Genomic DNA, 72,089 nt, shown 5'->3' with positions numbered 1-72,089 from the left:
GGCTTACTTTCCTGAAAATGAACCAGGCCTGGATCTCGCAGGAATTTGCCACTCCTCTGCCTGATTAATTAATTGGGTGTCATCCAGGTCTTCTGCTGTGTTCATCTTTCTACCACCTGAAATGCTATTCCTGGGCTCCAACACCGCCAGTTGCGGCTCAGAAGTGCAGGCTGCACAGTCAAAACATACGACCCAGTGTTATTGGGTTTCAGTAACGTCAGCTGATCCCCAGCTGTGTAGCCGGCAATGTGTCCTGCGACCGCTACGCTGGCACAACAACCTGAATGTAAGGGAACCTGCCCCCCCCCCCCGTCGTTTGTTACTGAAAGAGCCATCTTGTGCAGCAGTAATGCTGCACAAGGAAAAGGTAGCAATTTTTTTTGGGCTCCTTGCACACGCAGAACTTAACACTTATAAAATGTGTTCACTGATACCGTTATACCGTCCCAGAGCTGGGACTTTCCTTCGTAATGTGACGCAGCACAGCCGTCATTCCTACCCCCTTGGTGCCATGCGCTGCCTCCTCAGCGTTGTTTTAAGCTGTCACGGAGCCTGCGCTGTTCTGTTATCCCTTGGCCATGCCCTATTTGCGCTGCCTGTCTTCTGACATAATTTGGTGTCAGGCTGGCTGCGCCTGTGCGGCCGCGCTGCCATAGATCCTGCCTCGCAGTGTCTTCTGATTGAGTCACACTGCGGGCCTGGGATCCATGGGCATGCGCAGTGCATATCTTCCCCTCGGGCTCTCGCTCATTTCCCTCCGCCTTCTTTAGACTGTGCGCCGTCAGCTGATCCCTAATAGCATGCCACGGCCGTGACAACGCACAGTCTGAAGAAGAGGGAAGGAGGGGAGTGAGAGTCGAGGATATGCACTGTGCATGCCCATGGATCCAAGGCCCGCAGTGGGATTACGTTAGACGAGACTGCGAGGTGGGATCTGGAGCAGCGTGGACGCACAGGCACTGACAGCCTGACACCAAATTATGTCAGAAGACAGGCAGCGCAAATTGGGCATGGCCAAGGGATAACAGAACAGCGCAGGCTCCGTGACAGCTTAAAACAACGCTGAGGAGGCAGCACACGCCACCAAGGGGATAGGAATGACAGCTGTGCTGTGTCCCATTACGAAGGAAATTCGCACCTCCGTGACGGTTTAACGGTATAAGGGGACACATTTTTAGTGTTTACTTCTGTGTTTGCAAGGAGCATAATTAAAAGAGCAACCTTTTCCTTTTGCATCCTTAGCGCTGCACAAGATGGATCTTTCAGCTACAAACGTCTTGGGGGGGGGGGGGTTAAAGGTTCCCTTTCAACTTGCTCCAATCAGGCTTCGGCCTACACTCTGTTCCTCTGCTCCTCCTGCTGTCCCTGGGCTCTAACACCGCCAGTTGGTGCCTGGAAGTGCTGTGTGCACAGTCAACAGTCGCTCCTCTGTTATTGGGGTTCAGTAACGTCAGCTGATCCCCAGCTGTGTGTGCGGTAATACCTCCAATCTGCTCCTCCTGCTGTCCCTGGGCTCTAACACCGCCAGTTGGTGCCTGGAAGTGCTGTGTGCACAGTCAACAGTCGCTCCTCTGTTATTGGGGTTCAGTAACGTCAGCTGATCCCCAGCTGTGTATCCGGCAACGTGTCATGCGACCGCCATGCTGGCACAACTAAAATGTAAGGGGACCTGTCCCCCCCCCCCCCAGGCGTTTGTTACTGAAAGAGCCACCATGTGCAGCACTAATACTGCACAAGGGAAAGGTCGCTCTTGAAATTAGGCTCCTTGGAAACGCTGAACTACACACTCATGTAATGTGTCCCCTCACACCGTCCAACCGTCCCAGAGGTGGGACTTTCCTTTGTAATGTGACGCAGCACAGCCGTCATTGCTACCCCCTTGGCACCGTGCGCTGCCTCCTTAGCGTTGTTTGATTCCGTCATGGACCCTGCACTGTTATGTTATCCCTTGGCCATGCACAGTTTGCGCTGCCCGTCCTCTGACATCATTTGTTGTCGTCCTGGCTGCGCCTGTGCGTCCACGCTGCCCGAAATCCCACCTCGCAGTGTCGTCTAATGTGATCCCACAGTGGGCCTGGTATCCATGGCCATGCGCAGTGCATATACTAGCCTCTCATTCCCCTTCTTCATGCTTCTTCAGACTAGGCGGCGTCAGCTAATCCCTAATAGCATGCCACGGCCGTGACGCCGCACAGTCTGAAGAAGCATGAAGGAGGTGAGTGAGAGGCGATGATATGCACTGCGCATGCCCATGGATCCCTGGCCCGCAGTGGGATTACATTTGATGACACTGCAAGGTTGGATCTCGGGCAGCTTTGACGCACAGGCACTGCCAGCCTGACACCTAAATGATGTCAGAAGACGGGCACCGCTAACTGTGCATGGCCAAGGGATAACATTACAGCGCGGGCTCCGTGACAGAACCAAACAACGTTGAGGAGGTGGCGCACGGCACCAAGGGGGTTGGAATGACGGCTGTGCTGTGTCACATTACAAAGGAAAGTCCCACTTCCGGGATGGTTTGACGGTGTGAGGGGACACATTATATGAGTGTGTACTTCAGCGTTTGCAAGGAGCATTATTTTCGGAGCCACCATTTTCCATGTGCAGTATTACTGCTGTACAAGATGGCTCTTTCAGCAACAAATGCCTGGGGGGGGGGGGGGTTAAAGGTTCCCTTTACACTTGCTCCACTGCAGGCTTCGGCCTACACTCTGCTCCTCTTTGATTCCCTGGGTTTCAACACTGTCAGTTGCCACCTGGAAGTGTTGTCTACACAGAAAAAACACTAGGTGATGTGTCAGTGGGGTTCAGCACCGCCAGCTGTTCCCCTGCTGTGTAGTCGGCATCGTGTCCAGCACAAGCCACGCTGGCACAACCGACCAAAAGCTTCCACCAGTGCAGGCTTCGGCCTACACTTTGCTCCTCTCCTCCTCCTCCTGCTGACCCTGGGCTCTAACACCGCTAGTTTTTGCCCGGAACTGCTAGCTGCACAGAGAAAAACACCAGCCAATGTGTTAGTGGGGTTCAGCAACGCCAGCTGTTCCCCTGCTGTGTAGCTGGCAACGTGTCCTGCAAACGCCACGCAGGCACATGAACTGAAATTGAAGGGAGCCTGGCCCCCTCTCCCCCAGGTGTTTCTATGTATAACAGCCACCTTGTACAGCAGTACTGCTGCATTTGTACAAGGTGGCTGACTTTTTATCCTTGCCCACGTGGAACTCAACACGTACAAAATGTGTCTCTGAGACCATTCCACTGTCCCTGAGGTGTGACTTTCCTTTCTAATGATACGCAGCACCCCCCTTGGTAGCGCTTCCCGTCTTCTGACATCATCGGTTGGCTAGTTGCGCCTGTGCGTCCGCCCTGCCTGAATAAAATGCTCCTCGTTGTCTTAATTATTTTGACTGCGAGGGTGTGATTGATGGGCACGAGCAGTGCATATCTTCGCCTGTCTTAACTCATCTCCTTCCGCCTTCTTCAGACTGTGCAGCCTCATGGCCGCGGCATGCGAGAAGGGATCAGATGAGGCCGCCCAGTCTGAAGCAGGTGTAAGGACATGTGTGAGCGGCAAACATATTTAGTGCACCAGGGCACGAATCCCAGCACCGCAGTGTGATTTTTTAAAAACACACTGTGGGTCTGGGATTCATGTCCACCGCTAACCGCAACGGCCAACATGAAATGAGGTCATAAGACAGGAAGCGCTCACAGCGCATGGCCAAGGGATCACACAATAGCGCAGACTCCTGTACAGCAAATAACAACGCTCAGGAATCTGCGCACAGCAGCTATGTGTTAATTTTGACACCTGTGCTGCATCTCCGTAAAAAGGAAAGTCACGCCTCCACTACTGTTTGACAGTATAATGGGCTAAATAGTGTACGTGTTTTATTCATCGTGTGCAAGGAGCAAATTAAATAGAGCAACCTTTTACTTGTGCAGCATTAATGCTGCACAAGGTGTGGCTCTTGTACCTTGCAACACCTGAGGGGGGGGTTAAAGGTAACCTTTGAAATTGGTTCAACTAGGCTTCGGCCTACACTCTGCTCCTCTACTCCTCCTGCTGACCCTGGGCTCTAACAACGCTAGCTTTTGCCCGGAAATGCTAGCTGCACAGAGAAAAACACCAGCCAATGTGTTAGTGGGGTTCAGCAACGCCCGCTGTTCCCCCGCTGTGTAGCCGGCATCGTGTCCAGCAAAAGCCACGCTGGCACAACCGACCAAAAGCTGCCACCAGTGCAGGCTTCGGCCTACACTTTGCTCCTCTCCTCCTCCTCCTGCTGACCCTGGGCTCTAACACCGCTAGTTTTTGCCCGGACATGCAATCTGCACAGAGAAAAACACCAGTCAATGTGTCAGTGGGGTTCAGCAACGCCAGCTGTTCCCCTGCTGTGTAGCTTGCAATGTGACCTGCAAACGCCACGCAGGCACATGAACTGAAATTGAAGGGAGCCTGCCCCCCACCCCCAGGTGTTTCTATGTATAACAGCCACCTTGTACAGCAATACTGCTGCATTTGTACAAGGTGGCTGACTTTTTCTCCTTGCCCACGTGGAACTCAACACGTACAAAATGTGTCTCATTAGAGACCATTACAATGTCCCTGAGGTGTGACTTTCCTTTGTAATGACACGCAGCACCACCCTTGTTAGCGCTGCCCATCTTTTGACATAATTGGTTAGCTGGCTGCGCCTGTGCATCTCCCCTGCTCGAAACAACGCCCCTCGTTGTCTCATATTTTGGATGCAAGGGTGTTATTGATGGGCATGTGCAGTGCATATGTTCGCCTGTTTTAAGTCACCTCCTTCCGCCTTCTTCAGACTGGGTGTCCTCATGGCCGCGGCATGCGATAAGGGATCAGATGAGGCCGCCCAGTCTGAAGCAGGTGTAAGGACATGTGTGAGCGGCAAACATATTTAGTGCACAAGGGCAAGAATCCCAGCACCGCAGTGTGATTTTTTAAAAAAACACTGTGGGTCTGGGATTCATGTCCACCGCTAACCGCAACGGCCAACATGAAATGAGGTCATAAGACAGGAAGCGCTCACAGCGCATAGCCAAGGGATCACAAGAGCGCAGACTCCTGTACAGCAACTAACAACGCTCAGGAAGCTGCGCCCATGCAAAAAGGTGTTATTTTCGACACCTGTGCTGCTTTTCTTTAAAAAAACAAGTCACGCCTCCACTACTGTTTAACAGTATAATGGGCTAAATAGTGTACGTGTTGCATTCAGCGTGTGCAAGTAGACAAATTAATAGAGCAACCTTTTACTTGTGCAGCATTAATGCTGCAGAAGGAGTGGCTCTTGTACTTTGTAACACCTGAGGGGGGGTTAAAGGTAACCTTTGAAATTGGTTCAACTAGGCTTCGGCCTACGCTCTGCTCCTCTACTCCTCCTGCTGACCCTGGGCTCTAACACCGCTAGTTTTTGCCCGGAAATGCTAGCTGCACAGAGAAAAACACCAGCCAATGTGTTAGTGGGGTTCAGCACCGCCAGCTGTTCCCCCGCTGTGTAGCCGGCATCGTGTCCAGCAAAAGCCACGCTGGCACAACCGACCAAAAGCTGCCACCAGTGCAGGCTTCGGCCTACACTTTGCTCCTCTCCTCCTCCTCCTGCTGACCCTGGGCTCTAACACCGCTAGTTTTTGCCCGGACATGCGATCTGCACAGAGAAAAACACCAGTCAATGTGTCAGTGGGGTTCAGCAACGCCAGCTGTTCCCCTGCTGTGTAGCTTGCAACGTGACCTGCAAACGCCACGCAGGCACATGAACTGAAATTGAAGGGAGCCTGCCCCCCACCCCCAGGTGTTTCTATGTATAACAGCCACCTTGTACAGCAGTACTGCTGCATTTGTACAAGGTGGCTGATGTTTTCTCCTTGCCCACGTGGAACTCAACACGTACAAAATGTGTCTCTTTGAGACCATTCCACTGTCCCTGAGGTGTGACTTTCCTTTCTAATGATACGCAGCACCCCCCTTGGTAGCGCTTCCCGTCTTCTGACATCATTGGTTGGCTACTTGCGCCTGTTCGTCCGCCCTGCCTGAATAAAATGCTCCTCGTTGTCTTAATTATTTTGACTGCGAGGGTGTGATTGATGGGCACGAGCAGTGCATATCTTCGCCTGTCTTAACTCATCTCCTTCCGCCTTCTTCAGACTGTGCAGCCTCATGGCCGCGGCATGCGAGAAGGGATCAGCAGAGGCCGCCCAGTCTGAAGCAGGTGTAAGGACGTGTGTGAGCGGCCAAAATATTTACTGCTCAAGGCCACGAATCCCAGCACCGCAGTGTGGCTTTATGAAAAGACACTGTGGGTCTGGGATTTATGGCCTTCGTTAACCGCACCGGCCAACATGAAATGATGTCATAAGATGGGCAGCGCTAACAGGGCATTGCCAAGGGATAACACAAGAGCGCAGACTCCTGTACAGCAAATAACAACGCTCAGGAAGCTGCGCCAAGCACCAAGGCGTTATTTTGGACACCTGTGCTGCGTCTCATCAAAAAACCAAGTCACGCATCCACTACAGTTTGACTGTAGAATGGGCTAAATTGTGTACGTCTTTCATTCAGCGTGTGCAAGTAGACAAATTAATAGAGCAACCTTTCACTTGTGCAGCATTAATACTGCACAAGGTGTGTCTCTTGTACTTTGTAACACCTGAGGGGGGGGTTAAAGGTTTCCTTTGAAATTGGTTCAACTAGGCTTCGGCCTACACTCTGCTCCTCTCCTCCTCCTCCTGCTTCAACACGGGCTCTAACATCGCTAGTTTTTGCCCGCAAATGCTAGCTGCACAGAGAAAAACACACGCCATTGTGTTAGTGGGGTTCAGCAACGCCAGCTGTTCCCCCAGTGTGTAGCCGGCAAAGTGTCCTGCAAACGCAACGCAGACACAAAGCTGCCTCCAGTGCAGGCTTCGGCCTACACTCATCTCCCCCTGCTTACCCTTTGCTCCAACACCGCTAGTTGGGGCTCTAGGAAGACAATCTTTAATAGGCAACGCATCCGGGTTCCAGCACCGCCAGCTGGTTCTCGGCAGTGTTCTTGTCACAGGTACTCCCTCGTGCCAAGCCTGGTTTCAGCACCGTCAGCTGTTTCCGGGTTGTGTCAAGCTCACTGAGACGCCAATGCTTGCCCCGTCGTGGTGCGGTCGAGTTAGCCAACTCCAGGGTGCCTCCAGTTTAGGAGCTTCCTATGTGGGCTGCGTGAACTGGTAGTCAAGGCTGGTTCTGTAGTGCCAGTAGGCCCAGCTCCCCCTGTGGGACTGTTGGGGTTCGGTAACTGCGGCTGCCTCGCGGCCTAGCTGTTCTCTCCTCTCCTGTGGGCCTTCGGGTCCACCACCTGGTTCCAGCACCGTCAGCTGGTTCTAGGCAGTGTCTTTTGCTCTTGTACCTTCTGCTCCCCATCCTGGTTCCAGTAACGTCAGCTGGTTCCGGGCAGAGCCTTTGGCTTAGGTGCCTCCTTCTGGGTATCCGAGTTCCGCCAACGTCAGGCGGTCCTTGGTAGTGCTTTCAGGCACGGGTACCTCCTGCTTAGTAACCGGGTTCCAGTAACGTCAGCTGGTCCTCGGTAGTTCCATTGGCTCTTGGACCTTCGGCTACCCATCCGGGTTCCAGTACCGTCAGCTGGTTCTCGGCAGTGTCTTTTGCTCTTGTACCTTCTGCTCCCCATCCTGGTTCCAGTAACGTCAGCTGGTTCCGGGCAGAGCCTTTGGCTTAGGTGCCTCCTTCTGGGTATCCGAGTTCCGCCAACGTCAGGCGGTCCTTGGTAGTGCTTTTTAGCACGGGTACCTCCTGCTTAGTAACCGGGTTCCAGTAACGTCAGCTGGTCCTCGGTAGTTCCATAGGCTCTTGAACCTTCGGGTAGCCATCCGAGTTCCAGTTCCATCAGCTGGTTCTTGGCATTTTCTCAGCCTTCTTGTACCTTCTGCTACATTTCCAAGTTTAAGACCCTAAAGTCGACGACCCGGAAGACCACCCCGATGACGACTACGACGACGACCCGGAAGACCACCCCGACGAAGACGACGACGACGACGGCGGAGACGACGACGGCGGAGATGACGACACTGAAGACGACGACCCTGGAGACGACGACATGGAAGACCGAGAAGCAGAAGAACAAGAGGCTGCAGAACAAAGAGCAGAAGAACATTAAGCATAACACTTAATATCAGAGCAAAAGATATTATCTAAATTATATGCAGAAGAAGACTAAGCAGTGTATGGGGGTGAGTCCGTTCCTCCTCGTGGTGCCCCTGGATAAAGCCTGATGCTGCAGGCCAAACTGAACGCGGACAAATGTAACTTTTGTGACTGGCAGAACGGAAGGTGTAATCTTCCAACTTTTATAGATAACAACTACGGGAATGCCTGTCACAAATGAGAATATGATGAAGAAGTAGAATAGGAAGAATAATAACAGTGGAATAAAAAGAATATGTAGAATAGGAAGAATAATAATAGTTGAAGAAAATGAATATGAAGAATGTAATAAAAAAAAAAAATAGGTAGAAGATGAAGAAGAAGATGAATAAGGTGAAGAAGTTGATATCAAAGATGCTGATGATGATGAAGATGAAAGTGTGGGAAAAGGAAAAAAAAGAAGGGGAAGGTCGTGGAATAGTGAAACATCAATATCTGACAAAATAAAAAAAAATTTACATAGTCAATATCTTTTTCAATCCGAACGTCTTTAAAAAAAAAAAAAATCATGCTATTCTATTTGATTGGGCTAATCCTCATTGCCTTTAATGTCTCCGCCACCTCCCCCAATACATCCTACATTATTCTTAGTTGTTTTCCTTCATGTAGAATGAACCTACAAGGAAAGAAAGGGTTTATTTTAATTCCGATATTTTGGTCCCATTGACTTGCATTGGGATCGGGTATCGGTATCGGCGATATCCGATATTTTTTGAATATCGGCCGATCCAAACCGATACCGATACTTTCCGATATCGGAAGGTATCGCTCAACACTAAGTGTCACCCAATGGCCTCAATGAAAATCTAAGTTTCGCTCCATTTTTATGATACATTTTAATATTAGTTTCGTAATTCTCCATGTATTGTATACCTTTTAATCTTTTATTAACTCCTTTTAAAATTGTATTTTTATTGGTATGGTTATTTATATAACCTATTTAAAAATATATATATTTATCCAAAACAATACTATATATATATGACCGATATTGATGCATGATGCATTTATTTGATACTAATTTTTTATGCTTATACCATCTTAGGCAATTTCTGAGTACGTACCTCTGTGGATTCTCTCACGTGTTGGGTCTTCACGTATAATCATTGACCAGGGATCAGTTACTTCCATCAGGGGATCCTTTTCCATTCTGGGTCTGAAGAGGTGGATTTTTGCCCACATTGGATCCAAACGGACTAGATATATACGATTGAAGCATATGAATATTGTTATACATATTTATGTGTCATATGTTATAATGCTTTTCTATTATTACACTATCTATATTCAGTGTCTTTGCTTTGGGAACTGAGTCTAGTCGTATAATAGTTTATATACAGAATTTCACATATGGTATTATTGTTTCATGGATTTTTTTCACTTTTGATATCAATTATTCACTTCTCAACAGTTTCCTGATTTCATTTAGTTTGGTCCATATACATATATGTATTTTTATATATATATTTTTAACTCCTCCTTTTTGGTGCACATACACATAGTGTCTCCTTGCACACACAGCCTGTATGATGATTCTATGGCTGCAGCTATTTATACTTAAAACCAGCGCTGTGGCGCTTTGATATACCATATTCACAACGCCACACGCAGCCATTCATGGCTGTGAGTACATATATTTAACATCTATAATACTAACGCTGAAGCGTCCTGTTTTATATCTTTTTTACAACATCATTTCTATTAGCTATGGGCGTTTAAATACTAGCGCTGTAGCGTTCTGTCATATTTTCACAATGCTACCTTAGTAGGTGTGCGTCACATTTTTTTCCCCCCGATACACACACACACGTATGTTCACATCATACTTACGCGTACATTATTCTGGCACTTTGGAGATCCTTTTTCTTTCAGGCGCTCATGTCGCTCCTGCTGTTGTGCGCATGCGCGTCCGGCACTCTGGCGTCTGGGCCGCGGCATCTCGGTGTCCTTGGTAATGCCATGATCACAACATGTGCGTCCGGTCACGTGACGCTGCGTCTCGGACTTCCGGTTTATTCGGGCGGCGCATGCGCCGTTCAGACGGCGGGGATGAACATTAGCGTCTTCAGATACCGATATAGTATATAAAGCCCCTCGGTCATAGAACACACACACACCCCCTGACGAAGGACTGCGTGTCTGAAACGCGCGTCGGGGTGCACATCATCTTGCTGCTGGCAGCCTGGGACCATTCCCTTCATTTATTGTAAGTAATTGACATCCCTATTGCATTTGCACATAGCACTTTTTATTGAATTGTTTGCTTCATTTACATATTGCACGAAATGCTCCCTTGGTGGCAATTAGGTTATTACACTTAGCACTTCATTCTGATATATTCTCACCATGATTTATAAATTTTTTGTGATTTTTTTCTGAGATTTTTGGAGAGTTTTTCAGTGCTACTATTGCATAGGTATATGTCATTTAGTACACACTAGTTTTTCACCCTTAGTGTGCATATGTCATAGATTGCCATTTTTCTGTGATATATTATTATGATTTGGCTTGCCTTGTCATGTGCAGCTTGAATTGTGCACATATATATATTTTTGGATTATATTTATCAATTTTTAATATTTTAATTGTTGTCACTACTGCTACCTAATAAAAATTGACTTTTATATTACAATCATTCCCTGTCACTTTCTCATTGGTTCAGCCTTTGTGTTTAGAGCTTTTCTCTCAACTGGATTAGATGCGGTGAAAATTAAGATATACAGGTGGTATAGTTTGTTTCACAGGCAGGGTCCTCTGCTGATGTGCAGACACTGCTCTTAGGCCCTAAACTATCAACTGGATTAAATGCAGTGAAAATTGAGATACACAGGCGGTATAGTTTGTTCCACAGGCAGGCTACTCTGCTGACATGCAGACACTGCTCCTAGGCCCTAAACTATCATGTGGACAGGGGTGAACCTAGCCTCTCTGCTGCCTGAGGCGAACGGAAAAATGGCGCCCCCCCACAGTCCCTGCCTCACTGCCTGTGCACACACATCCCTCCACCGGACCCGATAATCGCTGCTCGCAGTGGCATACCGGCAGAGGTGTATCTAGGGTTTCTGGCACCAGGGACAAGAATTCATTTTGGTGCCCCCCCCCCCTCCACCAAGGACATATGCATATGCACACTTAGTCATGTACCCACGAGCTCCTCTCCCTAATGCTCTCAATGTTCAGTGAAAAACTGAGAGAAGCAGAAGAGAAGCTCGTTGTTACAGGACCATAAGTATGAAAATTGCATATGAGTGAAGTGTCCATGTGACGACTACTGGAACCTGCAGAGCTGAATCCTGACATCGCAGCTTCTGAATTCTCACAACGCATGCACTGCACACTACTAGGATTCTCCCTTGCAGGTGGATGGTCATGTCAGCACAAGCATGTGATTTGTATACTTCTGACCACATTCCGCCTAGACGTGCCCGGCCTCGCTTAGTTCATTTTCAATGACGGAGGCTACACATGTCTAGTCAGCACATGACCGCGTGTATGTAAATCACCAGCACAAGAGAATCCTGGCAGCGTGCAGTTCGCACTATGAGAAGTCAGAAGTCTGCAGTAACAAAGAATGATTGCAGACTCATTACAAACCTGGACAACCCCTTTAAAGCTCCTAACATAAATAAAAACATGAGAATTAGTTAGTATCACAAATAACATTTACACCCAGGTACCTTATAGATGGCGTTGACTCTGGAGCCGTTCTTCTTTTCTTCATCTTGTCCAGACCCCATGATGAGTTTTCTCAGCCACAGCCGTCTCTGCAGACTTCCATCTTTTCCGCTCTTTTGCAGAAAATCTCCACAAGACGCCCTTAAAGATACAAGTGTCATTATAATGCTCCGGAATAAAAAATTGCCCCTCACTATATTGTCTGCACAAAATATGACCCCCACACTGTCCCTCTTATGGTACATGCTCTTCACACTGACCTCTCCTTTCTATACCGGCCCCCTCTTCACACTGTCCTCTCACACTGTGTCCCCCCTATAGGGCCTAGTATTTATACTCCTTCCTCCCACCCTGTGTGTATGGCTCCCCCATCCTTCTCCCCTGCGTGCATGGCTCCTCTATCCTCCCACCCTGCGTTCACGGCTCCCCCATCCTTCTCCCCTGCGTTTGCGGCTCCCCCATCCTTCTCCCCTGCGTTCGCGGCTCCCCCATCCTTCTCCCCTGCGTGCTTGGCTCCCCTATCCTTCTCCCCTGCGTGCATGGCTTCTCATCCTTTTTCCCTGTCATACTCACCTCTCACCGCGCGGCACAGAACAGAACAGAACATCCTGGCATCTCTTGCGCAGCGTCTTCCTTCCTGTCTTCAGCGGTCACATGATAGCGCTAATTAAGGTCATGAATATGCGCATATTCATGACCTTAAATGAGCGGTACCATGTGACCGCTGAAGACAGGACTCGCTGCCGGCGCTGAGTGTTGTGAATTCTGTGGCCAAGCTCCCTCCTGTGGTCGTGAGTGGTACTTCGGCTGGTTCTGTCTATTAGCTTCCTTTGGTGGATGAGAGTGGTACTGCGGCTTCTGAGTTTCCTTCCTCAGGTGATGAGGTTAAGTCGTTAGGTGCTGCTCTATTTAACTCCACCTAGTGCTTTGATCCTGGCCTCCAGTCAATGTTCTAGTATTGGTCTTGCTTCCTCCTGGATCCTGTGGCCTGTCTATCCTGCATAAGCTAAGTTTTGCTTGTGTTATTTTTGTTTGCTATTTTTTCTGTCCAGCTTGCTATATTGGTTTTTCTTGCTTGCTGGAAGCTCTGGGACGCAGAGGAAGCACCTCCATACCGTTAGTCGGTGCGGAGGGTCTTTTTGCCCCCTCTGCGTGGTTGTTTGTAGGGTTTTGTGTTGACCGCAAAGCAATCTTTCCTATCTTCGGTCTGTTCAGTAAGTTGGGCCTCACTTTGCTAAATCTATTTCATCTCTGCGTTTGTATTTTCATCTCAACTCCCAGTCATTATATGTGGGGGGCTGCCTTTTCCTTTGGGGTATTTCTCTGAGGCAAGGTAGGCTTATTTTTCTTTCTTAGGGCTAGCTAGTTTCTCAGGCTGTGCTCGAGGCGCATAGGACTGGTCAGGAGCGCTCCACGGCTACCTTTAGTGTGGTTGGATAGGATTAGGGATTGCGGTCAGCAGAGTTCCTACGTCTCAGAGCTCGTCCTATGTTTTTGGTAATTGTCAGGTCACTTAGTGTGCTCTGAACTTCAAGGTCCATTGTGGTTCTGAATCACCTGTTCATAACAGCTGAGACACAGTTGCAGCCACCGCTGGAGGAAGGTGAGTATTACGTCTTCAGGGAGGGGGGACGGGCAATTGTCCCCGGAGTTTTATAAAAAAAAACAAACAAAAAAAAACCTAGCAGCGCAAATCCAGTTACTACGGAATCTGCCGCCCCCTCTCTTCTGCCGCCTGAGCCAAAGGCTCAAATCGCCTAATGGAAGCAGCGTCCCTGCATGTGGATTAGATGCAGTGAAAATTGAGATACACAGGCAGTGTAGTTTGTTTCACAGACAGGCTACTCTGCTGACGTGCAGACATTGCTCCTAGGCCCTAAACTATCAACTGGATTAGATGCAATGAAAATTGAGATTCACAGGCGGTGTAGCTAGCTTCACAGGCGGGCTACTCAGATGACTATCAGACAATGCTACTAGCCCAAAAGGATTGGCTGAGCTAGATTACACCAAATGCTGTGACAAACACTTGCACAGCACTGGCACAGACCTGCCTGGCAAACAGTGCTATGAACTGCTGTAACCTACCCTGAAAAGGGCTGATATTACAACTAGTCCCGACTGCTCCCGACTCCCTAAACCTATCTCTCTGACAATTCACTCCAAAAAAAGACTATTAGTCTGTATAGCACTCACAGCAGCAGCGGTGCCCATAGCTCCCAACCGTCCCTCATTGTGCGGGACTGTCCCGGTTTTGAGCCTTTTCCCTGCTGTCCAGCACGGGATGCTCTGTGTTATGACCTGGTGGTTAGGAGCACCCGGAATGACCTGATAGTAAAACCTCATACAGGACGAGCTCTGGGATGTGGGAGCTCTGCTGACCGCAAGCCCTAATCCTATCACACACACTAGAAATAGCCGTGGAGCGCTCCTGACCAGACCTAGGCGCCTTGTCACAGCCTAAGAACTATCTAGCCCTAGAGATAGAAAATAAAGCCTACCTTGCCTCAGAGAAATTCTCCAAAGGTAAAGGAAGCCCCCCACATATATTGACTGTGAGTAAAGATGAAAGTCACAAACACAGAAATGAAACAGGTTTCAGCAAAGGGAGGCCAGACTTACTAAATAGACAGAGGATAGGAAAGGTAACTTTGCGATCAGCACAAAAACCTACAAAAGACCACGCAGAGTGTGCAAAAAAGACCTCCGCACCGACTCACGGTGCGGAGGGGCCACTCTGCATCCCAGAGCTTCCAGCTAGCAAGACAAAATCATGAAAACCAGCTGGACAAGAAAACAGTGAACAAATAATAACTATCAGGAACTTAGCTTCTGCAGGAGAAGGCAGGTCACCAGAGAGATCCAGGAGTGAACTGAACCAATGCAAAAACATTGACATCTGGCATGGAGTAACGATCTGAGAGGAGTTAAATAGAGCAGTCAACCAAAGGATAAACCACGTCACCTGTGTAAGGAACCTCAAAAGCAGCAGCTTCAATCACAGCCACCAGAGGGAGCCCATAGACAGAACTCGCCAAAGTACCATTCACGACCACAGGAGGGAGTTCGACAACAGAATTCACAACAGCTCTGCTTCCCTAAGAGAGCAGCAGAACCAGCCGACACGCCCCCTTGTGTAAAGCCATGCCCCTTACCCTTCCGTACCTATGCAGTGCGTATCAGCCGGTCATCCCTGCACCACAGAGCCTTACACCACATATTGGCTGCCTGCTTTTTGCGCACAGGGCCTGTGATGAGTTCACAGGAGGGGAGGAGCAGGGGTCACATGATCGGGACCTCTGTGGATTGCAGGACTCGGCTGTGCTGGTTGCCAACTTGCCACATGGGGCTGCTGGATGAGGCAAATAATGCTTTTTGTGGGGTCAGGAGGTGTACAGTGTGGATGTAGCAGAGCCATGTGTGTATGAGGTGTATGGAGCGGAGCCGTGTGTGCGAGGTTTATGGAGCGGAGCCGTGTGTGTACGAGGTGTATGGAGCGGAGCCGTGTGTGTACGAGGTGTATGGAACGGAGCCATGTGTGTACGAGGTGTATGGAGCAGAGCCATGTGTGTACGAGGTGTATGGAGCAGAGCCATGTGTGTATGAAGTGTATGGAGCAGAGCCGTGTGTGCGAGGTGTATGGAGCGGAGCCGTGCGTGTGCGAGGTGTATGGAGCGGAGCCGTGTGTGTATGAGGTGTATGGAGCGGAGCCGTGTGTGTATGAGGTGTATGGAGCGGAGCCGTGTGTGTATGAGGTGTATGGAGCAGAGCCGTGTGTGTATAAGGTGTATGGAGCAGAGCTAAATGTGGACGAGGTGTACGGAGCAGAGCCGTGTGTGTATGAGGTGTACGGAGCGGAGCTGAATGTGTATGAGGTGTATGGAGCAGAGCCGTGTGTGTATGAGGTGTATGGGGCGGAGCCGTGTGTGTATGAGGTGTATGGGGCGGAGCCGTGTGTGTACGAGGTGTATGGAGCGGAGCCGTGTGTGTACGAGGTGTATGGAGCGGAGCACTTGTGTACGGAACGGAGCCGTGTGTACAAAGTGTACGGAGCGCAGCCGCGTGTGTAGAAGTAGCTATGTGTGGCCATTATGCGGTACAAAGTATCATGTGCGACCAATATACAGTATGGAGCATCATGTGGGGCCATTGTACAGTATGGAGCATCATGTGCGGTCATTATACAGTATGGGGCGTCATGTGGGGTCATTATACAGTATGGAGCATTGTGGGGCCATTATACAGTATGTAGCATCATGTGTGGCCATTATACAGTACGAAGCATCATGTGATCATGTGTGGCCATTATACAGTATGGAGCATCATGTGTGGCCATTATATAGTATGTAGCATCATGTGTGGCCATTATATAGTATTGAGCATCATGTGTGGCCATTATATAGTATTGAGCATCATGTGTGGCCATTATACAGTATGGAGCATCATGTGTGGACATTCTACAGTATGGAGCATCATGTGTGGCCATTATATAGTATTGAGCATCATGTGTGGCCATTATACAGTATGGGGCACTGTGTGGCCATATTTTTTTGTTTATAATTATTGTATATGAAACAGTGTGATCAGCAGTGCTAAATGGGTGTGGTTAGGACATGGATATGGGTGTGACTAATTATGAATGGGTGTGGTCAGAGGCGTGGCCTAAAATTTGCCGCAGCGCGCCGCAAACTTTGTCCCCCTTTCCCATCTTCAAAAGCTGGGAGGTATGGCGGTGCCGTCTAACACTAAGCTGCAGCAGTGAGGAAATGGTGGCGACGGGGCAAATGGCTAGTTCTTATAGGGCAAGGACATGTGCATACACAGCCAATGACACATGCCCTTGCTTGTGTGCATCACATGCACATTGCTGTGTGTGTGCGCACTGCTGATAGGCTGAAGACTGCACCGTCCCACTGTAAATGCGGGAAAAAAAAATATGGGGATCGGCGTTATTTCAGCACAGATCTATCCCCCCACCCCTATACACTGAAACAGTCTATTAACAATTATAAACAGTTTTAATGTGCAAATCAAGCGAGGCTTTTGCTGAACGAACAGTTATCGAACAGAAACTCGAACAGCCGAATTTTAAGCAAATTGTTCGGGTTCGTCGAACGACTCGAACACCGCCCAAAACAGCTCGACTCGAACACCGCTCATCTCTACTGATATCATATAGTGATAAGCTTACATAAAAATTAAATAGTTATATTTGTTACATCTATGGATGAATGAACAAAAAAAGTCCACTGGTCCCAATGTCCTGGATACAGTTGGAAAGTCTCCAATTTGAGTCTACACCCTGCAATCCAGAGTGGTCTGCTGAATATCCCTCTCTGCTACCATAACCCCTCTGTCATCTGAATGATAATATTGCAATTTTCATATTTAGTGTAGATGTGGTGGGAAGAGGGAAAGGGTTAAGGCATCTGCAGAAGTGATCAATCATAGATGTGTGAGTGTGTGTGTGTGTGTGTGTGTGTTATTTTCTCTGGAAACAAGTACTGGCTCAAAGAAGTCATAGTGGTCTTGGCAAGGATGAAGAAAAAAATGGAAAATTAATTACTTTAGTTTGAGGTATTTACCATATCATTACATAATCTATAGAACTCCTATGAATAACTGTAATCGGCAGCAATAATGGTGCTTGCACTGTGATTTATTTATAGTGATCAGTATGCTGGTATTATTCAACTTCTATGTATTTGTAATTTATGGTCTGGTCATGGGGTGGCAGTATTTATCCCCTGTATTTCATATCTACTATATAATTGTCTAAGGGTCATGGTGGCAGTATTTATCCCCTGTATTTCATATCTACTATATAATTGTCTAAGGGTCACTTCTGTCTGTCCTTCTGTCTTTCTTTCTGTCTGTTTAGCAAAGCTAAAAGGGGATTGGGCGCACAGCCATATAATTATATAAAGACATTTATGAGGGTGCGGTAACAGTAATAAACACTATACTGAGAATCCAAAGAGAAATGCATTACTGCAACAAGTCGCACACCTGCAATTAATGAGCAACAAAATACAAGCTGATTTTATTGACAGATCAAAGAAAAAACACACCATAAACAATAAAAACATAATTAAAAACATATAAGCACCATCAAAAACACACAGGAAAAACAGACCATAATACAGTGTAATAAGGTAACCCAAACCCAAAATTAACCCAAATGGCTCATGGGGTACAGCGCAAAAGTGGAAATAGCAGGACAGTGCCAAAATAGTAAGCCAGGATGCACAGTGCCAGGCCAACAAAACAATAGTAGGCACAACAATACGTTCCAAGCAGAAGTAAAAAGAGGCGAGCCCAAACAATGGCTAATGGGAAACCTATATATGGTGAAATCACTGGGTCACAGAAGGTAAACGGGAGATAACCTCCCACAAAGATACAACCTGGTGTGGTGATGCCCCACGCGTATCGCCCGGCGGACCAGGCTTCGTCAGGGAAGATGTGTGCTTGAGCTATCACACAGCCTTAAATAGTGTGAGCCAAATAGCTAATTAGAAACCAGTGTGGGCAGTCAGCTGACAGGGAAGCGGCATTAGTAGATAATGCTGACTGCAAGCCTTAGCTATAGATGCGGACATGCACCACATTCAGGTGGACAATTACAAACCGAAAAAGGCAGGCACTCACCATATAGGAATCTGGGGAGCCGCAGCCATATAGCGCACGCAAGCGCAGTGCGCAACAACACACTGCGCAAGCGCCGATTGGGCCCAATAAAGAAATGAGCAGGGCGCCTGCGTATAAGGCAGGGAACACGGCCACAGGTCCAAGAGAGGCCTGCAGACCCGGATAAGGAGACATAAGTAGGAGGAGGGGATGCAACACGGCAGAATGGCCGTGACAAAGCTTATACAAAGCCTAATAATAATGAGTAATAAATACATAATAAACAGTCCTAAGTATATAAATATCGGCTCTCTGCAAATAATGAAATAAAAATTGCAGATATAATGGGAGCCTGTGTGAGAGAAAAAAAAAAAAAAAAGGATCATAGACATATATGAGCACTGAAGGGTGAAACCACTCTTACATGCAAATATATAGCAAAGAGTAGATATAACCGCATGGAGCCAGGGTGGCAAAAAAATGCCAAAAGACTTAGTAAGAATTTAGGCCGGGGTCACACTAGACCGTAATACGGACGAGTGCAATGAGATAAAAAATCGCATAGCACTCGTCCCAATGTTAATCTATGGGGCAGCTCCCATCATCCGATATTTTCTCGGCCGTATTCAGGATCCGAGTGAAATCGCAGCATGCTGCGATTGTCAGCGTTTCGCGGCCGAGAATCGCCAATGAAAGTCTATGGAAGCCCCAAAAATACGGATCACACACGGACCAGCAGTGTGACTTGCGAGGAATACGCAGCGCTGTTAGAGAGAAAAGCCGGCAATTCAGTGCGGTGTACAGTAGAATCACACTGACAGCTTAGAATAGAATAGGTCGAATAAATGTGTACACATAGAATAGGTATATATATATATATATATATATATATATATATGTCAGTGAGACACACATATATATATATATATATATATATATTAATATTTCATCCAGCGCGATATAGCAGAAAGCCGGTCATTTAATTGCCGGCTTCTGCTTTCTCCTTCCTAAAACCCGACATGATTTGAGACCTGGTTTACATACAGTAAACCATGTCTTCTCCCCATTTTTTTTGCATATTCCACACTACTAATGTCAGTAGTGTGTCTATGCAAAATTTGGCCGTTCTAGCTATTAAATTAAGGGGTTAAATTGCGGAAAAAATTGGCGTGGGCTCCCGCACAATTTTCTCCGCCAGAGTAGTAAAGCCAGTGACTGAGGGCAGATATTAATAGCCTGGAGAGGGTCCACGGTTATTGGCCCCCCCCTGGCTAAAAACATCTGCCCCCAGCCACCCCAGAAAAGGCACATCTGGAAGATGCGCCTATTCTGGCACTTGGCCACTCTCTTCCCATTCCCGTGTAGCGGTGGGATATGGGGTAATGAAGGGTTAATGCCACCTTGCTATTGTAAGGTGACATTAAGCCTAATTAATAATGGAGAGGCGTCAATTATGACACCTATCCATTATTAATCCAATTGAATGAAAGGGTTAAATAAAAGACAAACACAATATTTAAAATTATTTTAATGAAATAAAAACAATGGTTGTTGGAGTATTTTATTCTACGCCCAATCCAGTCACTGAAGACCCTCGTTCTGTAAGTAAAATAACATAATAAACCAACAATATACTTACCCTCCGCAGATCTGTAAAGTCCAACGATGTAAATCCTTCTGAAGGGGTTAAAACATTTTGCAGCAAGGAGTTCCGCTAATGCAGGCTGCTTCTTGCTGCAAAACCCCGGGGAATGAAGCTAAAAATAGGTCAATGATCTATATTTAGCTTCATTTGCGGTGAGGCGCCCTCTGCTGGCTGTTCATAGATCGTGGGAACTTACCTAGAAAGCTCCCAGGCTTGCTTGGAAAGCTCCCAGGCTTTCTAGGAAAGTTCCCACGATCTATGAACAGCCAGCAGAGGGCGCCTCACCGCAAATGAAGCTAAATATAGATCATTGACCTATTTTTAGCTTCATTCCCCGGGGTTTTGCAGCAAGGAGCAGCCTGCATTAGCGGAACTCCTTGCTGCAAAATGTTTTAACCCCTTCAGAAGGATTTACATCGTTGGACTTTACAGATCTGCGGAGGGTAAGTATATTGTTGGTTTATTATGTTATTTTACTTACAGAACGAGGGTCTTCAGTGACTGGATTGGGCGTAGAATAAAATACTCCAACAACCATTGTATTTATTTCATTAAAATAATTTTAAATATTGTGTTTGTCTTTTATTTAACCCTTTCATTCAATTGGATTAATAATGGATAGGTGTCATAATTGACGCCTCTCCATTATTAATTAGGCTTAATGTCACCTTACAATAGCAAGGTGGCATTAACCCTTCATTACCCCATATCCCACCGCTACACGGGAATGGGAAGAGAGTGGCCAAGTGCCAGAATAGGTGCATCTTCCAGATGTGCCTTTTCTGGGGTGGCTGGGGGCAGATGTTTTTAGCCAGGGGGGGCCAATAACCGTGGACCCTCTCCAGGCTATTAATATCTGCCCTCAGTCACTGGCTTTACTACTCTGGCGGAGAAAATTGTGCGGGAGCCCACGCCAATTTTTTCCGCAATTTAACCCCTTAATTTAATAGCTAGAACGGCCAAATTTTGCATAGACACACTACTGACATTAGTAGTGTGGAATATGCAAAAAAAATGGGGAGAAGACATGGTTTACTGTATGTAAACCAGGTCTCAAATCATGTCGGGTTTTAGGAAGGAGAAAGCAGAAGCCGGCAATTAAATTACCGGCTTTCTGCTATATCGCGCTGGATGAAATATTAATATATATACATATATGTGTCTACTGACATATATATATATATATAGACAGTATATATGTTTGTTTGTTTTTTGACACATGGATCCCTTGTATTGGCGTATGTTGGTTTTGCAAGCCTGCGATAAAAACACGCAGTACGGATGCCATACGGATGTCACACGGATCATTTGATGCGAGAAAATCGCATCCTCGCACTGCACTCGGATCACTGTTTTGTAAAAATTTTTGCGATTCTCCTCCGTCAAAAACGGACCGTTTTTTTATACGTTGTGTGTGTCCCCGGCCTAACAAGGTGACCTGAGACCTGAAAAGATATATATACAAATTTTTTAATATATAGATAGGTCATGGAGCCCATATAAACCCAGACAACCATGCAGCCAGTCACTAAACACAAAGCATAATAGATCATATGAATGTTTAAATATAATTATAAACTAATCACATATAAATATAGTTATAAACTATCTAAACCAATTTCCCATCACACCATATGATAGGAATAAAGAGGCTATGGCTAGAATCATAGAATAAAATACTATTTATTAATAAAATAAAAAATTCAACAGCAGAAAAATTCTAACGTAAAAACATACGCTCGGAACAACACACAGCTTGACCACTAAGTGTAAATAGCATAATGCGAGATAACCTAGTACAGCCATACAAGTAAGGAGTAGGAGTATGGAAAAAATTCCACAATCATATACAAATGCATTACTGACTGACAAACGGACATGCAGAGTGAATCTGGAAAAAAAATACCTAAACTCTAAATGAGGATACAGCAAAAATTGCTAAAAATTATCCCCATTGAGAATCCAAAATAATCACCGCATATGACAGTGTCCGCAGCAACTAAGCATAAAAAGTAATACAGACACAATTAAATGTCACCTAAATTTACACCATGGCGGGCTAAGAAGCCTCCTAAATTCATGGGAAACATAGTGCAACGTACTCCTGCCATATACTGCAGAGCCAAGTACTCAACCAAGATACATATAACAATCTCTATGTGGATCTCCTAGCAGGCTCGTAGTACCAGATACTAGTAATGTAAACTTACATAGGCAAGTGGACTAAACAGGTGCGTCCCACAGCGACCCTGACAGCGCCGTTTCGCCTGACCGGCTTCCTCAACAAGGGGGCGTAAGTGTCTAGCAGCTGACTCACCTAGCTATATATGGGCGTGACACAGCTGGAGAGCGGCGTCTGTGTAATGATTCAACCAGCGGCGCATGCGCTGATACACGGCCGTCATAGAAACGGCAACTTCCGGTACACCGCACCTGGAAAGGGAGCGTGTAATGCTTCACTATCCTACATGCACGGCGCCTGAAGTTGCCATGACGACGCCCGACCAGCGCATGCGCATACCATACACAGAGGCAGAAACTAACTACAAGCGCAACGCAGAAGGGTAATGCCGAGATAGGACAGAAAAAGAAAGAAAACCTTAATTACTGGTCATGAGGGGACCAAAGGGGGAGAAAAACTAAACTAATACTACTACTAAGGTGAATAAAGTGAATAATATAGATAATAAAGAAATGCTGCAATAAAAAATAAAAAATAATAAGAGGATAGTGCTAATGAAAAAAATGTAAAATAACACTCAATAGAAAAATGAATATCTATAATTAATACCTCAAAATTACAGTACCTATGGACTAAATAGTATGTACTAAGGAATACCCCTTTACTTCATATAATTATACGCACCATATCTGATAATAAATAAATAACACTTAATATAAATACATATATACAATATCTGGCCATAACCCAGTGATACAATACACCTGTATAGAAAAAGAGAAAATTAATTCCCAATATATACAAAAAAAGTGTAAAATATTAAATAATCATATTATAAAGTTATAAAATATACTAGTACGTATGCACACTAATAAAAAAAAAAAAAAATATATATATATATATATAATATTCTTGTATGAATTCTTCTCTCCTTCTTTCTTCTTTCTTTGTCCAGGAAGAAAGCGGCCTCCAACACAACGAAGAACCACCAACAGACCGGCAAAAACACCAGGTAAGTAGCTGCCAATAATAAAAAACGAATGACTCTAATAAATGAAAAAGACCAAAATTAATATCGAAAAAATACATAAAGACACATACGAACAATTAAAAACTAAGACTACAGGATATGTCCAAAAAAAAAAAAAGTTTAGGGAAAGTATGTCCATATATAAAGACAGGTGTATCGATGAAAAGTAAAAATCTCAAAAAGGCTAATAAGGAAAGAATAATATGGCAGAGGAATTCAAATCCACCCAGTAAATATATTTATAAAAAAAAAAATATTAATATTTTTATAAATATATTTACTGGGTGGATTTGAATTCCTTTTTGAGATTTTTACTTTTCATCGATACACCTGTCTTTACATATGGACATACTTTCCCTAAACTTTTTTTTTTTTTGGACATATCCTGTAGTCTTAGTTTTTAATTGTTCGTATGTGTCTTTATGTATTTTTTGGATATTAATTTTGGTCTTTTTCATTTATTAGAGTCATTCGTTTTTTATTATTGGCAGCTACTTACCTGGTGTTTTTGCCGGTCTGTTGGTGGTTCTTCGTTGTGTTGGAGGCCGCTTTCTTCCTGGACAAAGAAAGAAGAAAGAAGGAGAGAAGAATTCATACAAGAATATTATATATATACTAGATGGCAGCCCGATTCTAAAGAATCGGGAGTCTAGAATCCATATATACTTTATTTATTCAAATGTAAGAATAATACAATTAATAAATAATAGTAAGAAAGAACAAAAATAATAGGCAGTATATGGAGAAAACGCCAAACAAAAGTTCAAAATTGGTATGAAAATGTCACTGAACCACTTCACAACTAAATATATATAGTTTTGGTAAATGGTATTATCATTTTTTTGACGAAATTCGGCAGGAGCTTGAAGAGCAACATCACTGGGCCCGCCTCCACGCAGTAGAAACTTGCTGTGAGGTAAAAATTCAAAAATCACACCAAAATGGCGGGCGGAGTGTGTCACAGTACAGCACGTTTCTGATTGGTCGCTCGCAGCAGGCGGCAACCAATCAGACACTGGACACTGTTGACGTCACTTATCTCCGGACATTAGCTCCGGACATTAGCTCCGGACATTATCTCCGCACATTAGCTCCGGACATTAGCTCCGGACATTAGCTCCGGACAAAGCCACGGAAGTTGGCACAAATTGCAGGAAGTAGTATTCTAGGCAATTATATATTAGACTAGATGGCAGCCCGATTCTAAAGAATCGGGAGTCTAGAATCCATATATACTTTATTTATTCAAATGTAAGAATAATACAATTAATAAATAATAGTAAGAAAGAACAAAAATAATAGGCAGTATATGGAGAAAACACCAAACAAAAGTTCAAAATTGGTATGAAAATGTCACTGAACCACTTCACAACTAAATATATATAGTTTTGGTAAATGGTATTATCATTTTTTTGACGAAATTCGGCAGGAGCTTGAAGAGCAACGTCACTGGGCCCGCCTCCACGCAGTAGAAACTTGCTGTGAGGTAAAAATTCAAAAATCACACCAAAATGGCGGGCGGAGTGTGTCACAGTACGGCACGTTTCTGATTGGTCGCTCGCAGCAGGCGGCAACCAATCAGACACTGGACACTGTTGACGTCACTTATCTCCGGACATTAGCTCCGGACAAAGCCACGGAAGTTGGCACAAATTGCAGGAAGTAGTATTCTAGGCAATTATATATTAGATATATATATTTTTATTAGTGTGCATACGTACTAGTGTATTTTATAACTTTATAATATGATTATTTCATATTTTACACTTTTTTTTGTATTTTTTGGGAATTAATTTTCCCTTTTTCTATACAGGTTTATTGTATCACTGGGTTATGGCCAGATATTGTATATATGTATTTATATTAAGTGTTATTTATTTATTATCAGATATGGTGCGTATAATTATATGAAGTAAAGGGGTATTCCTTAGTACATACTATTTAGTCCATAGGTACTGTAATTTTGAGGTATTAATTATAGATATTCATTTTTCTATTGAGTGTTATTTTACATTTTTTTTCATTAGCACTATCCTCTTATTATTTTTTATTGCAGCATTTTTTTTATTATCTATATTATTCACTTTATTCACCTTAGTAGTAGTATTAGTTTAGTTTTTCTCCCCCTTTGGTCCCCTCATGACCAGTAATTAAGGTTTTCTTCCTTTTTCTGTCCTATCTCGGCATTACCCTTCTGCGTTGCGCTTGTAGTTAGTTTCTGCCTCTGTGTATGGTATGCGCATGCACTGGTCGGGCGTCGTCATGGCAACTTCAGGCGCCGTGCATGTAGGATAGTGAAGCGTTACACGCTCCCTTTCCAGGTGCGGCGTACCGGAAGTTGCCGTTTCTATGACGGCCGTGTATCAGCGCATGCGCCGCTGGTTGAATCATTACACAGACGCCGCTCTCCAGCTGTGTCACGCCCATATATAGCTAGGTGAGTCAGCTGCTAGACACTTACGCCCCCTTGTTGAGGAAGCCGGTCAGGCGAAACGGCGCTGTCGGGGTCGCTGTGGGACGCACCTGTTTAGACCACTTGCCTATGTAAGTTTACATTACTAGTATCTGGTACTACGAGCCTGCTAGGAGATCCACATAGAGATTGTTATATGTATCTTGGTTGAGCACTTGGCTCTGCAGTATATGGCAGGAGTACGTTGCACTATGTTTCCCATGAATTTAGGAGGCTTCTTAGCCCGCCATGGTGTAAATTTAGGTGACATTTAATTGTGTCTGTATTACTTTTTATGCTTAGTTGCTGCAGACACTGTCATATGCGGTGATTATTTTGGATTCTCAATGGGGATAATTTTTAGCAATTTTTGCTGTATCCTCATTTAGAGTTTAGGTATTTTTTTTCCAGATTCACTCTGCATGTCCGTTTGTCAGTCAGTAATGCATTTGTATATGGTTGTGGAATTTTTTCCATACTCCTGCTACTCCTTACTTGTATGGCTGTACTAGGTTATCTCGCATTATGCTATTTACACTTAGTGGTCTAGCTGTGTGTTGTTCCGAGTGTATGTTTTTACGTTAGAATTTTTCTGCTGTTGAATTTTTTATTTTATTAATAAATAGTATTTTATTCTATGATTCTAGCCATAGCCTCTTTATTCCTATCATATGGTGTGATGGGAAATTGGTTTAGATAGTTTATAACTATATTTATATGTGATTAGTTTATAATTATATTTAAACATTCATATGATCTATTATGCTTTGTGTTTAGTGACTGGCTGCATGGTTGTCTGGGTTTATATGGGCTCCATGACCTATCTATATATTAAAAATTTTTTATATATATCTTTTCAGGTCTCAGGTCACCTTGTTATTCTTACTAAGTCTTTTGGCATTTTTTTGCCACTCTGGCTCCATGCGGTTATATCTACTCTTTGCTATATATTTGCATGTAAGAGTGGTTTCACTCTTCAGTGCTCATATATGTCTATGATCCTTTTTTTTTTTTTTCTCTCACACAGGCTCCCATTATATCTACAATTTTTATTTCATTATTTGCAGATAGCCGATATTTATATACTTAGGGCTGTTTATTATGTATTTATTACTCATTATTATTAGGCTTTGTATAAGCTTTGTCACGGCCATTCTGCCGTGTTGCGTCCCCTCCTCCTACTTATGTCTCCTTATCCGGGTCTGCAGGCCTCTCTTGGACCTGTGGCCGTGTTCCCTGCCTTATACGCAGGCGCCCTGCTCATTTCTTTATTGGGCCCAATCAGCGCTTGCGCAGTGTGTTGTTGTGCACTGCGCTTGCGTGCGCTATATGGCTGCGGCTCCCCAGATTCCTATATGGTGAGTGCCTGCCTTTTTCGGTTTGCCGCTGTTTGGTGGGTCCCAGCGGTGCCGCCATACATCTTCGGCGCATGCGTGCGCATTATGGCCTCGATGGCCTTTACACATTCTCTATGGACACCTGCCTCTTCCGGTCTGTAATTGTCCACCGGAATGTGGTGCATGTCCGCATCTATAGCTAAGGCTTGCAGTCAGCATTATCTACTAATGCCGCTTCCCTGTCAGCTGACTGCCCACACCGGTTTCTAATTAGCTATTTGGCTCACACTATTTAAGGCTGTGTGATAGCTCAAGCACACATCTTCCCTGACGAAGCCTGGTCCGCCGGGCGATACACGTGGGGCATCACCACACCAGGTTGTATCTTTGTGGGAGGTTATCTCCCGTTTACCTTCTGTGACCCAGTGATTTCACCATATATAGGTTTCCCATTAGCCATTGTTTGGGCTTGCCTCTTTTTACTTCTGCTTGGGACATATTGTTGTGCCTACTATTGTTTTGTTGGCCTGGCACTGTGCATCCTGGCTTACTATTTTGGCACCGTCCTGCTATTTCCACTTTTGCGCTGTACCCCATGAGCCATTTGGGTTAATTTTGGGTTACCTTATTACACTGTATTATGGTCCGTTTTTCCTGTGTGTTTTTTCTTTGATCTGTCAATAAAATCAGCTTGTATTTTGTTGCTCATTAACTCTTTCTGTCTGTTTGGCTCGGATATTCATTGGTCTGTCATGGAAATGCAAGTCGCTGATTGGTCTTGCCAGCTGCTTGTCATGGCTGTCGCGACCAATCAGCGACGGCCACAGTCCGATTAGTCCCTCCCTACTCCCCTGCAGTCAGTGCCCGGCGCCCACTCCATACTCCCGCAGTCAGCGCCCGCTCCATACTCCCCTCCAGTCACAGCTCACACAGGGTTAATGCCATCGATAACGGACCGCGTTATGCCGCGGGTAACTCACTCCGTTACCGCCGCTATTAACCCTGTGTGACCAAGTTTTTACTATTGATGCTGCGTATGAAGCAGCATCAATAGTTAAAATATCTAATGTTACAAATAATAATAAAAAAAACGTTATTCTCCCTCTCCGACAACGTCCTCTCCTCGGCAGTGCAAGTGGCAGGCTCCGGTGCCTAGGAAGCTTTGCGAGAAGGAACTTCCATGATGTCACGGTCATGTGACCACGACGTCATCATAGGTCCTGCGTTCATACCAACCCTGGGACCGGAAGCTGCCGCGTGCACCGCACACAAGCGCCAGGGCCCCTCGAAAGGTGAGTATATGTTTATTTTTTATTTTAAGTCTTTTTTTAACCTGTTACATATGTGCTGGGCAGTATACTACGTGACTGGGCAGTATACTACATGACTGTGCTGTATACTACATGGCTCTGTGCTGTATACTACGTCGTTGTGCAATATACTACGTGGCTGGGCAATATACTACGTGGCTGGGCAATATAGTAAATCACTGGGCAATATACTACGTCGCTGGGCAATATACTATGTCGCTGGGCAATATACTATGTCGCTGGGCAATATACTATGTCGCTGGGCAATATACTATGTCGCTGGGCAATATACTATGTGGACATGCATATTCTAGAATACCCGATGCGTTAGAATCAGGCCACCATCTAGTTGCTTGTCTTGGTGTGGAGGATTTTGTTCAGTAACAGGATAGTGATTATATTCAGACTCTATGTGGTAAAATGAAAAATGTGGTCACCATGTGGCACTATTTATCCTCTTTATGTGGTGTATTATTGGTTTATTAGTTTTGGTGTATCAAACTTATTCAGTAACAATATGGTGATATTTATTATTTGGTAACTCTATGGCTACTATTTAGAAGTATTGTTAAGAAAATTACCTTATTGCTGTGTTTTGTTTAAGATTTATACATTTTATTTGTTGTCTTTTTTAATGGGAGTGGGGAGCGAATACATATGTCTTTATAGGATCTAGAGTGCGCCAGTGCACATTGAACTCTACTTTCACCTCTGAGGGTGGGTACAAGAGCCTTGAACGCTGTAACATCCTTCATGTAGCCTGTTCCTTTACATCCACTAGGTGGCACTAGAATTCCAGTCCTCTTTCTCCCTGAAGAGGTTATTTGCATGTTTTACTTTAATCGGCACACCAGAGTCTTTTCCCATCAGAACATTTCTCAGTTGTAGTCCTGACTATATTACAGTATATATCTCCTACAGCGCCACTATTCACTCCAATACAGGGGTCGGTGATGGGATCTATTCTCTTCAACATATTTATTAACGATCTGGAAGAAGGTTTTCACAGTAAAATATCGATATTTGCAGATGATACAAAACTATGTAAAGCAGTCAATACAAGAGAAGATAGTATTCTGCTACAGATGCATCTGGATAAGTTGGAAACTTGGGCAGAGAGGTGGCAGATGAGGTTTAACAATGATAAATGTCAGGTTATACACATGGGAAAAGGGAATCAATATCACCATTACACACTGAACGGGAAACTACTGGGTAAATCTGACATGGAGAAGGACTTGGGGATCCTAGTTACTGATAAACTTACCTGGAGCACCCAGTACCTGGCAGCTGCTGCCAAGGCAAACAGGATCATGGGGTGCATTAAAAGAGGTCTGGATACACATGTTGAGAACATTATACTGCCTCTGTACAAATCTCTGGTTAGACCGTACATGGAGTTCTGTGTACGGTTTTGGGCACCGATGCTCAGGAAGGATATAATGGAACTAGAGTGAGCACAAAGGAGGGAAACAATATTAATAAAAGGGATGGGGGAACTACAATACCCAGAGAGATTAGCAAAATTAGGATTATGTAGTCTAGAAAAAAGATGACTGAGAGGTGATCTAATAACCATGTATAAGTATATAAGGGGACAATACAAATATCTCTCCGGGGACCTGTTTATACCAAGGAAGGTGACGGTCATAAAGGGGCATTCTCTGCATCTGGAGGAGAGAAGGTTTTTCCACCAACATAGAAGAGGATTCTTTACTGTTAGGGCAGTGAGAATCTGGAATTCCTTGCCTGAGGAGGTGGTGATGGTGAACTCAGTCGAGGGGTTCAAGAGAGGCCTGGATGTCTTCCTGGAGCGCAACAATATTGTATCTTACAGTTATTAGTTTCTTTAGAAGGATGTAGATCTGGGGATTTATTCTTACGGAATATAAGCTGAACTGAATGGACAAATGTCTTTTTTCGGCCTTGCTAACTATATTACTATGTTACTATGACTGCACCGTCCAACAACTGTGGGAACATATATGAACATTTCTCAGTTCTAGTCCTGTCTATATTATATATCTAATACAGTGCCATTACTGAAAGGGGTTTGTTATAAATCTCCAAAAGTAATGGAAGCAATGGAGAATATCCTCGTAAAGCAAATAGATGAAGCTGCGACTCAAGGGGAAGTCATTATTATGGGGGACTTCAACTACCCTGAAATAGATTGGGGAACAGAAACCTGCAGTTCTAGCAAAGGTAATTGGTTTTTGACAACTATGAGAGACAATTACCTTTCACAACAGGTTCAGGACCCAACAAGAAGGGGGGGCACTGCTAGACCTAATATTAACCAACAGGCCAGACCGCATATCAAATATAAGGGTTGGGGGTCACTTGGGGAATAGTGATCACAAAATAATAACTTTTGATGTATCCTTTAATAAGATGTGTAGTAGAGGGGTTACAAGGACACTAAACTTCAGGAGGGCAAATTTCTAACAGATGAGAGATGATCTTGGTGCAGTTAACTGGGACGATATCCTGAGACACAAAAATACACAAAGAAAATGGGAGACGTTTATTAACATCCTGGATAGGACCTGTGCACACTATATACCGTATGGGAATAAACATACTAGAAATAGGAGGAAACCAATATGGCTAAATAGAGCTGTAAGGGGCACAATAAGTGACAAAAAGAAAGCATTTAGAGAATTAAAGGAAGTAGGTAGTGATGAGGCATTAAATAAATACAGAAAATTAAATAACTTCTGTAAAAAGCAAATCAAGGCAGCAAAGATTGAGACAGAGACTCATTGCCAGAGAGAGTAAAAATAATCCCAAAAGATTCTTTAACTACGTAAATAGTAAGAAACTCGAAAATGATGGTGTTGGCCCCCTTAAAAATAGTCTGGATGAAATGGTGGATGAGGATGAGGAAAAAGCCAATATGCTAAATGACTTTTTTTCATCAGTATTTACAAAAGAAAATCCCATGGCAGACAAAATGACTAGTGAAAAAATTTCCCAATTAAATGTCACCTGCTTAACCCAGCAGGAAGTGCGGCGGCGTCTAAAAATCACTAAAATTGACAAATCTCCGGGCCCGGATGGGATACACCCCCGAGTACTGCAGGAACTAAGTACAGTGACTGATAGACCATTATGTTTAATCTTTAAAGACTCCATAATAACAGGGTCTGTACCACAGGACTGGCGTATAGCAAATGTGGTGCCAATATTCAAAAAGGGGACAAAAACTGAACTCGGAAATTATAGGCCAGTAAGCTTAACCTCTACTGTGGGTAAAATCCTGGAGGGCATTCTAAGGGATGCTATACTGGAGTATCTGAAGAGGAATAACCTCATGACCCAGTATCAGCACAGGTTTACTAGGGACTGTTCATGTCAGACTAATCTGATCAATTTCTATGAAGAGGTAAGTTCCGGACTGGACCAAGGGAACCCAGTGGACGTAGAGTATATGGACTTTTCAAAAGCTTTTGATACGGTGCCACACAAAAGGTTGATACATAAAATGAGAATAATGGGGATAGGGGAAAATATGTGTAAGTGGGTTAAGAGCTGGCTCAGGGATAGGAAACAAAGGGTGGTTATTAATGGAACACACTCGGACTGGGTCGCGGTTAGCAGTGGGGTACCACAGGGGTCAGTATTGGGCCCTCTTCTTTTTAACATATTTATTAATGACCTTGTAGGGGCATTCAGAGCAGAATTTCAATATTTGCAGATGACACTAAACTCTGCAGGGTAATCAATACAGAGGAGGACAATTTTATATTACAGGATGATTTATGTAAACTAGAAGCTTGGGCTGATAAATGGCAAATGAGCTTTAATGGGGATAAATGTAAGGTCATGCACCTGGGTAGAAGTAATAAGATTTATAACTATGCACTTAATTCTAAAACTCTGGGCAAAACCGTCAATACCTGGGTGTATGGTTGGATGACAAACTCATATTCAGTGGCCAGTGTCGGGCAGCTGCTACAAAGGCAAATAAAATAATGGGATGCATTAAAAGAGGCATAGATGCACATGAGGAGAACATAATTTTACCTCTATAAGAGTCACTAGTTTGACCACACTTAGAATACTGTGCACAGTTCTGGTCTCCGGTGTATAAGAAAGACAAAGCTGAACTCGAGCGGGTGCAGAGAAGAGCGACCAAGGTTATTAGAGGATTGGGGGGTCTGCAAAACCAAGATAGGTTATTACACTTGGGGCTATTTAGTTTGGAAAAATGAAGACTAAGTGGTGATCTTATTTTAATGTATAAATATATGAAGGGACAGTACAAAGACATTTCTGATGATCTTTTTAATCATAGACCTGAGACAGGGACAAGGGGGCATCCTCTACGTCTGGAGGAAAGAAGGTTTAGGTATAATAACAGACGCGGGTTCTTTACTGTAAGAGCAGTGAGACTATGGAACTCTCTGCCATATGATGTTGTAATGAGTGATTCATTACTTAAATTTAAGAGGGGATTGGATACCTTTCTTGAAAAGTATAATGGTGTAGGGTATATACACTAGATTCCTTGATAGGGCGTTGATCCAGGGAACTAGTCTGATTGCCGTATGTGGAGTCGGGAAGGAATTTTTTCCCCAAAGTGGAACTTATTATTTGCCACATGGGTTTTTTTTGCCTTCCTCTGGATCAACATGTTAGGGCATGTTATGTTAGGCTATGGGTTGAACTAGATGGACTTAAAGTCTTCCTTCAACCTTAACCCCTTTCTGACATTAGACGTACTATCCCCTCGAGGTGGAGTGGGCCCCTATGACCACCGATGGGATAGTACGTCATATGCGATCGGCAGCGTTCACGGGGGGAGCGCGGCCGATCGCGGCCGGGTGTCAGCTGCCTATCGCAGCTGACATCCGGCACTATGTGCCAGGAGCGGTCACGGACCGCCCCTGGCACATTAACCCCCGGCACACCACGATCAAAAATGATCGCGATGTGCCGGCGGTACAGGGAAGCATCGCGCAGGGAGGGGGCTCCCTTCGGGCTTCCCTGAGCCCCCCGCAGCAACGCGATGTGATCCCTGCCTGCTCCAGCCCTGGATCCAAGATGGCCACGGATCCGGGTCCTGCAGGGAGTGAGGTGGCTTCACAGAGCCTGCTAAGAGCAGGCACTGTGAAGCCTGCAGCTGTGCATGTCAGATCGGTGATCTGACAGAGTGCTGTGCAAACTGTCAGATCATCGATCTGTGATGTCCCCCCCGGGACAAAATAAAAAAGTAAAAACATTTTCCAAATGTGTAAAAAAAAAAAATATTATTCCCATAAATACATTTCTTCATCTAAATAAAAAAAACCAAAACAATAAAAGTACACATATTTAGTATCGCCGCGTCTGTAACGACCCGACCTATAATACTGGCCCACTAGTTAACCCCTTCAGTAAACACCGTAAGAAGAAAAAAAAAAAAACGAGGCAAAAAACAACGCTTTATTATCGTACCGCCAAACAAAAAGTGGAATAACACGCGATCAAAAAGACAGATATAAATAACCATGGTACCGCTGAAAACGTTATCTTGTCCCGCAAAAAACGAGCTGCCATACAGCAACATCAGCAAAAAAATAAAGAAGTTATAGTCCTGAGAATAAAACGATGCAAAAATAATTATTTTTTCTGTAAAATAGTTTTTATCGTATAAAAGCGCCAAAACATAAAAAAATGATATAAATGAAGTGTCGCTGTAATCGTACTGACCCGAAGAATAAAACTGCTTTATCAATTTTACCAAACGCGGAACGGTATAAATGCCTCCCCCAAAAGAAATTCATGAATAGCTGATTTTTGGTAATTCTTCCTCACAAAAATCGGAATAAAAAGCGATCAAAAAATGTCACGTGCCCGAAAATGTTACCAATAAAAACGTCAACTCGTCCCACAAAAACAAGACCTCACATGACTCTGTGGACCAAAATATGGAAAAATTATAGCTCTCAAAATGTGGTAACGCAAAAAATATTTTTTGCAATAAAAAGCGTCTTTCAGTGTGTGACGGCTGCCAATCATAAAAATCCGCTAAAAAACCCGCTATAAAAGTAAACCCCCTTCATCACCCCCTTAGTTAGGGAAAAATTAAAAAAAATTTATTTATTTCCATTTTCCCGTTAGGGTTAGGGTTGGGACTACAGTTAGGGTTGGGGCTAAAGTTAGGGTTAGGGTTTAGATTACATTTACAGTTGGGAAAAGGGTTGGGATTAGGGTTAGGGGTGTGTCAGGGTTAGAGGTGTGGTTAGGGTTACCGTTGGAATTAGGTTTAGGGGAGTGTTTGGATTAGGGTTTCAGTTATAATTGGGGGGTTTACACTGTTTAGGCACATCAGGGGCTCTCCAAACACGACATGGCGTCCGATCTCAATTCCAGCCAATTCTGCATTGAAAAAGTAAAACAGTGCTCCTTCCCTTCCGAGCTCTCCCGTGTGCCCAAACAGGGGTTTACCCCAACATATGGGGTATCAGCGTACTCAGGACAAATTGGAAAACAACTTTTGGGGTCGTATTTCTCCTGTTACCCTTGGGAAAATACAATACTGGGGGCTAAAAAATAATTTTTGTGGGAAAAAACTGTGTTATAAACTGTAGTGAAACACTTGGGGGTTCAAAGTTCTCACAACACATCTAGATGAGTTCCCTGGGGGGTCTAGTTTCCAATATGGGGTCACTTGTGGGGGGTTTCTACTGTTTAGGTAAATTAGGGGCTCTGCAAACGCAATGTGACGCCTGCAGACTATTCCATCTAAGTCTGCATTCCAAATGGCACTCCTTCCCTTCCGAGCCCTCCCATGCGCCCAAACGGTGGTTCCCCCCACATATTGTGTATAATTGCACTCAGGAGAAATTGGACCCCAAAATTTGTTGGCCAATTTGTCCTGTTACCCTCGGGAAAATACAAAACTGGGGGCTAAAAAAATTTTTGTGGGAAATTTTTATTTTTATTTTTACGGCTCTGCATTATAAACTTCTGTGAAGCCCTTGGTGGGTCAAAGCGCTCAAAACACATCTAGATAAATTCCTTAGGGGGTCTACTTTCCAAAATGGTGTCACTTGTGGGGGGTTTCAATGTTTAGGCACATCAGTGGCTCTCTAAACGCAACATGGCGTCCCATCTCAATTCCTGTCAATTTTGCATTGAAAAGTCAAACGGCGTTCCTTCCCTTCCGAGCTCTCCCATGCGCCCAAACAGTGGTTTACCCCCATATATGGGGTATCAGCGTACTCAGGACAAATTGTACAACAACTTTTGGGGTCCAATTTCATCTCTTACCCTTGGGAAAATAAAACAAATTGGAGCTGAAGTAAATTTTTTGTAAAAAAGTTAACTGTTCATTTTTATTTAAACATTCCAAAAATTCCTGTGAAGCACCAGAGGGGTTAATAAACTTCTTGAATATGGTTTTGAGCACCATGAGGGGTGCAGTTTTTAGAATGGTGTCACACTTGGGTATTTTCTGTCATATAGACCCCTCAAAATGACTTCAAATGAGATGTGGTCCCTAAAAAAAAAAAAATGGTGTTGTAAAAATGAGAAATTGCTGGTCAAATTTTAACCCTAATAACTCCCTAACAAAAAAAAATTTTGGTTCCAAAATTGTGCTGATGTAAAGTAGACATGTGAGAAATGTTTATTGTTAAGTATTTTGTGTGACATATCTCTGTGATTTAATTGCATAAAAATTCAAAGTTGGAAAATTGCAAAATTTTCATAATTTTTGCCAAATTTCCATTTTTTTCACAAATAAACGCAGGTACTATCAAAGAATTTTTACCACTATCATGAAGTACAATATGTCATGAGAAAACAATGTCAGAATCACTGGGATCCGTTGAAGCGTTCCAGAGTTATAACCTCATAAAGGGACAGTGGTCAGAATTGTAAAAATTGGCCCGGTCATTAACGTGCAAACCACCCTTGGGGGTAAACGGGTTAATAACTATGTTACTATGTTACTATGTAATATGAGGTGCCCTGTGCCAGTACCGCCACCCATGAGAGAGTGTTCTCCCCCAGCTCGAACAGTGCTCTACCACTTGCAAAACTTACCTCTCCCTGCTCCACCACTGTGTAGTCTGTGCTGTTAAATCCTTCAATGGCACTGCCATTACAAATTTGTTGAAATGATAGATGATAGTAAAAATATGCAGGGGCCCTGGCCTCCATTTAAACCAGTTAATACTTTGCGCCAACTTCCACTGTCTACTGCTCAGCAGAGGAGCCCACCCCTGTACCTAGCTATGCCACCTGTTTATTTATGAACATATTTTTGGCTGACATTTAGCCCACTTTATTATTTTGGCCTTCTAACTGTGTCAGCCACTTATTACAGTTGTCCTCCACTGAACAAAGCAATGCCACCTGTGTACTCCTCTTACCTATTTTGAACTGCATTTAGCCTACTTTTTTATTTTAGGCCTACTAAGTCTGTGTGAGCCTCTCATAACAGTTGTCCTCCGCTGAAAAAAGCTATGCCGCCTGTGTACTCCTCTTACCAATTTTGAACTGCATTTAGCCTACTTACTTACTTGGGCCTAGTAACTGTGTGAGCCTCTCATTGCAGTTGTCCTCCTCCGCTGGACAAAGCTATGCCGCCTGTGTACTCCTCTTACCAATTTTGAACTGCATTTAGCCTATTTTTTTATTTTGGGCCTACTAACTGTGTCAGCGCCACTCATTACAGTTGTCCTCCACTGAACAAAGCTGTGCCGCCTATTTAGTCCTGTTACCAATTTTGAACTGCATTTAACCTACTTCATTATTTGGGCATATATCTGTGTTTCCTCCTCAGCCTGCCCATTGCCCAGCCACTGCTAGATGAGTCTGCTGGTACATTGACCCAAACCACTAGATTCCCATTGCACTCTACATAGCCAGAATCTGACCCTGCTGAAAGTCAGGTTCCCCTTCCCACATACTATACCACCTTACACGGGGACAAAGTGGAAGGTGCAGATGAAAGTGCAGGTTCCTTCATCAGGTCGGGGGGGCATACTCGTTGGCACTGGCACAGGGCCCCTCATAGTAAGCAAAAGTGTCTCTGGCAGTGGGAGGCACCGCCCGCCGTCAAACACACCACCGTACTATGAGGGGCCCTGTGCCAGTGCCAACAAGGGCCCCCCCTGCTTGCTCAGGATCACAGCACTTGCAAAGTTGAAATACTTACCTCTCCCTGGTTCACCGCTGTGACGTATTCCGCGTTTCCTGGGCCCACGAAAATCTTGAGCCAGCCCTACCCCCCCCACAACTTTAGCCAAATGACCCCCAGTTTTCAATGCCTAACTATTATTATAAAGTAAATTAAGATTGGCAAGCTTAAGTAATAAGAATTGATGTTTTTGGCATTAAAATGGGCACTGTAGGTGTTTTCCTGTCCTCCACTCACTGCCAACTTTGATTCCCCATTGACTTGCATTGGGTTTCGTGTTTCAGTCGGCTCCCGACTTTTCACAATAATTGGCCGATTTCACCTGACCTGACTTTTGAGAAAGTCGGGTTTCGCGAAACCCGACTCGATCCTAAAAAAGTAAAAGTCACTCAACTCTAATTAGAATACAGCAGTGCCTACACAGTAGTATACAGCACAGCCCATACAGCAGTATATAGCACTGCCCACACAGTAGTATACAGCACTGCCCACACAGTAGTATACAGCACTGCCCACACAGTAGTATACAGCACTGCCCACACAGTAGTATACAGCACAGCCCACACAGTAGTATAAAGCACAGCCCACACAATAGTATACAGCACAGCCCACTTGCCCCTTCCCTCCTCTCCTGAGATTGGCCCCACAGTCCAGTAAAAAAAAAACACAAGCTCCTCACCTCTCCTCTTGCCCACGCTGCTCCCTGCTCCTGTGTCGGCGGGTGCAGCCGCACTGCCTGGCACACAGTGAGTGCACAATGACGCGCACCCGCAGTGTCAGAGGCCCAGCGGGGAATGGTGGGAGAGGGAGCATCAGGTGAAGCTCTCTCCTCCATCATTGCTTTGAACTGTAAAGGCAGACGGCGGTATAGTTCAATGCGGAGGGGGAGTCGGTGCTGGCGGCAAGCGGGCCCCCCTGCCTCACAGGGGTCCCCAGCTAGCGGCAAGTCACGCAGCTATGCACCCCCTGGAGGAGCAGGGGCCCCAGGCAGCTGCCTGGTCTGTTTGCCCATAATGCTGGCCCTGCCTGGAGTGATACCTTGCAGCTACCTGCTGCACAAGCCTGACCTCACCACTAGAGGCTCCAGTGAACACCAAGGTAGCTGCTTAGTCACACACCTCCAGGATTAGTCTGGTTTGTTCCACAGTGGGGCCACAATCCTCACTCGCGCCATCCTGTTTGGGCGAGATCGTTACAGTTTGCCTAGGCCATTGTCCTCACAGAGTCCCATAGTTTTTAGCTCTCAGAGCAGGATGAACTTTTTTTTGCCAGCATGAGCGACAGAACTAATTTTTTACCCAATCTGAATCCTTGACTTTTGCTGCACCAGCACTAGTCATAGTCCCTGCAACTATACATACTCAACTTGTGACTTGTGCTCCCAGAGCAAAACTCATCCCAGCAGATCCGCCAAGGTACGATGGGAATCCAAAACAGTGCTGTGTGTTCCAGGAGCAGTGCTTGCAGCACTATGAATGGTTTGCTCCCCATTTTTTCTCTGATTGGGTCAAGGTGGGATTCCTGATCTGCTACTTAGCAGGAGATGCCTTGAAATGGTTCAACCCCCTCTGGAAAGCTGGGGATCCTATTACCTCAGACCTACAGGCCTTCCTGGTGACTTTCCATAAAGTATTTGATGTGCCTAGTTCTGCGTCTTCTGCAAAGACTTCCCTACCAGGCTTCCAGAAATGAACCAGATGGGTGATGCCTGTGGGAAAGCCATCACGTCTGGCCACGACTGTCCAGAGACCAACTGTTCTTCAGCCTGTAAAAGCAGCTACCCGAGAAGAACCCAAGATGGCTGACAAAAGTGGGCTGGCTGAGCAGCAGCCTGAATCCAGTCACGAGAAGGGATCGCAGTATCTTTGCGGTAGTGTAGAACATCCTGATAGTTTCTGCCCTGAAAAGCTTAAGAAACTCCAAAACTATGGGCCAGTAGGAGAGGCTTCCCTTGGTGAGAGTACTTCCTCTCCACGATGGTCTATGACTGTTTCCATGCCTTGTGAGAGCTTTGGTTCAGCAAGTGTATTAAAGCTGCAAGCCATACGGAGTCAGTGTGTGATTCCTGTTCAACAGCTCCAGAATCCGGTGAGGGTGTTATCTGGAGATTGACAAACCCTACTCAAAAGCAGTCTAGTTTTGAAGGGACAACTACAGCTCCAAGTCGGAGCATTATACATGGAGAAGATCATCTTCCACATGCTGTCTGGTATGCCCATAGGTCATTCTGAGCTGAGCACTCTACTGCCCGTTCTGGTCTGGAGACCCAGCATGGTGCATCGTTGGGAACAACCAAATCATGAGAGGTCTTTGGTTCCCATACGTCAAGGTCAGCCAGCAATGTTGTCATCGTCTCCACCTGGTCTGCTAGTCGTCGATCTATAGTGTGCTGTTGTCTCCAAAGAAAGGGAAGCGGTGACGATTTTTCCACACATCTCCAAAAATTGTACCACTGATCAGTTCCTAGATACCTCCTTGCCTCTAGGATGTTTTTCTCTGGATAATGGGCAGAAGAAGGATTCATTGAGGGTGCCTCCAGTTCCCATGTGGCTGGTTGATGAAGATATCAAAACGCAAGCTTTTAAATCTCTGCTTTCCACCAACCAGGAGAAAGAAGTCCAGAGTGTGGTATCTTCTATTGTAGTAGCTGACGTAGCTGACCTCGTCGGGGAGACAGAGACTTGGCAGTCGAAGATTCCTGGTATCACGCCTGCCCCATTCTTCCCTAAGGATATCTTGATGGATTGGATTGTGCGTGGTCCTGAGGAAAGTTGGGCTTTACTCCTTCTGAAGACTATCCTGGCAGGCTTGAAGAAGAGGGGGCATAAGAGGGAATACTGTAACATCCCTTCCGGTATCACTGCATGGCTTCCCATCTCCCATCAGTCTGATACACTGATTTAATCACTTCTCCGGGCCATGCTGTGATAGAAGACCCTCTGCCTGCTCCATGTTGTAAACCACGTGTCCTCTGCTTACTGTGTGCATACTTCCTGGCTGTATGTTTATGTGACGCCTGCTAGGACCATGGGGTACTCGGAACCAGGTCAGTTGGTTCTTAAAGGGGTAGTCACAGCAGCAGTGACCGGGTTTGTGGCCCTGGGCACGCAATTAAAAGGGGATGGATGCTGGAAAGGAATAAAGTTTATATAAGGAAAGGGGATTGTTCGTAACGCCACCTGTGGTACTCAGCTAGGGATGGCTGATGCTGCTTAAGGGGACCGTTGGGGCTGGTGATGTTACAGCTGAGATGGTTCGGCTCCCCACAGGAAGAGCGGGGCCCCAGGCTACCAGAACAGTTTCTGGGGGTCGGTGGACGTTGGAGTGCAGGAATGAGGGTGTAGGAAATGATTGGAGGACACAAGGACTGTAGTTTCTTTACCTTTAATTGCAGGTGCAGTCCGGGACACTGGTGACAAGTGATCATGGAAGTCCGGGCAGCCTGGAAGCATTTCAGGATCCATCTAGTCAAGTGAATTTGGAGGCCTTCCCTCTGCACTGCTCCCTAGGTCCTTGGTGCCCTAAGCTCTCCAAGTCCCTATTGCTGTCTGTCCATGAAATAGAACATTCCCCACACAGCAGGCAGCTTGAGACCTTTCCAGGTGTCACTCCCTCGTGGTGACTTCGGGCTCTAGTATGCTGCTGTACCTAATGGTGTCAGCTGGGCCAGGAGACTTGCAATTCTTCAGTTCTAGTTGCTGGCTCTGCAGTCCCCACACAACCACGAACTCCAGTGTCCGGTATTTGGCGCTCAGTCCTGGGGTGAGCTCAGTCGCAGCTCCAATCCCTCAGGTTCTACTCACTTGCTTCTTCCTCCTTCACTGTCTCAGACTAACTAACTAACCCTGCCTCCAGCCAGAACTTATAGGGAAGCTCCCCTAAAACAGGTGTTTGAGCTCCCCCTTCTGGTCTGGGGTCTGGAAAGGTGTTGCATGCTGTGTTACCTGCCAAGGAGATCCCTTCTTGCTTCCAGGCATGACATCATCCCCTGTGAGAGAGGCAATGCCACTATGGCAACCGGACTCCTGGGGTGCCACACTTAAGGTGATGGCACCTGCACTTCCTGATTCTTAAAATGACAGTGTGCGCATTCCTAATGTGTCCCCAGCCTATTGCCAAGAGTACTTAAGGCATCTGCACCAATGGGAAAATGCCTGAACAACATTCTCACTCAGTCTGTGTTCAATGTCTGTTCTATCCTGTCCTGGCTTTTGTCTCTGCCACCCTGGGGGCTGTATACACAGGTGTGAATTCTGTATCTTGAACTAGTACCTGTGTTTCACCTTGTCTGAACTAAGTCCTATTCCTGTTCCTGTTTGTATCTTAGTCTGGAATCTCCGCTACCCTGCTATGTCTATCGTTGTTCCTACTCCTTAACTTGCCTTTTCGGTAACTGCACCTGTCTCTATTCCAGTGGTTCTCAACCTTTCTAATGCCGTGACCCTGCAATACAGTTCCTCATGTTGCGGTGACCCCCAACCCAAAAAATAATTTTGGTGGCTACTTTAAAACTGTAATTTTATTAGTTATGATTCGGAATGTAAATATCTGATATGCGTTATGTATTGTATTCTCATTGCTACAAATCAAACATAATAAATAATCACAAAAACAATTACCATATATACTCGAGGAGGCTGCGGCACCGAAGATCAGCTGTCCGGGGGAAGGAGCGGGACGCCGGGAGCAGGTAAGTATGTCATATTTACCTTCCCTCGTTCCACACGCCGGGCGCCGCTCCATCTTCCCGGCGTCTCTCCGCACTGACTGTGCAGGTCAGAGGGCGCGATAACGCATATAGTGTGCGCGCCGCCCTCTGCCTGATCAGTCAGTGCAGAGAGACGCCGATTCCAATAAATAACATTTCACCATGGCATATCATGGGTTTAAATATAACAGTAAACAACAGTGCAATATTTTGCAACAGTATGCTGCCAAATTCAGTGAGATCGTTGTGGTTGCTTCTTGCTTACCAATTCAGAAATTCTTGGGGCAGTCTTTGCAAGGGCACAGCGAAGATCATTTTCCACAACAAGTCTACTTCGGTATTTAGACTTGATTACCAGCAATCTGGAAAACCCTGTTTCGCAAAGATATGTTGTTGGAAAAGGAAGAAGAAGGCGCAGCACAGTCTCAGACAGAATAGGATATAACTGTAAACTCTTAATCCAGAATTTTGTCAGTGGCATTGTAGAGAAATCTGTTCTCGCTGCATCATTGTTAATTAGGTCGATGAACTCTTCTTGCGCTGTCTCCGGAACATCTTCAACTTTCACTGTGAATGGACTTCTGGCAAGTGCAAATGGGGTGTCAGGTAGATTGGGAAAGTATGATGAAATTTCCTCTGAAAACATGTGCAAATGTTCTTTCACAGAAGATATCATCATAATTTTGTTGTCTGGCTCAATGTCATGTTCCTCAAAGAAGGCAGATAATGTAGGAAACATGTAAAAAAATTTTTTATCCAATTTATCTTTCCAAAGCTGAAGTTTCATTTGGAATGATCTCATTTTTTCAGACAAATCGAGGCACGTTGCATTTGGTCCTTGCAGTGATAAATTTAAGTCATTCAAGATGACAAAGATGTCCACCAAGTAAGCTATTTTCTGCAGCTCCGTTTTATCGCTAAACAATGCTTCGAATTGCGGTCTTGCTTTCTGATTAAAAAACGTTTTCAGTTCATCACGAAGCTCAAAGACACGTTTTAAAACTTTTCCTCTTGACAACCATCTGACTTCAGTGTGAAATAACAGAGCATTGTTTGGTGCATCTAGATCGTTGCACAGTTGGCAAAACAGCCGACTGTTTAAGGCGCTCGACTTAACAAAATTGACACATGTTATGACGCTTTTCATTACTTCTTGTAACTTCTTGACTTCTTTTCATTACTTCTTGTTACTTCTTGTACTTCTTGAAACCAGGGATTCAAGCTTCAGGAGGCTAATTTGCATATTCCAGGTGCCTTCTGGGAGAAGCGAAGTCTCCCTAAGCTAGAAGATCGTTGGGTACAGCCGGGACCAGCTGCTTCGAAAGCATCACCAAACCAGGGATTCAAGCTTCAGGAGGCTAATTTGCATATTCCAGGTGCCTTCTGGGAGAAGCGAAGTCTCCCTAAGCTAGAAGATCGTTGGGTACAGCCGGGACCAGCTGCTTCGAAAGCATCACCAAACCAGGGATTCAAGCTTCAGGAGGCTAATTTGCATATTCCAGGTGCCTTCTGGGAGAAGCGAAGTCTCCCTAAGCTAGAAGATCGTTGGGTACAGCCGGGACCAGCTGCTTCGAAAGCATCACCAAACCGCGTGCCTGTAGGACATTATTGCAAGAGAGCTTGGCTGAGTAGATTACACAAGAAGGAAAACACACAGCAAGTCAGCAGGATCTAGGAGCAACATGGCAGATGTGACAACCTACATGGTGAGCTGCAGCATGTGCTACATGTTCACAGATCGACCAGAAGAAGAATCCAATTTCACCTGTCAGAAGTGTAGACTAGTGGCCCTTTTAGAAGAAAAGGTGCGGGGTCTGGAAGAAAGGATAGCAACTTTGAAACTCATCAAAGAGAATGAAGACTTTCTAGACAGAACAGAAGCATCTCTACTGGTCACAGAAGGTGAAAAAAGTGTCAGAGAACCTCCAAAAGCAGATGAGTGGAAGCATGTGACCAAAAGAAGCAAGAAGACCATGGAGAAATCACCAACCACACAACTGAAGAACCGATATCAAATCTTTGTAGAGGATGAAGATGGCACACCTAAGAATGAAGCAATACCAGCAAGCAAAAAAGAAAAGGGCACACAGCAACAAGTGACAGCAAAAAGTACAGCCAAGAAGCAACGAAGAGTGGTGGTGGTGGGAGACTCACTACTGAGAGGCACAGAAGCAGCCATCTGCAGACCGGACATAACTGCAAGAGAAGTATGCTGCCTTCCAGGTGCGATGATCAAGGATGTGACCGATAGGATACCAAAGCTCTTCAGCTCCAAGGATGTCCACCCATTTCTTCTGATACATGTTGGCACCAATGACACGGCAAGGAAGGACCTACCGACAATCTGCAAAGACTTTGAAGAGTTGGGGAAGAAAGTAAAGGAACTGGATGCACAGGTAGTTTTTTCTTCTATCCTTCCAGTAGACGGGCATGGCACCAGGAGATGGAACAGGATCCTTGATGCAAACAACTGGCTAAGACGATGGTGCAGACAACAAGGATTTGGATTCCTGGACCACGGTGTGAATTACTGGTATGATGGACTCCTCGCCAGAGACGGACTACACCTCAACAAACCTGGGAAACACACATTCGCCAGAAGACTCGCTACACTCATCAGGAGGGCGTTAAACTAGAAGAAGAGGGGACGGGAAGAAAAACATTAGACTCGAACAAAGACGACCCAGGAAAACATACTCAGAAGGGAGGTAAGAACATTTCTAAAACAATCCACAGTGAGGAGATTGGAACAAAACAAAATCCTCTAAACTGCATGCTCGCAAACGCCAGAAGCCTGACAAACAAGATGGAAGAACTAGAAGCAGAAATATCTACAGGTAACTTTGACATAGTGGGAATAACCGAGACATGGTTAGATGAAAGCTATGACTGGGCAGTTAACTTACAGGGTTACAGTCTGTTTAGAAAGGATCGTAAAAATCGGAGAGGAGGAGGGGTTTGTCTCTATGTAAAGTCTTGTCTAAAGTCCACTTTAAGGGAGGATATTAGCGAAGGGAATGAGGATGTCGAGTCCATATGGGTTGAAATTCATGGAGGGAAAAATGGTAACAAAATTCTCATTGGGGTCTGTTACAAACCCCCAAATATAACAGAAAGCATGGAAAGTCTACTTCTAAAGCAGATAGATGAAGCTGCAACCCATAATGAGGTCCTGGTTATGGGGGACTTTAACTACCCGGATATTAACTGGGAAACAGAAACCTGTGAAACCCATAAAGGCAACAGGTTTCTGCTAATAACCAAGAAAAATTATCTTTCACAATTGGTGCAGAATCCAACCAGAGGAGCAGCACTTTTAGACCTAATACTATCTAATAGACCTGACAGAATAACAAATCTGCAGGTGGTTGGGCATTTAGGAAATAGCGACCACAATATTGTGCAGTTTCACCTGTCTTTCACTAGGGGGACTTGTCAGGGAGTCACAAAAACATTGAACTTTAGGAAGGCAAAGTTTGAACAGCTTAGAGATGCCCTTAATCTGGTAGACTGGGACAATATCCTCAGAAATGAGAATACAGATAATAAATGGGAAATGTTTAAGAACATCCTAAATAGGCAGTGTAAGCGGTTTATACCTTGTGGGAATAAAAGGACTAGAAATAGGAAAAACCCAATGTGGCTAAACAAAGAAGTAAGACAGGCAATTAACAGTAAAAAGAAAGCATTTGCACTACTAAAGCAGGATGGCACCACTGAAGCTCTAAAAAACTATAGGGAGAAAAATACTTTATCTAAAAAACTAATTAAAGCTGCCAAAAAGGAAACAGAGAAGCACATTGCTAAGGAGAGTAAAACTAATCCCAAACTGTTCTTCAACTATATCAATAGTAAAAGAATAAAAACTGAAAATGTAGGCCCCTTAAAAAATAGTGAGGAAAGAATGGTTGTAGATGACGAGGAAAAAGCTAACATATTAAACACCTTCTTCTCCACGGTATTCACGGTGGAAAATGAAATGCTAGGTGAAATCCCAAGAAACAATGAAAACCCTATATTAAGGGTCACCAATCTAACCCAAGAAGAGGTGCGAAACCGGCTAAATAAGATTAAAATAGATAAATCTCCGGGTCCAGATGGCATACACCCACGAGTACTAAGAGAACTAAGTAATGTAATAGATAAACCATTATTTCTTATTTTTAGTGACTCTATAGCGACAGGGTCTGTTCCGCAGGACTGGCGCATAGCAAATGTGGTGCCAATATTCAAAAAGGGCTCTAAAAGTGAACCTGGAAATTATAGGCCAGTAAGTCTAACCTCTATTGTTGGTAAAATATTTGAAGGGTTTCTGAGGGATGTTATTCTGGATTATCTCAATGAGAATAACTGTTTAACTCCATATCAGCATGGGTTTATGAGAAATCGCTCCTGTCAAACCAATCTAATCAGTTTTTATGAAGAGGTAAGCTATAGGCTGGACCACGGTGAGTCATTGGACGTGGTATATCTCGATTTTTCCAAAGCGTTTGATACCGTGCCGCACAAGAGGTTGGTACACAAAATGAGAATGCTTGGTCTGGGGGAAAATGTGTGTAAATGGGTTAGTAACTGGCTTAGTGATAGAAAGCAGAGGGTGGTTATAAATGGTATAGTCTCTAACTGGGTCGCTGTGACCAGTGGGGTACCGCAGGGGTCAGTATTGGGACCTGTTCTCTTCAACATATTCATTAATGATCTGGTAGAAGGTTTACACAGTAAAATATCGATATTTGCAGATGATACAAAACTATGTAAAGCAGTTAATACAAGAGAAGATAGTATTCTGCTACAGATGGATCTGGATAAGTTGGAAACTTGGGCTGAAAGGTGGCAGATGAGGTTTAACAATGATAAATGTAAGGTTATACACATGGGAAGAGGGAATCAATATCACCATTACACACTGAACGGGAAACCACTGGGTAAATCTGACAGGGAGAAGGACTTGGGGATCCTAGTTAATCATAAACTTACCTGGAGCAGCCAGTGCCAGGCAGCAGCTGCCAAGGCAAACAGGATCATGGGGTGCATTAAAAGAGGTCTGGATACACATGATGAGAGCATTATACTGCCTCTGTACAAATCCCTAGTTAGACCGCACATGGAGTACTGTGTCCAGTTTTGGGCACCGGTGCTCAGGAAGGATATAATGGAACTAGAGAGAGTACAAAGGAGGGCAACAAAATTAATAAAGGGGATGGGAGAACTACAATACCCAGATAGATTAGCGAAATTAGGATTATTTAGTCTAGAAAAAAGACGCCTGAGGGGCGATCTAATAACCATGTATAAGTATATAAGGGGACAATACAAATATCTCGCTGAGGATTTGTTTATACCAAGGAAGGTGACGGGCACAAGGGGGCATTCTTTGCGTCTGGAGGAGAAAAGGTTTTTCCACCAACATAGAAGAGGATTCTTTACTGTTAGGGCAGTGAGAATCTGGAATTGCTTGCCTGAGGAGGTGGTGATGGCGAACTCAGTCGAGGGGTTCAAGAGAGGCCTTGATGTCTTCCTGGAGCAGAACAATATTGTATCATACAATTATTAGGTTCTGTAGAAGGACGTAGATCTGGGTATTTATTATGATGGAATATAGGCTGAACTGGATGGACAAATGTCTTTTTTCGGCCTTACTAACTATGTTACTATGTTATGTTACTATGTTGTAAATCTTGCGGCAGTGTCTTAGTCGCTAATATTTGGCGATGTATCATACAGTGTGTTCCGATTGCTTTTGGCGATTCATTTTGTACCAAACGCTGAAATCCTGAGCGACATCCTAGCATAGCAGGAGCACCATCTGTGCATACACCGCAAACCTTTTCCCAGGAGATGTTATGCGCTTTTAGAAAAGAACCAACTGCATCAAAAATATCATGTGCAGTTGTTGTTGTTTCAAGCGGTTTGCAAAAAAGAAACTCATCTTTAAAGTCGCCATCATGAATATACCTTGCGTAAACCAACAACTGTGCACAGTTTGCCACGTCTGTAGATTCGTCAAGCTGGATACTGAATATTGGTAGTGATGCAGATTTAATTTCCTGGATCACCTGATCAAGAATATCAGCAGACATGTCCTCTATTCTTCTGCGGACAGTGTCATTAGATAAGGAAATCGCATTCAATTTCTGAACATATTCATTTCCAATTATCACTCGAACTATGTCTTTTGCAGCTGGCAACAGTAAATCCTCACCAATGGTGTGAGGTTTCATAGCTCTGGCAATTCTGAGTGCCACCAAATATGACGCTTCAACAGCTGCTACATTGTGTTTATGGTACTGGCCACCAGTGTCAAATCTAGATTTCTTGAGTCCATCAGCTTTGCTTCTAAAATAGCTGATATCCTTCCTGGCAAAGAGTGGATGCCTGCTATCAAAATGCCGTTTTAGTTTGTTCGGCTTCATAGATTCAGCTGAGAGAACTTCAGTACAAATAACACATTGTGGTTTCTCAATTCCTGCTGAAATTATGGAGGTAAAACCATACTGCAAGAAATCCTCAGTGTATTTTTTCTTAATATTCTTTTCTACACGATTCATTGTCATGAGACGGTTTCCTAAAAAAATAAATAAAAGATGGTCGCATCTAAAGAGCTTGTTAAAGTTTCCTATTATTTACTATTCCCTGTGTTGTTTTCTATTACACACCTGTTACTATGACCAGGGGGCCGTATTCACATGCTTAAAGTGCACCTGTCACCCCCTTTGACCCTATGAAGCTGCTGCCATTACCTTGTGGGTGCAGTGAATAGCATCCTTATACATCTTTTCTTATCTTCTTCATCCTCAGGAATGCTCAGAAATTCATCTTTATAATCTTCTTGGCAGCTCCACAATCCATATCATCGCATTACGTGTGTCCGGCGCTGGACACACGTAATTCGATGTTATGGATTGTGGAGCGTCCCCCCCCCTTAATTAGACATCCTTCCTTATTACAGGGATAATTCTCCATTTGTCACTTCTTTTAGGTTTCCTATAGCTGGGTCAGCAAGCTCCATCCCTCAGCTCCTGGGCACATTTTTCATAGAAAGCTTCCCTCCAGAGTCCACTCCAGATTCATCCAGTTCCCCCCTAGTCCACAGTCAGTGCATAAAAGTATAAAATAGGACATTCTGCTTTAAATGACCAGTTATTGAGCCACAAAAATAACTGGTAGGTTCCCAATGTCTGGGACTCGGAGTCTTACTTGTTACTCCGGAGGGGATGCGGGAGGTGTCTGTCCGGGGGCACACTGTAACACAGTGATGGCGGCGGATCACTGCTGGGTACCGAACGGCTCCTTTATGGCGTGCTCTTCCGCAGCCCTTCAAGCCGATTACCGATGCCGGCAGCCGCGTTCTTCCTGCATCCCTGGATTCCGTTGCCAGATACGTGCCACAGATTCCGGATCTGTCCTGGCTGCACCAAACAAGAAGGGGGGACGTCGGAAGTTGGTATCTCCCTAGATCCGATGCGCGATCGATTCATTTTCCTGCGGGGATCCCAAAGCTATGCCGGGAGTAAAGCTAGCAGTCCAGGCATACGGGGGAAGGTGGATGGGGAGGTGAGAGAGGTGGCGACCCCTGTGTTTTGGTCGTTCGACCCCCCTCGGGGTCGCGACCCCCAGGTTGAGAACCGCTGCTCTATTCATTTGACGCTGCACAACTTTACTGCCCCTGGTATACAGTTGGTACTTCACTGTTAGTACTTGTGTGAATCTGGACCTGTCGTCTCCTTTTACACAACTACGACTATGCTCTGCTCCCTTTTCCACACCTGCAGCTCTGCTCTGCTCCCTTTTCCACATCTGTGGCTCTGCTCTGCTCCCTCTTCCACATCTGCGGCTCTGCTCCCTCTCCACTTCAGCAGTTTTGCTCTGCTACCTCTCCGCCCCAGCAGCTTTGCTCTGCTCCCTCGCCGCCCAAGCGGCTTTGCCCTGTTCCCTCGCCGCCCAAGCAGCTCTGCTCTCTCTCTACCTCAGCAGCTCCTTGTTTGTACAGTCTGAACTGGGTCCTACCCTTCCCCACATCCCACTCATACCTGCCTGTGTCCCAGTCCTTCCTGAAACTGCCTCCAGTCTGTACAGGTACCTACCTGTTCTTATATCCCACTCGTACCTGCCAGTGTTCCAGCAACAGTTCCTGTTCCTCCAGTCTGAACTGGGCCTGCCTGCCTGCCAGAGTGTCAGCCGTGCCCACCTGCCTGCAAGGATGTCAGCCGTGCCCACCTGTACATCATCCGTACCTGCCAGTACTTGCCAGTCTAAACATTCGCTATCTACAGTACTCGCCTGCACCTGTTGTTAATGTCCTGTCGGTCTGTTGGGTCAGCTGCTACTGCCAGACGCCGCCAGCTTCTTCCTGTAGTGAGCGGTCACATGGTATCGCTCATTACAGTACTGAATATGCGGCTCCACCCCTATGGGAGTGGAGTCGGGTCCATATTCATTATTGTAATGAGTGGTACCATGTGACTGCTCACTACAGGAAGAAGCTGCCGGCGCCGGGGAAAAGACGTGCAGGGACCGTGAAAGGAGCAGGTGAGTATTATTAAACAGCTCCGCTCCCCCTCTCCTGCCGACTCCTGGGTATGACTCGAGTATAAGCCAAGAGGGTTACTTTCAGCCCAAAAAAGTGGGCTGAAAATCTCGGCTTATACTCGAGTATTTCAGGTACATTTTGGCAAACTGCAGTCTAGCTTTCTTATGTCTGTGTGTCAGCAGTTGGGGCCTCCTGGGTCTCCTGCCATAGCATTTAATTTAATTCAAATGTCGATGGATAGTTTGAGCTGGCACTGGTGAATCCTGAGCCTCCAGGAACCTTTAATTTATTTGGAACTTACTTGGGGTTGCTTATCCACCATCTGGACTTTCCTGCTTTGTTTCTCAAGTCCTCACACAGTTCTCTTCTTTTTCTGTTCTCCATGCTTAGTGTGGCACACAAAGACAAACAATGCAAAGATTTAATCAATTTCTGCCCTTTTTATCTGGTTTCAGGTGTGATTTTCATATTGTCCACATTTGTTGCTTGCCACAGGTGAGTTTAACAAGCATCACATCCTAGAAGCAAAGTTGGTTACCCACAATTTTGGAAAGGTGCTGTAATAATGCTACTAACTTGGGAGCAGAACGAGTTATCACAGACACCATTTCTATTTACAAGTCTGGCTGTTTTTTTCACTCTTCATAAACCGCATAACAAGTGAAAACTTATATGCAGTCCTTGTCCGGAGCAAAGTGAAACATAAAGTAAAAAGTCCATATATGGACCCCAAATATGGCCTAAAAAAACCCTTAAATTTCTCCTGCATCTAACAAAGCATACATCTATGCCTCTGGAAAAAAAAAGTTACAACTGCTTTTCAGTTCTATCATTACAGGGGTCGTCAGATTTTTTGCTATAAGTCTGCGGTCACTTTATATGCACTGAACACTGTCAGGATTCTCTGGTGTTGTCAGTAACAGTGGGTGGTCACAAGATTGGAAGTATGTGATTTGCATACTTCCAGCCACATTCAGACAAGTTGAATTCTGCCTTGCTCAACGCATGTGAATTAATCAAGGCCATGTACATCTAGACAAAGTGTGTCCAGAAATATGCAAATGGCATACTTGCAATCATGTGATCACCTGCCATCACAGGAGGATCCCGGGTATGTGGTGAACACACTGTTAAGTTCAGAAGTCTACACTCACAGAGAGCGACTGCAGACTGTTTAGCAAAAGACCTGCAACTAGGGTTGAGCGACCTTGACCTTTTTAGAGTCGAGTCGGGTTTCGCGAAACCCGACTATCTCAAAAGTCGAGTCGAGTGGAATCGGCCGATTATCGCGAAAAGTCGGGGATCGACCGAAACACGAAACCCAATGCAAGTCAATGGGGGAGTATAGTCGGCAGTGAGTAGAGGCCAGGAAAACATGTACAGAGCCCATGTTAATGGCAAAAACATCCATTCTTGTTACTGAAGCTTGTCAATCTTAATTTAGCTTATAATAATTGTAAGGCATTTGAGATTGGGGGTCATTTGGCTAAAGTTGTGGGGGGTAGGGCTGGTTCAAGTAATTAGTGTGCCCAGTAAATCTGGACCACGTCACGGCAGTGGAGCAGGGAGAGGTAAGTATTTCAACTTTGCAAGTGCTGTGATCCTGAGCAAGCAGGGGGGGCCCACTCGTTGGCATTGGCACTGGCACAGGGCCCCTCAAAGTACAGCGGTGTGTTTGCACGGCGGGGGCGCCTCCCACCGGCAGCAACACTTTTGTGTACTATGAGGGGCCCTGTGCCAGTGACGTTGCCAACGAGTATTCCTTCATCTGCACCTTCCTCTTTGTCCCCGTGTAAGGTGGTATGGTATGCGGGAAGGGGGACCTGACTTTCAGCAGGGTCACAATCTTGCAGTGTAGCGTGCACGGGGAATGTTGCATTATGGGTCAATGTACCAGCAGACTCATCTATCACTGGCTGGGCAATGGGCGGGAAGAGGGGGAAACAGATATGGGCCCAAAGAATAAAGTGGGCTAAATGCAGTTCAAAATTGGTAACAGGACTAACCAGGGGGCATTGTTTTGTTCAGTGGAGGACAACTGGAATGAGAGGCTGACAGAGTAGGCCCAAATCAGTAAGTATTCTAAATGCAGTTCAAAATTGGCAACAGTAGTAAACCGGCGGCACAGCTTTGTTCACTGTAGGAGAACAGCAAGGAGCGGCAGACACAGATAGAAGGCCCCAACCCAACTAGTAGGCCTAATGCAGTGTTGTTTTCAACAACTACTAAACGAGAGCCAGAAGATCGAAGCAATGTCGAGGAAACCTGGAGAACACCTTGGAGCGGAAGACACCGTCTCTACAACCCAGACCCAACTTGTAGGCCGAATGCAGTGTTGTTTTCAACAACTACTAAATGAGAGCTAGAAGCTCTAAGCTATGGAGAGGAAACCTGGGGAACACCTTGGAGCGGCAGACACCGTTAGTAGGCCCTACCGAAGTAGTAGTAGTAGCCCCAATGCAGTTTTCAAATTCCTATAGGCTGAAAACCAGACTATTGACGCTCAGCTTTTTTAAAAGGAGGACAGCTGTATTGAGTGGTGCAGACAGACACAGGTAGTAGGCCTTAAACACAACATTTGGCTCAATGCAGTTTAAAAAAGGTTACAGGGGTACACAGGCAGCATTGGTCTGTTCAGTGGAGGACAATTTCAATTATGGGCCACAGACAGAGTTTGTATGCCTACTATTAAAAAAAGGATGCTCTATGCAATTTAAAATAGGTTCCAGGGGTACACGGGCAGCAGTAGACAGGTCACTGGAGGACTAGTGGCAGGAGGGACCGCAGACAGGCGTAGTAGGCCTAACATAACAAAATTTGGCTGTAGGCACTTGCAATTCTCTTGCAGGGGCACGCAGGCAGCATTGGTGTTGTCAGCGGAGGCTGATTGTAATGAGTGTCTGCCAGTTAGTACTCCAAAAAAATAAATAGATGTTAATGTCTCGCATTACAACAAAACCAAAACACAAAAGGGTGGAATACTTAGGTACAGGGATGGGCTCCTCTACTGAGTTTTAGACCTAGTAATTTGGCGCTAATTGTTTACTGGTGTAAATATAGGACACTGCCCCTGACTATGTTAAGTACCATCATACATGTCAACACATCGGTATTGTCAGTGCCAGGCATTGAATGATGTCAGCGCATAGACTAAACATCGGTGGAACTGTGAGAGATAATTGTGCAAGTGGTAGATCAATGTTTGAGCTGGGGGGGGGGGGAACTCTCTTGTGGCCGGCGGTACAGGCCCAGGGCCCCTCATGTTACAACAGTGTGTCTGACGTTGGGTGCGCACCACCACCGCCAGAGACACTTTATTGTACTATGAGGGACCCAGTGGCAGTGCCGTCGACCAAAAGCGGGCACACCCACCTCTTCAGACAAACGGCACTCTCACGGGTGCTTGCGCCAAGTGGCGAGACCACGGCCCCGTGGGGGGGATTTTGGCCATTTAGGGAGGTGTAAACATGTCGTATGCTGGACAATCAGCTGCTGCAAATTACGCGATTGGAAAAGTCAGTCAGAGTAGTCCACAAGCAAGACCTTTTCATAGGAAAGCTAGGTGTCAGCCGGGCAAGGTGGGGCAAAAGAATTCGAAATCCAGTTGTGGTTCATTTTAATGAATGTTAGATCATCAACATTTTGGGTAGCCAGACGAGTCCTTTTTTCGGTTAGTATTGAACCTGCAGCACTGAATACTCTTTCTGATAGGACACTAGCTGCCGGGCAAGCAAGCTCCTGCAATGCATATTCTGCCAATTCTGGCCAGGTGTCTAATTTGGATGCCCAGTAATCAAATGGGAATGACGGTTGAGGTAGAACATCGATAAGGGATGAAAAATAGTTAGTAACCATACTGGACAAATGTTGTCTCCTGTCACTTTGAATTGATGCAGCAGTACCTGTCCTGTCTGCGGTCATAGCAAAATCACTCCACAACCTGGTCAGAAAACCCCTCTGTCCAACGCCACTTCTGATTTCTGCACCTCTAACACCTCTGGTCTGCTGGCCCCTGCAGCTCGTGTGAGAACGATCACGGGCGCTGTGTGCTGGGAATGCCTGAAGCAAACGGTCAACAAGAGTTGATTGTTTGGTTGCTAATATTAGTTCCAAGTTCTCATGTGGCATAATATTTTGCAATTTGCCTTTTATAGCGAGGATCAAGGAGGCAGGCCAACCAGTAATCGTCATCGTTCATCATTTTAGTAATGCGTGTGTCCCTTTTGAGGATACGTAAGGCATAATCCGCCATGTGGGCCAAAGTCCCAGTTGTCAAATCTGCGGTTGTGCTGGGTTGAGGGGCTGTTTCAGGCAAATCTACGTCACTTGTGTCCCTCAAAAAACCAGAACCCGGCATTGCCACGCCACCAATTTCCCGTGGCCCCGGAAAAGCTTCCTCATTAAAAAAATACTCATCCCCATCATCCTCCTCCTCCTGTTCGCCCGCTACCTCGTCCTGTACACTGCCCTGACCAGACAATGGCTGACTGTCATCAAGGCTTTCCTCTTCCTCTGCTGCAGGCGCCTGCTCCTTTATGTGCGTCAAACTTTGCATCGCAGAAGCACTAGGGGGAGGCTCATGCTTATTATGGCGTTGTCTGCACTAACCAGCCGTGTGCATTCCTCAAAACACTGAAGGACTTGACACATGTCTTGTATCTTCGACCACTGCACACCTGACAACTCCATGTCTGCCATCCTACTGCCTGCCCGTGTATGTGTATCCTCCCACAAAAACATAACAGCACGCCTCTGTTCGCACAGTCTCTGAAGCATGTGCAGTGTTGAGTTCCACCTTGTTGCAACGTCTATGATTAGGCGATGCTGGGGAAGGTTCACAGACCGCTGATAGGTCTGCATACGGCTGGAGTGTACGGGCAAACGGCGGATATGCGAGCAAAGTCCACGCACTTTGAGGAGCAGGTCGGATAACCCCGGATAACTTTTCAGGAAGCACTGCACCACCAGGTTTAAGGTGTGAGCCAGGCAAGGAATGTGTTTCAGTTGGGAAAGGGAGATGGCAGCCATGAAATTCCTTCCGTTATCACTCACTACCTTGCCTGCCTCAAGATCTACAGTGCCCAGCCACGACTGCGTTTCTTTCTATAAGAACTCGGACAGAACTTCTGCGGTGTGTCTGTTGTTGCCCAAACACTTCATAGCCAATACAGCCTGCTGACGCTTGCCAGTAGCTGCCCCATAATGGGAAAACTGGTGTGCAACTGTGGCAGCTGCGGATGGAGTGGTTGGGCGACTGCGGTCTGTGGACGAGCTCTCGCTTCTGCAGGAGGACGAGGAGGAGGAGGAGGTGGTGCGAACGGCTACAGCCAACTGTTTCCTAGACCATGGGCTAGGCAGAACTGTCCCAAAATTGCTGTCCCCTGTGGACCCTGCATCCACCACATTCACCCAGTGTGCCGTGATGGACACGTAACGTCCCTGGCCATGACTACTGGTCCATGCATCTGTTGTCAGGTGCACCTTTGTACTCACAGATTGCCTGAGTGCATGGATGATGCGCTCTTTAACATGCTGGTGGAGGGCTGGGATGGCTTTTCGCGAAAAGAAGTGTCGACTGGGTAGCTCGTAGCGTGGTACAGCGTAGTCCATCAGGGCTTTGAAAGCTTCGCTTTCAACTAACCGGTAGGGCATCATCTCTAACGAGATTAGTCTAGCTATGTGGGCATTCAAACCCTGTGTACGTGGATGCGAGGCTAAGTACTTCCTTTTTCTAACCAGAGTCTCATGTAGGGTGAGCTGGACTGGAGATCGTGGAACTAGCGGGGGTGCCGGTGGACATGGCAGACTGAGAGACGGTTGGAGATGGTATTGTTGCCGCCGGTGCCCTAGATGCAGTGTTTCCTACTACGAAACTGGTGATTCCCTGACCCTGACTGCTTTGGCCTGGCAAAGAAACCTGCACAGATACTGCAGGTGGTGCGGAAAATGGTGGCCTTACACTGATGGAAGGGATGTAGCGTTGCTGACTAGCTTCATTGGCCGAGGGTGCTACAACCTTAAGGGACGTTTGGTAGTTAGTCCAGGCTTGCAAATGCATGGTGGTTAAATGTCTATGCATGCAACTTGTATTTAGACTTTTCAGATTCTGACCTCTGCTTAAGATAGTTGAACATTTTTGACAGATGACTTTGCGCTGATCAATTGGATGTTGTTTAAAAAAATGCCAGACTGCACTCTTTCTAGCATCGGATCCCTTTTCAGGCATTGCAGACTGAGCTTTAACCGGATGGCCATGCTGTCCTCCAACAGGTTTTGGCTTTGCCACACGTTTTGTCCCATCTACGGGCCCGGCAGATGGAACCTGTTGCGATGTTGATGCCTGCTGCGGCCCCTCCTCCTCCGCTTCAGAACTACTGCCGCCTGCACCCTGTTCCCCCAATGGCTGCCAATCGGGGTCAACAACTGGGTCATCTATAACCTCCTCTTCTAGCTCGTGTGCAACTTCGTCTGTGTCACCGTGTAAGTCGGTGGTATAGCGTTCGTGACGGGGCAACATAGTCTCATCAGGGTCTGATTCTGGATCAGTACCCTGCGAGGGCAATGTTGTGGTCTGAGTCAAAGGACCAGCATAGTAGTCTGGCTGTGGCTGTGCACTCCATGTCAGATTCAACTTGTAATGGGCATGGCCTGTTAACTGTTTCACTTTCTAAGCCAGGGACGGTATGTGTAAAGAGCTCCATGGAGTAACCCGTTGTGTCGCCTGCTGCATCCTTCTCTGTTGCTGTTTTTGCTGAAGAGGACAAGGAAGCAACTTTTCCCTGACCGTGAACATCCACTACCGACGCGCTGCTTTTACATTTACCAGTTTCAGAAGAGGAGGCAAAAGAGCTAGAGGCTGAGTCAGCAAGGTAAGCCAAAACTTGCTCTTGCTGCTCCGGCTTAAAAAGCGGTTTTCCTACTCCCAGAAAAGGGAGCGTTCGAGGCCTTGTGTAGCCAGACGACGAACCTGGCTCCACAGCTCGAGACTTAGGTGCTATATTGTTTTTCCCACGACCACCCGATGCTCCACTACCACTACCATCATTACCAGCTGGCAATGAACGCCCACGGCCACGACCTCTTCCACCAGACTTCCTCATTGTTTTAAAAACGTCACCAAACTAACGGTATTTGTTACTGTCAAACAACTTACAAGGTGAACTCTAACTTCTGTATGATTTAGATATCCCTTTATAGGTGGGTGAGACCGCAAGGAAAATCAGGCACGATGTTACACACTGTTTTCTGTGGCACCAAATGAGAGAGATGCCACACACGCAGGACTGTCACTCAAGCACAAAGGCCAATATTAATCTCCCACTGTTTTTTTTTTTTTTTTTTTTTCAGGGAGAATTTAGATACCAAATTTAAAAAAAAACAAAACTAGGCTTTCTATGGTCCACTATTTAAGAGATGGCACAATCAGGACTGGCAGACAAGCAGAAAGGCCAATATTAATCTCCCACACGGGTTTTTTTTTTCAGGGAGAATTTAGAAACCAAATTAAAAAAAAAACAAAAAAAAAAAACTAGGCTTTCTATGGCCCACTATTTAAGAGAGATGGCACGCACAGGACTGGCACTCTAGCAGAAATGCCAATCTTAATCTCCCACAACTTATTTTTTTAGGGAGAATTAAAAAAAAAAAAAAAAAACAGGGACTGTCCTACAATTACTATCTCCCTGCAGTAATCTCAGCCAGGTATGGCAGGCAGCAATAAGAAGGAGTGGACTGCTGCACAAATTACATCAAAAGTGTAGACAAACAAACAAGATAGCTGTGCAGAAAGGAAGGAACAACAGGATTTGTGCTTTGAAAAAAGCAGTTGGTTTGCACAGCGGCGTACACACAGCAATGCAGCTATCAGGGAGCCTTCTAGGGCAGCCCAATGAGCTACAGCGCTGAGGAAAAAAAAATGTAGCTTCCACTGTCCCTGCAAACAAAAGGTCGTGTTGGACAGTGGAAATCGCTATAGCACAAGCGGTTTGGTGGTTAATGGACCCTGCCTAACGCTATCCCTGCTTCTGAAGAAGCGGCAGCAACCTCTCCCTATGCTCAGATCAGCAGCAGTAAGATGGCGGTCGGCGGGAACGCCTCTTTATAGCCCCTGTGACGCCGCAGACAGCAAGCCAATCACTGCAATGCCCTTCTCTAAGATGGTGGGGACCAGGACCTATGTCATCACGCTGCCCACACTCTGCGTCCACCTACATTGGCTGAGAAATGGCGCTTTTCGCGTCATTGAAACGCGACTTTGGCGCGAAAGTCGCGTACCGCATGGCCGACCCCACACAGGGATCAGGTCGGGTTTCGTGAAACCCGACTGTGCCAAAAGTCGTCGACTTTTGAAAATGAACGATCCGTTTCGCTCAACCCTACTTGCAACCCCTTTGAGTGGTAGTTCTCCTTCTTCTTTATTCTGTCAATGAAAATAAGACCGCATTTGTATGTCATCCATACAATCCGGATCCGATCTGATTGGTCAGATCCATAGACTTGAATGGCAGAGTGCGATCCAATAAGATGAGGTACATTTTTTCCATTTGGTCCAAGGAAAAAATTGGACATGTGCGCGGCCTCATGGAATAACATTTGTTCGAGCGTAATCAGATTTTTGACGGATCACATTTGGACAGAAATTTTAGTTGTCTGCACTAGGCCTTATGGTAAGAAGCCTTTGCCCTTAAACATGGCAGTTTTCATGGCTAATGAGGCATCAAAAACTTACTGGATCTCAAGATGTAGGTAACTGTGGTGCCCTAGGGTCCTGGTCGTCACAGTGACATTGCTTTTTTCACGGGGAGAGTGATGTTACGCTTGGAAGCAATGAAAGATCTTTTATCAGGTATCACAATGCACACAACATGCTCACACTCCAGACCACAAGTGGGAGCTTTTGCTCCTATTTCTAGGTGTCTCCCCTATATATATTGTGGTTTGGAGGGAAAGGTCAGTCAGTTCCTGTCGGAGAGAGACAGAGGAGAGTGCAGACCGACATAGAGTGTCAGGAGGTCTAAAGGGACCCTGAAGTCCAAGGTACTACAACCCCTGGAGAAAGAGACATACAGAAGGAAAGGACATCGCTCAGTGAGCATGCAGGAGAGCAAAGCACAGAAGAGTGATATCAGGGGAGACCAGCTACAAATAAGCTGCCTCCCTCTGAAGCGCAGATAACAGGTAGCCAGAACACCGAGGTTGTAAGGGACTCTACGACTTTCAGCAGAGACCAGCAGGACAGCTGAATTTCAAGTTACCTGTCCACCTCAATACCCAGGAGGCACAGTGACGCATAGAATCCAGGGCATGATAGAGTCCCTGTAAAAAGGCTCCTGCCACATGGGTTTGTGTCCTTTCCCATATGGGGGACCGAGAAGAACAGCGAGGACCTTATCAGAAGCCATAGGCAGTAAGGGACTACAACACCACTGCGCTAGAGGAAGGCTTTTAACTTCACCTGGTAAAGGGGACTCTGGATTCGCTTCCAAGCTGGCCAGACTCTGCCTGCCATGTGATCTGGTACCCTGGACTGTGGTTACCTGAAGCCTACAGTTAGCCAGGTATAGAGACTGCAAACCTGTGTCCTCGTTCTTTACTGCACCATTCACCATCTTCCATCTACACATCAGTAGCCACGGGGATATACTTCACCTGTGGGAAGTTTTACCATCTAGCTGGCATAACATCACCCCAGAGGACCCCTTAAAGCAGCGTCGGTCCCCACTGACCGAATACCACAGGTGGCGTCACGAACACAAACTTTGTTCCTAAAACCCCTTTAAAGACTTTCCCTTTCACATGGGCGCCTGGGGCCATGGACCTGCCGCCATGTGACATCCCCCTGTGAACACGGGACCTGGTACCGGGTACCCCATGGCCCTGGTGGGCGACTTATAGCTTTCAGTGATCCTTTAAATGGCACAACCGTCCCTTCTTTTACTCTGCTTACATGATTCTGCTGTGGTTATGGGGGACAGACACGTGTGTTATATACTTTACTCCTTTGTTTTCCTTGATTTCTCTCTGGTTTGGGTGTTTTTCATCGATTGTGGCCATGCTTATCTTATTGTAGGTATGCTTGTCTAGTTTTAATAGTTTATTAGCTAAATGTAATGATTAGGTGTTAAATATGCTTATTTTGCACATTAATTTAATCAGGACTATTCACCATTTGCGTTATTCTTAAAGAAAAAATGTCATGATATTTTCATAAAAAATGTAGTGGTTTATTGAATTGTCCACATAAAAACCACATTGCAGCTAAACATAAAAATAGATGAAATAGTTACGAACAGATTGTCCATTTGTAAATATCAGCGCTTGTTACTCATCATTTCTGAGATGTAGTAGAAGTCATCTTTCTTTCATGGAGTAGAATCATGGCTACCAGCTGTTCCTTCCTTGTGTCACTTGTCTGACGTCCATGGAGAATGATGGTGAAGGCAGGAGGTGACAGCCCCCACCTGACAGCCCCCTCTCTCCTAAGAGACATTATTTATATGTCCCACAGACCACGTGTCCTCTTTATATGGGGTTAACTTATACTCTGAGCTAGATATACATAAATAGCTTTTGTAATGTCAGCGAGAGGCAATGTGTTCAGTATAGAATTGAGAATATGAATAATTCAATTGATAATTAATATTTAACATTAGGTAGTCTGATTCATTTTGTGCTTTGCACTGGCTTTTACATTGTCTCCTTCCAAGCTGTATACTAATTATCTTACCTAGCCATCCTTTTTTCTGTATGTGCTGTAGGAAGATTTATCATTAATACAGATTTGTATATAGATGCATTTGGAACTGTACATATCATGTGTACTGTATTTTTCGGATTATAAGACATTCTTTTTCCCCCAAATTTGGGGGCAAAATTGGGATGCATCTTATAATTCGAACATATCTTACTGGCGGCGGTGGAGCAGGGTCGCTGCGGGAGGAGGCAAGAGTGGCACGTTGCTGCAGGCCACAGGTAGGGATGAGTGAAGGAGTGTTGAGGTGCGACACTGCGGGTGTTCGGTGGTGCGGGGGCCCCGATGACATTTTGTGAAAGCCCGGGACCCCTGCACTTCCTTGGTTTACATTGTTTTGGACTCCGGGAAAATTGCCAAGGTTGCCAGGAGCAGCGCATGCAGAGATGGTGATCTCGGAATCAAGATCTTGGGAGATGAGATCTCAGTGCCAAGATCTCCATGTGTGCATGCGCCGCCCCCAGCAGCCATTTTCCTGGAGTCCACCGCAAAGTAAACTATGGAAGTACGGGGGTTCCGGGCTTTCACAAAATATTGGCGGAGCTCCCGCACACCTGACCACCCGCAGCATCTCATATCCGAACACCCCTTTCTCTCAGTCTGGGGTTCACAGCATCGCCCCACTCCTGCTTCCACCAGCAGCGACCATGGGACCCCGCTTCACCGCAGCCACCACCCCTGGTAAGCAATACGATGCATGGATTGTAAGAAGCATCACCATTTAATTGAAAAAAGTTTTTTTTCCTAGTGGTGGTGCGTCTTATAATCCGGTGAGTCTTATAAACCGCAAAATACGGTATTTATGTTTTTGTTCTATTCTTCTCACTAATATTCTTCATGCACATTATTAGTGGTACATTTTGTTGTTATTCACCACAAATCATCTCAGTTATCAGGGTCCTGGAGGAAGGAAATTTATGCAATCTTCACTTACTATACAGGAAAAATATAAATCTTTGCTCCGTGTTAGCCAGTTGATAGAAAAATATTAAAATTTGAGACTCCTCAGTGGTTGATACCTTTAATGACTAACTAAAGAGATGGTAATAAATAGTGAGCTTTCCACACTATTCAGGTTTCTTCATTAGGCATAATATAACACAAAATCTGAAAAAACTCTTCTGATTTAGCGTTATTCTATGCCTGATGAAGAGACCTGAGTAGTCAGGAAGGCTCGCTAATTATTACCATCTTTTTAGGTAGTCATTAAAAGGTATCAACCACTGAGGACTCTCAAATTTTAATATTTGTCTATTTGCTATACAGTAACACTGAATTCATACATGTTGCCATTCAGTTGTTGAATTAATAACATTTCTTGGATTTTAGTCCTGTGGTGTCCTGATTTTGTAGATTGTGACCCCTCACCGGCAGGATCCTCTCTCCTCCTGTACCATTGTGACTTGTATTTTACTGTACTTGTTTTTATTATATGTAAAGCACCATGGAATAAATGGTGCTATAATAATAAATGATAATAATAATAATTAAATAAATATTGACAAAGGCCTCATTTTAGCATTTGTGCTTTTTTTAAGTCATTTTTATTTTTTGGCTTGTGGTATTCCTTGCCCTTTTTTAGCTAAATTCTTCAAAATGGATTTTGAATAAAGTGAAAAAATTGTCTTAATTCTTTTTGTTTAACCTTTTTACATTACTCCTTAGGGCAAAAAGTTGCATGTTTCGCATAATTTTGCAAAACTGGTCAAAAATCTTTGGTGTACATAAAATTAGTCTAGTTTGCGCACAAACTTTATGACTTTTCAAAAAGTTGCAATTGATAGATCAGGCAAGAATATGTGGAAATCCTAAACCCATCCAGAGTGGCGAAGCTAAAAAATACAAAACAAATGAATACATAAAAAGTAACTTTAAAAAAGGGACAAATAAAAAAAATAAAATGGCACCAACATAAATGAGGAGTAAAACAGATAAAGCAAAAGCAAAAGCAATTCACAAAAGAAATGATGAATCGGCCCATGACTGGATCTCACTTCCAGGGGTCCAGCCATAATTGCTTATTTATTTTACTCACTTATATAGTTCCATTAATTCCACAGTGCTTTGCAGACATCACCATCAATATTATCTTATATGGTATGTCTTTGGAAGGAAACCAGAGCACCCAGAGGAAACCCACACAAACACAGGGAGAACATACAAACTCCTTGCAGATGTTACCCTTGGTGGGATATGAATCCAAGATTCCAGCACTGCAAAGCATCAGTGCTAGCCACTGAGCCACGATGCTGCCTACACTAACAATAGGTACTGTACATACATGTGAATTAGTAACACAAAGGTACAATAGCATCTATTTAATGCTTCAAGTTAAAACTATTTCAGCATTGTTCACTCCCACTTATGGGTTTTGAGCCAATAATTATATCATCATTCTCCATTTGACATCATTAGTCTCCATTCAAAGTAAGAAAAAATAAAACTTTCTTATTTTATATTTTGATTATTATTATATGATTAATTTCTACATGTCGAGGCCAATTTTCTTTTTAACACTTTTCCTTATGTTTTCCAAGAGCCATAACTTTTTTATTTTTCTGACGACATAGCTACATGAGGAATTATTTTGCAGGACGAGTTGTAATAATGAATGGTGTCATTCAAAACATCATACAATGTATTGGAAAATATGAGAAAAAAATTCCAAGGGCAGGGAAGTAGTGAAAAAGTTTTGCCTTGTTTTTATGCTGTTAATTCTACAGTAAAAATGTCATGGCATCATGATTCTCCAGTACGATTATCGTGATAAACTCACACTTTGTCAATTTTTTATGAATGTGTACAGTGGAGAAATAAGTATTTGATACACTGCCAATTTTGCAAGTTTTCCCAACTACAAATAATGGAGAGGTCTGTAATTTTTATTGTAGGTACAATTCACCTGTGAGAGACAGGATCTAAAAAAAAATACAGAAAATCAGTGTACGATTTTTAATAATAAAATTGTATTTTATTGTATAAAGTATTTGATCACCTACCAACCAGCAATAATTCTGCCTCTCGCAGACCTGTTAGTTTTCCTTTAAGAAGCCCTCCTACTCTCCTCTCATTACCTGTATTAATTGCACCTGTTTGTACTCGTTACTTGTATAAAAGACACCTGTCCACATAATCATACTCCAACCTTTCCACCAAGACCAAGACCAAAGAGCTGTCTAAGGACATCAGGGACGAAAATGTAGACTAGCACAAGGCTTGGATGGGCTACAGGACAGCAGGAAAGCAGATTAGTGAGAAGGCAAGAACTGTTGGCACAATTATTCGAAAATGGAAGAAACACAATATGACTGTCAATCTTCATTGGTCTGGGGCTCCATGTAAGATGTGGCCTTTTGGGGTAAGGATGATTCTCAAAAATGTAGGGACGCAGCCCACAACTACATAGGAGGTCCTGATTAATGACCTGAAGAGCGCTGGGGCAACAGTCTCAAATATTACTGTGATTAACACACTACGCCGTCATGGATTAAATTCCTGCAGTGCACACAAGGTCACCTAACTCATGCCAGCGCATGTCCAGGTCTGTTTGAAGCACGCCAATGACCATCTTGATCAAGATGAGGCATGGGAGAAGATCATGTGATCAGATGAGACCAAAATAGAACTTTTTGGCATCAACTCCACTCACTTTTTGGAGGAAGTAGGATGAGTACAAGCCCAAGAACATCATCCCAACCGTCAAGCATGGTGTGGAAAACATCATACTTTGGGGGTGCTTTTCAGCAAAGGGGCACATGACGATTGAAGTGAGTATGGATGGGGTCATGTATCGCAAGATTTTAGCCAACAACCTCCTTCCCTCAGTAAGAGCATTGGAGATGGGTCATCGCTGGTCTTCCAGCATGACAATGACCCAAAACACACAGCCAGGGCAACTAAAAAGTGGCTCCATAAGAAGCATTACAAGGCTGGAGGGAGCTGAAACTCAATGTTGCCCAGAGGCAGTCCCAAAACCTGAAAGATCTGGAGAAGATCTGAATGGAGGAGTAGGCCCAAGTCCCTGCTGAAGTGATTGCAAACTTGGTGTAGAACTACGGGAAATGTCTGACCCCTGTAATTGCAAACAAAGGTTTCTGTACCAAATATTAAGTTCTGTTTTTCTATTGTATCAAATTCTTATTTCATGCAATAAAATGCAAATTAATTACGTAAAACTTAAACAATGTGATTTTCTAGATTATTCTTAAAGGGACTCTGTCAGCTCAAATTGGCGGGATATTAAAATGACTTCTTAACGGTCAGATGGGCGGCATATCCTCGTTTTTTTCTCCACCCCGTCCGTCCCTGTTTTCCGCATTATTTTCGGGAATAAGAGTATGTGCACGCCATGCAGTCTTCGGTGGTGCATGCGCAGTATGCTTTGCCCTACTGCGGGCAAAGCCGAAAAGCATTACTGCGCATGCGCCCGCGCACTATGTCCCGGAAGTATTTCGCTGTGTTCCAGGACATAGTGCGCGGGCGCATGCACAGTAGTGCTTTTTGGCTTTGCCCGCAGTATTGTGAAGCATACTGCGTGTGCACCACTGAAGACTGCATGGCGCACGCGCCAACTATGGCGCATGCATACTCTTATTCCCGAAAATAATGTGGAAAACAGGAAAGGACGGGGTGGAGAAATAAAGAGGATATGCCGCCCATCTGACCTGTAAGAAATTATTTTAATATCCCGCCAATTTGAGCTGACAGAGTCCCTTTAAGATTCTGTCTCTCACAGTTGAATTATACATATGATAAAAATTACAGACCTGACAAACAGACAAAAATTACAAAAAATTGGCAGTGCATCAAATACTTATTCTCCTCACTATAGGAAAATAGAAAAAAAGGTTGTTTAACTCACCATTAGATTAATTTTTCTGGCTTTAGGTGTAAACTCCAAGATGGTGCTCAGAAAAAGCAGCTGTGGTAATCAAATAAAAAAATTCCAGCAACAGACATCCAAAATCAGGTTATTGAGTGGACATTTAAAACTTCATTTTATTACAATGCCTTTAAAAACATGCTGTTAAAATAGTGAGTGATGGATTACGCATTTCGAATGAAAGTGTTCTTAATCATAACCATATGTGTGATCAGTGCAAAGGCATAGATAAATAGAAATGGAGGAAAAGGAAATGAGGTGAGCAATTAGTCATGTAAATGAGACAATTATGCTAATGACACAAAACATTTAAAAATGCATGATATCATAGATGTAAGAACATGAATTCAATAATAACGCATAATATCCGTTCTCTTATTCAGTCCAGAAGGAAGTCTGTAATTAAACTTGAAAATGAATTGCGCTTCTTTAAAATGCAATACTTTGTCTCTATCACCACCTCGATCACTGATAAGAACTTCCTCTATAATGCATGAACATGAAAAGAGTCCAGACAACCTTTGTGGACAGATGAAAAATAAGAAGCTCCTGATAAACTTCTTGTTGTGGTATTTGTGGCATCATATATATATTCCGCAATTCTAGTCCTGAGAGATCGTGTAGTGCATTCGACATATTGGAGACTGCACTGCGCGCACATAATAACATAAACCACATAAGTTGTGCTGCAATTAATAAACGTGCGGTTCTTGTGTATATAAGGAGCAGCAGTGGCTTTGATTTTGTTTGAATTGTCCATATATCGACATAAGCCTCACTGGCGTTTACCGCATTTATATGAACCAGATAGGGATAACCAGTTGCCTTTTATTTTAACCTTTTACCTTACTGTGTGATCAGAAGGTGATATCATGTTACCAATAATAATTCCTCTCCTGGATACACAATTTACACGTTTGTCCAACAGCTTTTTCAAGATGTCACCAGCATGTAACACAGGAAGGTATTTTTTAATCACATCAATTACTTGATGAAAATTATTACTATACTAGCTGAAGAGCCCGGCATTGCCTTGGCATAGTAAATATCTGTGGTTAGTTATAGCACGTCACTTCTCTTATTTTCCCATCACGCCTCTCATTTCCCCCTCACATCTCTCATTTTCTCCCTTACACCTCTCATTTTCCCCCTCACTCCTCCCATTCCCCCCTAACACTTGTCATTTCGACCTCACTTCTGTCATTTTCCGATCACTCCACTATTTTCCCTCACTCCTCTCATTTTGCACTCACACCTTTTCATTTTCACCTCACATCCCTCATTTTCACCTCACACCTCTCATTTTCCCCTTAGTACATACATGTTTGTCATCTCCCATATATAGTATACACCTGTATGTCATCTCCTGTATATAGTATATACCTGTATGTCATCTCCCCTGTCAATAGTATATACCTGCTGTATGTCATCTCCTCCTGTATATTGTATATACCTATGTGTCATCTCCTCCTGTATATAGTATATACCTGTATGTCATCTCTTCTGTATATACTATATACCTGTATGTCATCTCCTCCTATATATAGTATATACCTGAATGTCATCTCCTGTATATAGCATATACCTGTATGTCATCTCCCCTGTATATAGTATATACCTGCTGTATGTCATCTCCTCCTCTATATACCTATGTGTCATCTCCTCTTTTATATAGTATATACCTGTATGTCATCTTCTCCTGTATATAGTATATATGTGTGTCATCTCCTCCTGTATATGGTATATACCTGTAAGTCATCTCCTCTTGTATATAGTATTATATATACCTGTGTGTCATCTCCTCCTGTATATAGTATGTACCTGTATGTCATCTCCTCCTGTATATAGTATATACCTGAGTGTTATGTCCTCCTGTATATAGTATATACGTGTGTCATCTCCCCTGTATATAGTATATACATGTGTCATCTCCTCCTGTATATAGTAAATACCTGTGTGTCATCTCCTCTTGTATATAGTATATATCTGTGTGTCATCCTCTCCTGTATATAGTATGTACCTGTATGTCATCTCTTCCTGTATATAGTATATACCTGTGTGTCATCTCCTCCTGTATATAGTATATACCTGTGTGTCATCTCCTCCTGTATATAGTATATACCTGTGTGTCATCTCCCCTGTATATAGTATATACCTGTGTGTCATCTCCCCTGTATATAGTATATACCTGTGTGTCATCTCTCCTGTATATAGTATATATCTGTATGTCATCTCCTCCTGTATTAGACCGCGTTCACACGTTATTTGGTCAGTATTTTTACCTCAGTATTTGTAAGCTAAATTGGCAGCCTGATAAATCCCCAGCCAACAGGAAGCCCTCCCCCCTGGCAGTATATATTAGCTCACACATACACATAATAGACAAGTCATGTGACTGACAGCTGCCATATTTCCTATATGGTACATTTGTTGCTCTTATAGTTTGTCTGCTTATTAATCAGATTTTTATTTTTGAAGAATAATACCAGACTTGTATGTGTTTTAGGGTGAGTTTCATGTGTCAAGTTGTGTGTGTTGAGTTGCATGTGGCGACATGCATGTAGCGACTTTTGTGAGATGAGTTTTGCGTGGCGACATGCGTGTAGCAACTTTTTGTGTGTCGAGTTGCATGTTACAGGTTAGTGTAGCAAGTTGTGTGCAGCAAGTTTTGCGCATGGCGAGTTTTGCATGTGGTGAGTTTTATGTGTGGTGCGTTTGGAGTATGTGCAAGTTTTGTGTGAGGCAACTTTTGCATGTGTTGCAACTTTTGTGCATGTGGAAATTTTTCCGCGTGTGCAAGTTTTGCGTGAGCCTAGTTTTGCATGTGGCGAGTTTTGCGCGTGGCGAGTTTTGAGCAGCGACTTTTGTGTTTCGACTTTTATGTGGCGAGGTTGGTGTATGTGTGGTGAAATGTGTGCTGAGGGTGGTATATGTGTTCAAGCACGTTGTAGTGTGTGGCGCATTTTGTGTGTGTGTTCATATCCCCGTGTGTGGTGAGTAGCCCATGTCGGGGCCCCACCTTAGCAACTGTTCGGTATATACTCTTTAGCGCCATCGCTCTCACTCTTTTAGTCCCCCTTGTTCACATCTGGCAGCTGTCAATTTGCCTCCAACACTTTTCCTTTCACTTTTTCCCCATTATGTAGATAGGGGCAAAATTGATTGGTGAATTGGAATGCACAGGGTTAAAATTTTGGCTCACAACATAGCCTATGACGCTCTCGGGGTCCAGACGTGTGAGTGTGCAAAATTTTGTGGCTGTAGCTGCGACGGTGCAGATGCAAATCCCGGACATACACACATACACACACACATTCAGCTTTATATATTAGATGTAGTTGAAAAGGTTAAATTAGGCAGATTCTTGAGTGCAGTTTTTTTCTGCTGCAAGTAAAGTATTCTGCTCTGCTTTTACTATCAGCCTTAATTCTTGCCTTTTCTAGCACACTGGTTGAATAGCCATGGTTTTAAATCTGCGGTCAATAGCAGCCCACTCCTTCAAAAAATCTTCTTTATTAATACGACATCTTTTAGCTTGAATATACTTTCCTGTTGGGACATTATTAACAACATGCCTGGGATGGCAGTTGTTAGCATGCAGTATCTAGTTCCCAGCAGTAGGTTTACGAAATAAGGAGCACTCAATTTTGCAAGTTGTAATTGACCCTTTTAGGTTAATGTCCAGTATGAAATTGACCTTTTTTCATGTTGGAAAGCAAAAAAAAATATAAAATGGATTGTTATTGATGTATTGGACAAAATCATAGACTGACTCATCAGAGCCAGACCATATTAGTAAACCATCATCTATACGTATATCTCATATAACAACATAGCTAAGGTTTAAATGGATTCAGTTCTGTATAGATATAATTATCCTCCCACCATTTCATAAAAATAATAGCAATAGATGGGTAAAATTTTGCTCCCATGGAGCAGCCCTGCTGCTGGAGAAAAAAAAATTATTTGAAAATTTGATGTCATTATTTTTCAGCAAAAACCAAGTAGCATCTAGTATAAAGTCGCATTAAGTTTTTTTTCGGGCATGCACAGTTGCGCTGCCCTTCGTACCTACAACGCAGGCACCGGGGACGATAATGAAGCAAGAAGAGGTGGCGCCCGGCATGCAAAGGCCCGGAGTATCGGCTGGGAGGCATCTGGCTTAGGAAGGAAAGACCTGCCTCCCTGGCAATTTCAGGGTATGAGGGGGCGCATTTTATAAACGTTTATTTCAGCGTGTGCAGGGAACATAACTAAAAGAGCTACCTTGTCAGAATGCAGCATTTGTACTGCACAAGGTGGCTCTTTTAGTTACAAACGCCTGAGCGGGGTGACAGGTTCCCTTTAATACATGTTTAGATTCCTGAACAAAACTGGGGGAACATCATGTTAAAGGCTGAAGTCTCTCATCAATCTAATCACATAAGTGTTCAGACAAAGAATCAATACTTGAAACAATCGGTCGCTTTGGGGGTGGAAATACCCCTTTATGTAGCTTAGGCAGTGCATGAAAAAGAGGTACTCTTTGTTTGAGAGGACTGAAAAATTCAACTTGTTTCTGGTCCAAGATTCCCAGATGCTCTCCTTCATGTAATATAGGGATGAGCAACCTTGACCTTTTTAGAGTCGAGCCATGTTTCGCGAAACCCGACTATCTTAAAAGTCGAGTCGAGTGGAATCGGCCGATTATCACGAAAAGTCGGGTATCGACCGAAACACGAAACCCAATGCAAGTCAATGGGGGAGCATAGTCGGCAGTGAGTGGAGGCCAGGAAAACACCTACACTGCCCATTTTAATGGCAAAATCATCCATTCTTGTTACAGAAGCTTGTCAATCGTAATTTAGCTTATAATAATTGGAAGGCATTTGAAATTGGGGGTCATTTGGCTAAAGTTGTGGGGGGTAGGGCTGGTTCAAGTAATTAGTGGGCCCAGTAAATCTGGACCACGTCACGGCAGTGGAGCAGGGAGAGGTAAGTATTTCAACTTTGCAAGTGCTGTGATCCTGAGCAAGCAGGGGGGGCCCACTCGTTGGCATTGGCACTGGCACAGGGCCCCTCAAAGTACAGCGGTGTGTTTGCACGGCGGGGGCGCCTCCCACCGGCAGCAACACTTTTGCGTACTATGAGAGGCCCTGTGCCAGTGACGTCGCCAACTAGTATTCCTCCCCCCACCTGATGAAGGAACCTGCACTTTCATCTGCACCTTCCTCTTTGTCCCCGTGTAAGGTGGTATGGTATGCGGGAAGAGGAACCTGACTTTCAGCAGGGTCACAATCTTGTTGTGTAGCGTGCACGGGGAATGTTGCGTTATGGGTCAATGTACCAGCAGACTCATCTATCACTGGCTGGGCAATGGGCAGGATGAGGAGGAAACACAGATATAGGCCCAAAGAATAAAGTGGGCTAAATGCAGTTCAAAATTGGTAGCACAGGACTAACCAGGGGGCATTGCAGTGGAGGACAACTGGAATGAGAGGCTGACACAGAGAGTAGGCCCAAATCAGTAAGTAGTCGAAATGCAGTTCAAAATTGGCAACAGTAGTAAACAGGCGGCACAGCTTTGTTCAGTGGAGGAGAACAGCAAGAAGTGGCAGACACCGATAGTAGGCC

The 72,089-nt window shown here is 44.7% G+C and overlaps 1 protein-coding gene across 1 annotated transcript; it reads right to left on the bottom strand.

Moving 5' to 3' along the window:
- Positions 1-42,536: 42,536 nt before the first annotated feature.
- LOC138648109 (protein FAM200C-like) lies at positions 42,537-51,228 on the bottom strand. The gene is made up of 4 exons (XM_069737614.1): positions 51,146-51,228; positions 49,645-49,796; positions 47,980-48,879; positions 42,537-43,463 (listed from the first exon to the last, which is right to left on the bottom strand). The coding sequence occupies exons 1-4, from the start codon at positions 51,226-51,228 to the stop codon at positions 42,547-42,549; spliced, it is 2,052 nt and encodes a 683-aa protein (XP_069593715.1). The 3' UTR covers positions 42,537-42,546.
- Positions 51,229-72,089: the final 20,861 nt, after the last annotated feature.

The sequence above is a fragment of the Ranitomeya imitator genome, chromosome 8 (assembly GCF_032444005.1).
Source record: "Ranitomeya imitator isolate aRanImi1 chromosome 8, aRanImi1.pri, whole genome shotgun sequence".
NCBI lineage: Eukaryota > Metazoa > Chordata > Amphibia > Anura > Dendrobatidae > Ranitomeya > Ranitomeya imitator.
Note: the sequence above shows the minus strand (reverse complement) of the source record. Positions and strands in the feature narration are given on the sequence as shown.

Bases quoted from the DNA above. Each gene is read 5' to 3' on its own strand.
- LOC138648109 (XM_069737614.1), bottom strand. From the start codon at position 51,228: ATGGAGAACAGAAAAAGAAGAGAACTGTGTGAGGACTTGAGAAACAAA. The intron at 49,797-51,145 runs GTAAGTTCCAAA...GGATCCCCGCAG, and splicing joins TGGTGGATAAGCAACCCCAA to GAAAATGAATCGATCGCGCA. The intron at 43,464-47,979 runs GTAACATAACAT...AGTTACAAGAAG, and splicing joins GCCGCAAGATTTACAACATA to TAATGAAAAGCGTCATAACA.